At 40.1% G+C, this 72089-nt stretch overlaps 2 protein-coding genes across 5 annotated transcripts; one reads left to right on the top strand and one right to left on the bottom strand.

The window, feature by feature from the left end:
* The first annotated feature begins 32679 nt into the window (after positions 1-32679).
* LOC122052296 (pentatricopeptide repeat-containing protein At4g39952, mitochondrial-like) lies at positions 32680-35821 on the top strand. Of its 4 annotated transcripts, none has more exons than XM_042613755.1 (2): positions 32680-35497; positions 35587-35821. In XM_042613755.1, the coding sequence occupies exon 1, from the start codon at positions 32731-32733 to the stop codon at positions 35017-35019; it is 2289 nt and encodes a 762-aa protein (XP_042469689.1). In that variant the 5' UTR covers positions 32680-32730; the 3' UTR covers positions 35020-35497; positions 35587-35821. The 4 variants fall into 4 exon arrangements, with proteins under 4 accessions (XP_042469689.1, XP_042469692.1, XP_042469691.1 ...); XM_042613758.1 differs by having other exon boundaries at positions 32680-35370; XM_042613757.1 differs by having other exon boundaries at positions 32680-35365.
* Positions 35822-36596: 775 nt separating this feature from the next.
* On the bottom strand, positions 36597-50977 carry LOC122052297. The gene is made up of 15 exons (XM_042613760.1): positions 50727-50977; positions 49960-50048; positions 46843-46909; positions 46631-46746; positions 44582-44648; positions 44450-44498; positions 42731-42816; positions 42337-42596; positions 42196-42251; positions 41482-41567; positions 41027-41119; positions 40320-40761; positions 39692-40245; positions 37079-37310; positions 36597-36990 (listed from the first exon to the last, which is right to left on the bottom strand). The coding sequence occupies exons 1-15, from the start codon at positions 50904-50906 to the stop codon at positions 36716-36718; spliced, it is 2652 nt and encodes an 883-aa protein (XP_042469694.1). The 5' UTR covers positions 50907-50977; the 3' UTR covers positions 36597-36715.
* Positions 50978-72089: the final 21112 nt, after the last annotated feature.

The raw sequence follows: 72089 nt of genomic DNA on the forward strand, positions 1-72089 counted from the left end.
TACACCTATCCTCCTACCCCAAATCATAGATGGGGGAGCGCAATGCTCTCAACTCCCGGTACTCAAAGACGGGGAGGAATCCCTGCCGGATAACACGTTGTGTCACACTACCCATGAGCGGACCAACGGTGCCTAACAGAATGCGGGCTGCAACACACTCTGCCTGAATCGACCACTAACCCATGAGTGGTGGTGTGTGCAGATCCATGTAACTGGCGATGTGCTCAGCAATAATGGAGCGGACTATCGCACAGCATGCAATCATGCAAATGATGCATGGCAATAACCATATAAACATCCTGACCTAATCCATATATATAGAAAAGTGCACCCTAGGTTAACGAATCATATTGAATCAAAGGTACACAGAAGGTATAAAAACCTAGGTCCTGAACATGGTCAAGCATGACATATCACTACCCCCTATAAGCATGTATAGACAGGTAAAGTATACATGGAATGTAAAACAAATCAATCAATCAAACATGTACCAAGATTTGGGTAGTGATTAACCGGAATAGATAAGAAACATAATTAATGAAACATGTTAATTCCATTACTAAGCATAGCAAAGACAACAAAAGTCAAAAGTACCCGCCTCCGTAAATAGAAAGGTCCAATCTGACTCCGAGATACTCGTCTCGCGTCAAAATCCTGTATCCAATAGATATTCAGATTTAGCTAATTTTCATTATAAACAAAATTAGCTAAACTAAATCCTAATCCGATTAAGAAGCTAGAGTATCAATTCCATTTAACTCTAAGTCTATACTTAAATCTAGTGGCAATTCAGTCTTCAACTTACCACTAGACAACCCAACCATAAATAAACAACCAACCACAATATTCAATTTAATCCTTGATATACAACTACACACAGTTAATCTACTAAACTCTCAATTCATCTTAATTCAATAATTTCACCTAAATTAGCACCTCTTATTAACATTAACGAACTCCAGACTCACATAACCCATCAACACATGATCCATTATATAACTACCACACGTAGCTAAAATTCCTACAACATACCTTAAAGTCACAACCCTGTTGGTTGCTGGAACAAGAGTGCTACTAGTTGAAATTTCTGCCGTAACCAAGAAAACCTTAGCAAGTCCTCCCTATTCCCCTTACCGCCTCTGCTGAATCAATTATCCCATACCATACGGCATTAATTCACAGTAAACTAAATCAGAAATAAATTTCCAGCCCTTACCCTAGTGCAATATTGTCCCTGTGAACACACGGCCAGGAGATACAGATGTTGAACAATGCTAGCCGGAAGACTTTGCTGCCACAAACCTGTTGTCGACCATGAGGTAGAGCCCCTCGTTCCCTCTGCCAGCAACAGGTAGACCAGCAAACAAAAAAATCGGCCCGATGATGAGTCTAAGGCACAGAAAGTGAGACTAGGGCTCGGCGGCAGTAATCAAAGGCGCTCAGTGGCTGGCGGCTAGGGCACAGGGAAGAGGCTCGGCTCCACAAAGAAGAGGAAGAAGAAGATAGCCGGCGCTAGGTTTCCCGTGGCCGGCGCTACCTCGGAAAGGGGAGGGAAGGCCGACGCGAGGGCTGAAGAGCAACACCCGGCGATGTTAAGTCACAGGCGACGGCGGTCGGAAGAGAGAAACCGCCGGCCGGCGGTTAGGGCAGAGAGGAGGAGAATCGAGGCGGCGTCGGGAAGGGCTCGGGTGCGCGAGGAAAAGAAACGGAGGAATAAAAATAAAGAAAAAGAAAAGAAAGAAAAGAAAAATAAAACTTTTCCTCATTTAAATAGGGTAGTCTAAACAGGCTTCCGTGAACTTATCCGTACAAGCTCCCAAAAATTCTCGAAAATTTCCAAAATTCAAAAATTCCCTTAATCATATTCGCTATTTCGTATTTTACATTCTCCCCACTTATAAAAATTTGTCCCCAAATTTCGTTATCTACCATCAGCATACTAATAATAGGTAAAAGAGTATAAATGTTGAACGGTAAATAAATCACATACCTCAAGTGAAAAGATGGGGATATCGAGTTGGATAGTGTCCTCGAGCTCCCAAGTAGCCTCCTCGTCCGATGATGCGCCATCCGACTTTAACCAATGGATGGTCTTGTTCCGAATCGACGCTCCTTCCAACGAGAATCTGCATCGAACCTCCTCATAGGAAATGTCAGGCTGAACTGGAACTGAGACACCTATCGGTTACATATCTCCTCAGCATGGATACATGAAATACATCGTGCACGCCTGACAGGGACGGTGGTAGTGCCAGTCTCTAAGCTATCGAAGGGACCAATGTACCGCGGAGCTAGCTTACCTCGAGGTCAAATCTCTTCACCCTTTCGTGGGTGAAACTTGTAGAAATACATGGTCGCCAAGAGAACTCTAGTGGTCTCGTCTCCATCAAGATAACTCTTTGACGATCTGCGCCTCGACATCCTCCGTCCGATAGTACGGACCAACTCGATCCTGCTGAACTCTATGAGGTCCCAACAACTGGGCCTCTCCAACCTCATCCCAAAGGACGGTGTCACAAGGTCTACCATACAACGCCTCAAACGGTGCCATCCGGATAGCCGAATGGAAGCTGTTGTTGTATACCAACGGCAGATGGTCCTCCCAACGCCTCCAAAATCCATAACACATGACCTCGCAGTCCTCTAACTGAATGGTCCGCCTCGACCGCCCATCCGCTCGGATGGAAGGTCAGATCGAACGGAGTGCGGCCCACCGCAGACTCTCGCCAAACGAGACGTAAACCGTGGATCTCTATCCAAATGATACTCAACGGAACACCATGTAGTCTGATAATCTCTCGATAATACAAATCGCTAATCGATCCAGGGATCCTCCGAATCGCTAGTGCGCGGATTTGGTTAATCGATCAACGATTACCCAAATCGCGTCATGTCGTGTCCTCGGCAACCCTACCACAAAGTCCATAGTAATGTGATCCCACTTCCACTGTGAATAGGAATCAAGTAACCTGGGTCTCGTGCTCACCTTCACCGACAAACAAGACACCTAGCTACGAAATCAGCGATGTCTTTCTTCATGCCGCTCCACCAATAGGAACGCCTCAAGTCTCGATACATACGGTTCCGCTGGATGGATCGCAAATCGAGAACGGTGATAGCTCCTGTAAGACCGGATGAGACCGAGGTACGATAATCTACCGAAGAATATAATACCTCCTCGTCTCAGAGTAAACTCTACCGGCCTTAAGCTATCCGATCGCTAATAAACCGCAAATGCCGATCGGCTTTGGATCCTCGTCCCGATCGACGATCGAGCAACCATGGTAACCGAATACCCTACCGCCGGGTCCCTCCCTCAAGATCTAACTCCAGAAACTCTGAATCAAGTCCGTAACTGGCGAGCCAAAGTCCCTCTGGACTTCCTGTGAGTGCATCTGCAACCACATTAGCTTTCCCAAGGTGGTAGCTAATGGTACAATCGTAGTCCTTCAGAACTCCATCCATCTCCTCTGTCGGAGATTAAGCTCCTTCCGAGTAAAAATATATTTGAGACTCTTATGATCGGTGAGAATCTCAAATGTACACCATATAAATGATGACGCCAAAGCTTAGAGCAAAGATGATGGCAGCTAACTCCAGTCATGAATCGGGTAGTTCTTCTCATGCTCCTTCACCGACGAGAAGCATAAGAGACTACTGTCGCATCGTAGCCAAACTAGAGACGCTAAAGTACAACCATCATCTCCGTAAGGTAAAACCAAAACGGAGCCAACACTAATCGCTCAGCCTCGAAGCTGGTCTCGCAATCCTCGGACCATACAAACTTCACGCCTTTCCAGGACGTGTCGGTGGCATAGCAATACGCGAGAAGTCCTCGACAAACGGGAATATCCGCCAATCCTAGAAAATCGCGAATCTCTCGAATCGACTACGCTCCCAACCGTGATGCCTCGATCTTCGAGGATCAATCAAATACCGCTAGAAACCACGTGTCCCTAAAACCGATCGAGGATAGCCGAATGCACACTTGCCGAACTTCGCATCGGTGATGTCGTCGAAGAATCTCCAAGATCGTGCGAAGATGTTGTTCCTCCTCGGAACGAGAGTAGACCAATATGTCATCAATGAAAACGATAACAAACTGATCCGGATACTCCGTAAAGATGCGGTTCATCAAGTCCATAAATACGAGCATTGGTAAGCCAAATGGCATTACCAAAACTCATAATGACCGTATCCGTACGGAAAGTCGTCTTCTGAATATCTGCTCACCTGATGATATCCGGATCGCAGATCAATCTTAGAATACACCGATGTACCGAGCTGATCAAACAAATCCTCAACCGTGGTAATGGATATTTATTTCGATGGTCACTGCTGCCCGTAGTCAATACATAACCTCATGGTGCCGTCTTTCTTCTTGAAATAGAACTGGAGAACCCCATGGTGAAACACTAGGCGAATGAATCCTCTGTCTAAAAGCTCCTGGAGTTGAACCTTCATCGTTCAACTCTTTTGGTGCCATACGATACGGAGCTGATGTCGCGGTTCCGGAATCACTCAATAAACTCCACCGCCTTCGAGGCAAACCGGCAGCCTCCTCCGAAATACATCCGGGTATTCTCGGACAACAGAACGCTTGAGAGTCGCGAACTACCCCCGTAATCATCAACGATAACAAAACCATGACACCGTGAGAAAAGAATCAATCGCCGAAATAATCGAGATGTCGTCGTCTCTGATGCCAGTGAAACTCCACGAGGGTTGGTTCGGAGGCCGGAAGGTGACCACCCTCGTCTAGCAATCAACGGTAGCATGATAAACTGACAGCCAATCCATGCCAAGTATGACATCAAACTCGACCATCTCCAATACTAGAAGATCTACCGTAAGTATCATGCTGCCAAAGTCTAACGGGCAACCTCTGATCTCCTGGGTGACCTCTAAAGTATCACCGGACGGTAGGGAGACCGTCAATCGCCGCAACCTAACAGTAGGTAATCTACCAATCTCCCGCATAAAGGTACGGGATATAAAAGAATGCGAACTACCAGTATCAATCAAAATATCAGCAGTAAATGCATAAATAGAAATCATACCGCGGAAAACGGATCCGTCGGCCCGCTGAGCATCCTTTCTGGTAATCGCATGAACACGTACGGCCTCACGGAGGAGGAGGAGGTACGCCGCCGGGCCGCCCGGGCGTAAGCTCGCCATCGAGGCATTGGACTATGCGATAAGACCGAGAGGATGGTGACCGACATCGGTACCGGCCGACCGAGTCCGACATCGCCTCGAGTCGGATAATAAGGTCTGGAGCAAAACTGGGTGCTACAATCGAGTACTCTGCCCAAGCATGCCAAATGTCATGGAGGAGCTGCCCGACGCCTGTGAAGATTGGGTTTTTCGCCTCCTCGATATACCGACCGACTAGACTGCCCTCGACTGACCCTCCGAAGCCGTGCAGCCGAGCCTTCACCGACAATCTCGGCTCAGCTGCAGTTGCAATAAAAGCAAACCGAAGAGCAAGTCAGTGAGGTGATCTCTGGATCCACATCTGAAACAATGAGTATCACCGGAAGGTGGTTGCCGGTTCTATTGAGAAAATCGGGAACGTCCTGAAGAAAACCGACCTGATTTCTGAGGCCTACGAGACGCCCTAGAAGTACCCTGACCTGACCGTCTATGACTACTCTGAGGCTGTCCTGTCGCCTGCTAACCCGTATGCTTTCTTTTCCTGTCCGGATATGCTGTCTGCCGAGCTAACTCTATCATCAAAGCTCGATTCAATGCATCAGAGTAAGATGTAATCCCTAATCCGGCAAGTTGTACATGCAGATAACCATCCAATCCCAGTATAAACTGCATCATGCGAGTTCTGTCTTCCGCAACTAACTCTGGACAAAACTGTGCCAACCGGAGGAATTCAGTATTATACTCGGTCACTGCGCGATTATTCTGCCTCAGACTCATAAAATCCTGTCGGCGAGCCATCTGATAGGACAGTGGAAAGAAACGGCTCTCAAAAGCCTCTCTGAACCTGGTCCATGTGACGTTGTGCTCACCAATAATAGAACGCTGAGTAATCCACCAGGCATTTGCTTCATCCCGTAAATGGTAAGCAGCCAGCTCTGCTTTCTCCCACTCGGAGCAAGCCATATAGAAGAAAGTCTGCTCCATAGTCTCTATCCATGACAGAGCCATACTCGGATCGAGATCTCCGCGGAAAAGAGTGAAACGAGTCTTCATCGACTCGGCCGGAATCCTAGCTCGGCGCAAATGACAAAGAGTCGTGACGGACTCAGAGAGGGCGAAACACCGAGCTGATACTATGTGGTACCGCGAATAGATCGGAGGAGGAACTCCCGGTTGGATATACCGGAGCATAAGCCGTCGGTGGTACTGCCGAGAACAAATGTGGTGGCGGCTAGAGGTACAGTAGGAAAAGGTACGATGTGGAGCAACACATCAGAGGCACTGGGGTACAAAGCACCGTGCCTGCATGAGGTCCAAGTGGCGGTGGTAAATCTGAGGTACTGAGCAGGATGTCGCACACCAATGGTACTTGACGGTACTGTAAATGGGATAGGCGTGGATACCGCGGTGTGGCCAAAGTAGGTATCTCTACAGGAGCTATCGGGATTTGAGAGCCCGATGCTCCCGCTGCATCCTGAGTCTGTCCCTGACTGACAGGCTCACTAACAGTGGGCATCTCTGGCATATCCAGAGATCTCGTGGTCCTCCCACGTGGTCGTCCAGCACCACGTCTCGCAGCAATACGTGTAGATCGTCTCATATCTGTTAAATTAAATTACAGATATTACTACCAATATAACAACCATAAAATAACAACATACCTATTTGCTGTCTGGAGATGTTCCGTCGCTGTCCAGTCCCCAATTTGACCTCAAAATTCCGAACGAGAATATCGCCGGAAATCCAATAAATCCAAAACGGAAATCCGAAACATAACCATATCGAAATCCGAAAATGCCCAGTTTGACTCGCAAACCTGGCTAACCCAAATATCCTGAATACCAACAACCGGTATCCGATAAATCTCCAGAACACCGAAAGCAGGTATCATAACCCGCTCTGATACCAAATAAATTGGTATCAGATAAATTCCGAAAATCCAAAATACGAAACAAAAGATCGTAAAACTGTGCTCTGATACCACTAAATTGTCACGCCCCCAGAGGAGACCCTGTCCGAGAAAATTTCGGCAGCATCTCCCCTGTACGGCGGACAATCAAAAATTTTCTACAAGCACTAAATACTCAGCCACATGCGGCTGGAATCATAACAATAATAAAAATCAATCACCACGCAGTTTATATATATATTCACAACCACGCAGTAATAATACTCTGACTCAAAAACCACCCTACTCAACTACACTCGTAAAGCTCAAAACCGACGAACTCACCTCTTCTGCCATCCAGGCAGGCATGTAGTAGAATAAAAACCAAATCCAAATCCATCAATATAATAAAATCTATATCATGTCCATAAGCAAATAAATCCAGAACATAACGAGTTCAAACAGTCTAGAACAGAAAGAAACCAAAGAAAACCAAACATATCCTGAAGGTCTGCAGGACCAGCACTACGTGCAGTGAGGACTAGCGACTGGAACTCCCTCCTGACAGCATCAACCTGAAAATATCAACAATGGAGGCGGGGTGAGTCCAACACTCAGCAGGTACAATTGATATGCAAAGTAAAGAAACAACACCTAGCACTAATCATGCGTACAGTCTCCTGATAAGAAAGATAAAAATGCATCTGAAGTAAACAGGAGAATCTGTACTAACCAGGTCCCGGTATAAGGTCAAACAGTCCGAAAGGGATAGAAGACCTGTATGCATGTCAATCAAGGTATCCAAGCAATGTGCAGCATATAAGTGCAACAAACACAAACACAAACAGTAAATGCATCATGCATATGATGCCAATGATGCGTCCTGGTCACCCCTGACGCCAGTCGATCATCTCACACACATAGTGAGGCCGAGTGGGTTGACAACCGTGCACTCTGTCGTCACTACTCCCGATGAGTGACCGAGTGGACGGATGTCGAGTACACCTATCCTCCTACCCCAAATCATAGATGGGGAGCGCAATGCTCTCAACTCCGGTACTCGAAGACGGGGAGGAATCCCGGATAACACGTTGTGTCACACTACCCATGGCGGACCAGCGGTGCCTAACAGAGTCCCTGCAACACACTCTGCACGAATCGACCACTAACCCATGGTGGTGTGTGCAGATCCATGTAACTGGCGATGTGCTCAGCAATAATGGAGCAGACTATCGCACAGCATGCAATCATGCAAATGATGCATGGCAATAACCATATAAACATCCTGACCTAATCCATATATATAGAAAAGTGCACCCTAGGTCAACGAATCATATTGAATCAAAGGTACACAGAAGGTCTAAAAACCTAGGTCCTGAACATGGTCAAGCATGACATATCACTACCCCCTATAAGCATGTATAGACAGGTAAAGTATACATGGAATGTAAAACAAATCAATCAATCAAACATGTACCAAGATTTGGGTAGTGATTAACCGGAATAGATAAGAAACATAATTAATGAAACATGTTAATTCCATTACTAAGCATATCAAAGACAACAAAAGTCAAAAGTACCCGCCTCCGTAAATAGAAAGGTCCAATCTGACTCCGAGATACTCATCTCGCGTCAAAATCCTGTATCCAATAGATATTCAGATTTAGCTAATTTTCATTATAAACAAAATTAGCTAAACTAAATCCTAATCCGATTAGGAAGCTAGAGTATCAATTCCATTTAACTCTAAGTCTATACTTAAATCTAGTGGCAATTCAGTCTTCAACTTACCACTAGACAACCCAACCATAAATAAACAACCAACCACAATATTCAATTTAATCCTTGATCTACAACTACACACAGTTAATCCACTAAACTCTCAATTCATCTTAATTCAATAATTTCACCTAAATTAGCACCTCTTATTAACATTAACGAACTCCAGACTCACATAACCCATCAACACATGATCCATTATATAACTACCACACGTAGCTAAAATTCCTACAACATACCTTAAAGTCACAACCCTATTGGTTGCTGGAACAAGAGTGCTACTAGTTGAAATTTCTGCCGTAACCAAGAAAACCTCAGCAAGTCCTCCCTATTCCCTTTACCGCCTCTGCTGAATCAATTATCCCATACCATACAGCATTAATTCACAGTAAACTAAATCAGAAATAAATTTCCAGCCCTTACCCTAGTGCAATATTATCCCTGTGAACACACGGCCAGGAGATACAGATGCTGAACAATGCTAGCCGGAAGACTTTGCTGCCACAAACCTGTTGTCGACCCTGAGGTAGAGCCCCTCGTTCCCTCTGCCAGCAACAGGTAGACCAGCAAACAAAAAAATCGGCCCGATGATGAGTCTAAGGCACAGAAAGTGAGACTAGGGCTCGGCGGCAGTAATCAAAGGCGCTCAGTGGCTGGCGGCTAGGGCACAGGGAAGAGGCTCGGCTCCACAAAGAAGAGGAAGAAGAAGATAGCCGGCGCTAGGTTTCCCGTGGCCGGCGCTGCCTCGGAAAGGGGAGGGAAGGCCGACGCGAGGGCTGAAGAGCAACACCCGGCGATGTTAAGTCACAGGCGACGGCGGTCGGCGCTCGGAAGAGAGAAACCGCCGACCGGCGGTTAGGGCAGAGAGGAGGAGAATCGGGCGGCGTCGGGGAGAAGGGCTCGGGCTCGCGGAAGAGGAAAAGAAACGGAGGAATAAAAATAAGGAAAAAGAAAAAGAAAAGGAAAAAAAAAATAAAACTTTTCCTCATTTAAATAGGGTAGTCTAAACAGGCTTTTCCGGGCCCCGTTTTTATCCCCGTGAACTTATCCGTACGAGCTCCGAAAAATTCCCGAAAAATTTCCAAAAATTCCGGAAAATTCCCTTAATCATATTCGCCTATTTCCGGTATTTTACAATTATTGAGTTAGTAACAAATTATTTCAGTTAGCTAACATTTAATTTAATTAATTTAGTCCTAGATTAATCTTTAAGGGATAATTGATTAATAATTAATGGTTAATCAAACTTAATGGGTGAATAGAAAATATGAGTTTTCAAAATAATATATTTTTTAAAAAAATCAATATTCCTAACACTAATCCCCCTAAACACTTAAGTAGAACTTTTTGTAACTAACAAAATAATCAGAATGTATTAGGTTAAAAGGGAGGAAATGCCCTGAAAATATGTTGCACAAATTAATTAATATGCTCAAATCCTAGTACGAATTAAGGGGAAGTGTCAACTTAAAGGGGAAAAAGAGTTTAAAAAAAATTATTTTCACTTTGTTCTGAAAAATATTTTGAAAATATTTCCAAAACTAATTTGCTGATTTCTTTAAAAATGTTTTGCAAAAGTCTCAGAAAGTTATTTTGAAAAGTATATGTTTGAAAATTTGCCTTAAAATTATTTTTGAAAAATATTTTTAAAATGAGTTCAGAAATGACTTTCAAAAATTTAGGTTGTGTTTGGTACGCGTGTTTTCCATTTTCATTTTTTGGAAAACGCGCGTTTTCTTAAAAATGGTGTTTGGTTTAGGTTTTTCGTGCTTGTTTTCTAAAAAAAATAGCTAGCGTTTTCTAGAAAAACAGAAAATGACAAAAAGTCATTTTCTGTTTTCTAGAAAACGCTTGTTTTCCAGAAAATGAAAATGAAAAACGCGCGTACCAAACGCACCCTACTTTTCTACTTTTCAAACTATTTTGAAAACTGATTAAAATAACTTCTTTAAAAAAAATTGAAAATAACTTTGACAATATATCACAATAGTTTAAGAAAGTATTGCATAAATGAAAAAAATGTTGCATTATATCTAACATGACAGGACTTGATAAGATAGAATGAAAAGTATTACCATAGGTATAATGCAATATTTATATGACCAAAAATAACACTTTAGGAGTGATGACTTACTCTTAATTTGTAGTAGTGATATTTGAAAACCTTTTTCCTTTGAAAAATTATTATTTTAAAATTATTTATTTATAAAAATACTTTAAAAAATACTTACTTTTCCAAAGCATGTTGAAAAAATGTGTTTTTTACTTGGAAAAATTCGTTTTAAAAATTTATATGGTAGGAACTATCTTCCCTACAAAATATCTATCTGAACAATTTATTTTAAATTATAATTGAATAAATTATTATTTGAAAACTGAAAATTATTATTTGAAAACTTGTTTGAAAAACTTGGTTTGCATAATCTATTTATTTTGCTAAAACTTTATTTAAGTTGTTCAAAATTTTCTAAAATTTAGTGTCACGCCCCAGAGGAGTCTCTGCCAGAGAAAAATCAGCAGCATCTCCCCTATACCGGTGACAATCTGAAACATGAATATATCACAAACAAAATACATCAACCTATACAGCTAGAATATATATATATACAACCACGCAGTTATATACTTAGCTCACTCAGCTGGAACAAAATGATCACAACCACGCAGTTATATATATAACAGCTCACACAGTTGTACTAAGAACACAACGAAAAAATAAAAGGAAAGCTCATACAAATAAAAACAACACAATGCGTGTCGGCATAGCTTAAACACAAATACAACCCAAGACAATGAAATAGCCACATGGCTAAACACTAATACAATGCTAAATCAATAAAGAATATATAAAAAGAAATCAAGAGCGAGGTAAACCGTCTTTTGATGTGACGTAGTGTTGGTTGCTACTCGGAAAACCTAGAGGTTCCACTGTACAAAAATTTGTACAAAGGTCTGAACCTTTTCCTAGCTACCATGTGTTCTTTTAAATTAAATTTTGGATCGCCTGCGGAACTTAACACGTTTGATCCAAAACTTAATCTATTTGTTCTTTTAGGTTTTGACTTGGATCTCCTGCGGAACTTAACACGTTCGACCCAAGTCACCTTAAGTTATTAATTCCATTAAATATTAATTTCCATAATTGGTTCCCAGTACTGACGTGGCGAGGCACATGGCCTTCTTGGATATGGGAGCAACCACCACCGACTAGACAAAACCTTTTATGGAAAGCTAATATTTAATTTCCTAAAATAACTTTAGGTTAACCGAAAAGAACAATCAAATCACAAGGAAAAGAAAAAAAAACACTATATCGAAAACAAATTCGAAACTCTAGAATCGTATGCCTCTTGTATTTAGTATTATTTCCAAAAATAACTAGTATGATGCGGAAAGAAAAAATACTAGTTATACCTTTTAGAAAAACCTCTTGATCTTCTACCGTATTCCTCTTCTAACCTCGGACGTTGTGTGGGCAACGATCTTCCGAGATGAGAAACCACCAAAGCACCTTCTCCTTTCTTCAAATTTCGGCCAAGCACAAAGCTTCCAAAAGATGAAGATCTTTTCCACCAACCAAGCTCCAAGGGATGTAGGCTTTCTCTCCTTCTTCCTCAAGCTAGATCCGGCCACCAATTAAAACTCCATAAGCATGAAGAGGTTCGGCCACAAAGAGAAGAGGAAGAGAAGAAGGAACGGCCGGCCACACCACCAAGGAAAAGAGGAAGAAAAATAGAATAGAGTCGTTCTTACATAAAGCCTCCTCTACCCCCTCTTTTATAATCCTTAATCTTGGCAAATAAGGAAATTTTAATAAAAACTTCCTTAATTCTTTTGCCATTGAAAAGGAAAATTTATTTAATTAAAAATAATTTTATTTCTCAATTTTATTTGGCCGGCCATATAAAAGCTACAAACAAGGAGAGTTTTAATTAATTAAAACTTCCTAATTTGTCTCCAGAAATTTATAAAAATTTCTCCAATAATTTTAATCCCTTTATGATTGGTTTATAAAAAGGAAATTTAATAAATTAAAATCTTTCTTTTAAACATGTGGATAAAAAAAAAAGTTATCTCTAAAAATTAAAATCTCTTTTAATCTACAAATAAGGAAAGATATCAAATCTTTTCTTAATCTTTTGTAGAAACTTATAAAAGAGAATATTTAATTTTAAACTCTCTTTTAAATCATGAACATGGTTAAAAAGGAAAGTTTTCTTAAAATTTAAAATCCCCTTTAATCAACAAATAAGGAAAGATTTCAAATTTTAAAATCTCTTTTAAACATGTTAGATGATTTACAAATAAGGAAAGTTTTTACCAAAAATTAAAACCATCCTTTTAAACTACAAATAAGGAAAGAGATTAATCTCTTCTCTTAATCTTTTGTAGAAAGCTATAAAAGGAAATTTTTAATTTTTAAACTCTCTTTTAAAATCATGATATCCACATAAGAAATAATTTTAATAAAAATCCTTTTTAATATTCTAGTGGCCGGCCACCTAAGCTTGGGACCCAAGCTTTGGCCGGCCACCTACATGACTCATCCACTTGATCTTGGCTGGCCCTAGCTTGGGTTCCAAGCTAGCTTGGCCGGCCCCATTGGATGGGTAAGAAGGTGGGTATGCGGTGGGTATAAATCTCTATATACTAGAGGCTACAATAGGGACCGAGAGGAGGAATTGGTTTTGGTCTCCCGATGAAATTAAGCATCCCGTGTTCACCCCGAACACACAACTTAATTTCATCAATAATAATTCATTCCACTAAAGAACTATTATTGAACTACCGCACCAATCCCAAATTACATTTTGGGCTCCTTCTTATTATGAGTGTGTTAGTCTCCCTGTGTTTAAGATAACAAATGTCCACTAATTAAGTAAGTTACTGACAACTCACTTAATTAATATCTAGCTCCAAAAGTAGTACCACTCAACTTCATCATCATGTCGGACTAAGTCCACCTGCAGGGTTTAACATGACAATCCTTATGAGCTCCTCTTGGGGACATTCTCAACCTAGATTACTAGGACACGCTTCCTTCTATAATCAACAACACACACTATAAGTGATATCATTTCCCAACTTATCGGGCTTATTGATTCATCGAACTAAATCTCACCCATTGATAAATTAAAGAAATAAATATCAAATATATGTGCTTGTTATTATATTAGGATTAAGAGCACACACTTCCATAATAACTGAGGTCTTTGTTCCTTCATAAAGTCAGTATAAAAGGAACGACCTCAAATGGTCCTACTCAATACACTCTAAGTGTACTAGTGTAATTATATAGTTAAGATAAACTAATACCTAATTACACTACGACCTTCCAATGGTTTGTTCCTTTCCATCTTGGTCGTGAGCTACTGTTTATAATTTATAAGGAACCAATAACATGATCTTCTGTGTGTGACACCACACACCATGTTATCTACAATATAAATTAATTGAGCAACTACATTTATCATAAATGTAGACATTTGACCAATGTGATTCTTATTTCTACATAAATATTTATACCAAAAGCTAGGCTTTTAGTATACACTCTAACACGTAGGACCGGTAGACGGGATACTCCAAGCGACCGACATATCTGTGTACTAACCTGAAAATAACAGAAAAAATAAGGGGGTAGTGAGTTCAACAACTCAGCGGGTAACGTACTAACATGCATAGTAAGATATAGCTACCAGTAATAATCATAGAGTACAACCTCCTGAACAATAACAAGTAATGCAAAACTGAACAACAGAAGAAGAACTGTACTCACCAAGGCCTCCTATCCTGACATAAGGGTGGGAACCACATCAACAGATGCAGGGTCATCAAACCAAATATATAATGTCTCCTGTATGCATGTCAATCATATACAACCACCAAAATGCAACATCCAAAATGCAGTAAGCACAAACAATAAATGCAATCCGTGCATATGATGCAAATGACATGGTCACCCCTTGTAGCGCCCAAAAATTCTCAAAACTATTTTAGAAATATTCTATGATTTTTCTGGAATTTTAGGATATTTTTACAGAATTTTTAGAGTAGCGGAAGTAGCAAAAACAAATAGAAAACGAAAACGGCCTAAGCGGGAATTGGACCCGAGACCTATTGGGTCCTATGACTTATGGTGAACTATGGTAACCAGGTGAACCCAGCAGGGCCGTGCTGAAAGGAAAGGGAAGTAATTAAATTTATATTCAAGTTGGGCCGAGATTACCACTTAATATAAATAGGGAATTAATAAGTGAGGAGTTATTAGATTTATTCATGACTTTTCTCCTCCTCACCCTAACCTCACGCCGCCTCCTCCCTTTTCTTCCTCTCTCGGCGCACCAAGCACTAAGGGCTCTAGGATCACCTTTCCGGCGATGACTTCGACACGAGGATGCTCCCCTCCACGAGAGGAACGCATAGTCGCGAGAAGATCGTCGAAAGGATCGTCTCCTCCGGAAAACCTAGCGATTAGAATCGTAAGAAATTACGAACAGGAGGTAAGAAACCCCTCACCTGCAGTATAAGTAGCTTCTGTATGAATTCCATGATTTAGTTAGTAGTATATAGCTTTTCGGCACAAAGGATGCGAATTAGCGCATACCAAGTGTTTGATTAAATTACTAGCACAGCTAAAATGCAACTTAGGCATTGTGATAGCTTAGTTAAATGCAATAAGAGCATTTCACAGCTCATACAGTCTTGCTATAGCTTTTACATGACTAGACGTCCAATGGGTGGACTCCCACAGTCGCCTCTAGGTTTAGATAACCTAGTTCTGGGTTTAGACAACCTAGTAAAAGCAAGACAAGAATTTAATAGCTTATGTTCAGTATTTTACTTTCTCAGAGGCACTGTACTGGATTAGATATCCATTGGGTTGGACTCTCATAGTCGTCCCTAGGTTCAGCTAACCTAGTAACCCTACTAAATTCGGGACTTGCAAACCCGGGTCTAGTTGGGGATGCGCGCACAGTAAATTACAGTTGCCGGGCCCAAACAGTAGCTTGATTATGTATTTTAATCTATTATGAATATAGTTTTCAAACATCACAAATTAGTCATGTGAGTTCAGTCAGCTTTAGCATCAGATTAGTATTAGCTTAGCTCAGTTTTATATAAGATTAGTTTTCTGTTGATACAACATGATAGTTTATGATTAGTTCTATTGCTATGATTAGTTTTATTTCTATGTGTTGTATGCCATGCCATGTTTAGCATATTCAGTATGTTCTTTTCAAATAGCATGTTTTCAAAGCATGATTTGCATCGATTGCATGTTTTAGTGAGGTAGATGGTTTCTTACTAAGCGAAAGCTTACAGATACTTCTTTTCCTTATACTGCAGATAAAGGTAAAGGAAAGATGGACTAGCGGAGGCTGGAGGGCAATGCTACGAAGATGTGTGTGGATGGAACTTGGAATAGAGATCTTAGGAAATTTCAGCAAGCTTGTTTTAAGCATTAGAACCTTTTAGCATTTTATTGTTTTGCACCTTAGTATGTTAATTGCTATGAATTAGTTGGTCATGCACCCTATCATGCTTAAAAATACTATTTGTGCGATGTTAGAATGTTTTACATTTAGTTTAGGGTTGACATGGGAAGTTTTGGCACGAACAAGTGCTGAATTCAGACTTCTGGTACGAAATCAGAAACCCCAATCGATCGGCTGATCGATTGGAGGCTTCTCAATCCATCAGCCGATCGATTGAGAAGTTCGTACCGCGAACAGTAGGCCTCTGGATCGATCAGCCGATCGATCTAGCAAATTCTGTCGTGAACAGAAGGCTCTGGGATCGATCACTGGATCGGTTGGCCAGTCTGGATCGATCAGCCGATCGATCCAGAATATTGCCCGAGCACAGTAGCGTGCTGGATCGATCACTGGATCGATCCAACCTAAGCCCCACATACAGTAGCCACCTGGATCGATCCACGGATCGATCCGGCCATTCTAATCGATCCGTGGATCGATTGGGAGGCCTGACATCTTCAAGAAACTCTTAGTTAAGTTCCTTGACCATTGGGGGACGTAATATATGTCATGAATAGTTTAGATTACACCCCTTAGCACACGTAGAACCAAGAGATGATGATAGTTTAGTAGAATTTCGATTAGTACAGCTTCCGCACTTAGAGTTAATGATGGTCATGGAATAGTTAGCACAGATTAATATAACGATTGGCCTCACAGCCTAACCAGTAGAAGGCGGGTCGTTACAGAGTGGTATCAGAGCGAGTTTCCATACTTCCTACACACACATCAGCATTGAACCTGCAGCTTCCAAGTAAGAAACGTCTCTCACTTTATTATGTTCTTTCTTTCATGTTTATAGATACCGTAGCATGTTGATTGATGATAACACCTAACATGATAATGATAGTACATATATGAACATGATTGCCTTAGTTATGTATGTCCTCTATGTCTTTAGAAATGGCATGAGGACGCCCAGCTAGAAGGGCACCAGCTACTGAGCCACAGCATGAGGCAGGCAGTTCAGTGCCTCCCCCAGACCTGACAGCATTAGTGGCTCAGTTACAGCAGCAGCTAGCTGAACAGCAACAGGAGATAGCCACCTTAAAGGCTAATCAGCAGAATACTCCCACAGTCACCCCGGAACCAAACGTAGCAACGCCAGTAGTCTTAGAGGTTCCACCAGTCCAGCCTACAGCACCAGCAGCCCCAGCAGCAGGAACAAGAGAGAAGCCTATCTGATCCAGTGGCAGAGAGTCAAGCCCGAGAACTTCTCAGGCACCCTTGAACCATGGGATGCACAAGCCTGGTTCAAAACACTGGAGAGTACGATGGAGCTTCTGGACTGGCCAGAACATGAGAAGGTGAAGTACACCTCCTTCTGCCTGACAGGAGATGCACGCATGTGGTGGGAGAGAATCAGAGCGAAGCGCCCAGTAAACCAGATGACATGGGCAGACTTCGAGAAGGAGTTCTTTGAAGAATTCTTTCACATGCGGGTCACAAACCGCCACTACGACGAGTTCACTGAGTTTCGTCAGGGCAACCTATCAGTTGAGGAAGCCGTGAAGAAATTCAATAGATTGGCTCGTCTATGCCCTGAACTAGTCAGCACAGAGAAAGAAAGAGTCCGGTTGATGCTCAAGATGCTGAGGCCGGAAATAGCGATGAACGTGGCTGGCGGCGTTCATAGGCCGCAAACCACCGAAGAACTAGTCAGTAGTGCTCTGACCACCGAACACTACCAAAACAGTATCAAACATCAGAAGCAAGTCCTCTCAGAGTCAAAAGGGAAAGGAGGCTCAGGTGCTCAGAAACAACAGGGCCACAGCTCCAACTGGAAAGGGAACTCCAGCAATAAGCGCAAACCAGGGAGTTACCCAAAAGGAGGACCAGCTAGCAAACAGCCCAGTTATCCAAAGTGTGCTACTTGTGGGAAATTCCACCCTGGAGTTTGTCGTAAAGGCACACGAGGATGCTTTGAGTGTGGACAGGAAGGGCATATGGCTAAGCAGTGCCCGAACAAGACTAGTCTTCCTCCACTACAGCTGATTCAGTATGGAGGCCAGTCAGCTCAGTTACATCAGATGCAGGCCACTCTAGATGGTCCACACATCAGCCAGGGCAGACTAGAAGCCCCTCCAGCTATGACGAATGCAAGGATCTACTCCTTAACCAGAGAAGATGTAGCGAATGCCTCGACAGTTGTTACAGGTCAGATTAGTATTTTACAGCAAAGTACAACTGTCTTATTCGATACTGGGGTAACCCATTCTTATATATCCAGGGCATTTGCTGAGAAGTTAGCAAGACCTCCAGAGGTACTTAGTAGTCAGTTTCTGACGACCTTACCTTCATGAGAAATTATGGCATCCACGCACTGGCTCAGAGCAGTGCCAGTCATTATAGCAAACAGAGAGCTCTTTTGTGATCTGATAGTGCTAAATATGACTGACTACGATGTCATCCTTGGAATGGACTTCTTGATCAGATACGGTGCTTCCATTGAGTGCCGTAAACAGAAAGTCGTATTCCAACCTGAAGCAGAAGCACAGTTCGAGTTCGTCGGAGAACCAAAGCGAAGACCCAAGAAGTTTCTCTCAGCTATGAAGGCATAGAGATTAATGGATTCAGGATGTACGGGATTTTTAGCACATGTAGTCAGTACCGGTCAGGACAAGGACCGACAGCTAGCATAGGTCCGAGTCATACGTGACTACCCAGCAGTCTTCCCTGAAGAGTTACCAGGCCTAGCACCAGACAGGGAGATCGAATTTGAGATAGAACTCATTCCCGGTACAAATCCTATCTCCAAAGCACCTTACCGCATGGCTCCAGCAGAACTGAAGGAACTTCATGAGCAATTACAGGAGCTGCTTGACAAGGGCTTCATACGTCCTAGTCACTCACCATGGGAAGCGCCTGTATTGTTCGTGAAGAAGAAGGACGGGAGCATGCGCCTATGCATAGATTACAGAGCACTGAACCAAGTCACCATTAAGAACAGGTATCCTCTTCCCAGAATTGATGACCTGTTCGATCAGCTGAAGGGAGCAACAGTGTTCTCTAAAATAGACCTCAGGTCAGGTTATCATCAGGTGAAAGTTAAAGAAGGGGATATACCCAAGACAGCATTCAGGACTAGATACGAACATTACGAGTTCGTAGTCATGCCCTTTGGCGTGACAAATGCTCCAGCTACTTTCATGGACCTCATGAACAGAGTATTCAGAGAGTACTTAGATAAGTTCGTTATCGTATTCATCGATGACATCCTTATCTATTCAGGAACTCAGGAAGAACACGCAGAGCACCTGAGAATAGTACTGCAGACCCTGCAGCAGAACCAGTTGTACGCCAAGTTCACGAAATGTGAATTTTGGTTAGATCAGGTGTCCTTCCTGGGTCACATCATCTCAAAGGATGGTATCATGGTAGACCCCAGTAAAATAGAAGCTGTGAGTAACTGGAAAAGACCCAAGAATGCTAGTGAGATCAGGAGCTTTCTGGGATTAGCAGGTTATTACAGAAAGTTCATAGAGGACTTCTCCAGGATAGCCTCCCCACTGACAGCTCTTACTAGAAAGAACAGAAATTTTTAGTGGACAGAGGACTGTGAGAACAGCTTTAGCGAACTAAAGAGGAGATTGACCAGTGCACCTATTCTGACTCTACCAGAGAACGCAGATAGCTTTGATATATATAGTGATGCCTCTAAGTTGGGACTAGGAGCAGTGCTGATGCAAGATGGCAAGGTAATCGCCTACGCCTCCAGACAACTCAAGGATTATGAGAGGAGTTACCCCACTCATGACCTTGAGCTTGCAGCAGTGGTGTTCGCCCTCAAAATTTGGAGGAATTACTTGTATGGAGCTCAGTGCAGAGTGTATACAGATCATCAGAGTCTGAAGTACTTCTTCACTCAGAAGGATCTGAATATGCGACAGCGCAGATGGCTAGAACTGGTCAAGGACTACGATATAGACATCCTCTACCACCCAGGAAAGGCGAATAGGGTAGCAGATGCACTTAGCAGAAAGTCCAGTGCTGCTCTATTATCTCTAGCAGCCATGTCACCGCCCCTACAGAAGGAGATCACAGACTTCGGTCTTGAACTCATAGTTGGACAGCTCTCTACTATGACGTTAGAGTCTACTTTGCTTGGTGATCTTCAGACAGCTCAGGAACAGGATCCTGAAATTCAGAAAATCAAGCAAGGAGTAGCAGAATCAGACAGTGGGGAATTCAGAGTGTCTGGTAGTGGGGTATTGTACTTTGGTGACAGATTATGCGTTCCAGATCAGGAGGAACTCAGAAGGAAGATTTTAGATGAGGCTCACAAGACTCCCTATGCGATGCATCCAGGCTCCACTAAAATGTACCAGGACTTGAAGAAGCATTTTTGGTGGCCTGGGATGAAGAGAGATATCGCTCTATATGTCAGCATCTGCCTAACCTGTCAGAGGTTAAGGCAGAACATCAGAGACCAGGAGGAGTTTTGCAGCCTATTCAGATTCCAGAATGGAAGTGGGAATACATTTCTATGGATTTCATAGTGGGACTACCCAGAACCACGAATGGTTTTGATACCATCTGGGTAATAGTTGACAGGTTGACTAAATCAGCCCACTTCTTAGCTATCAGAATATCCGACTCCATGGAACAGCTAGCTCAGTTGTATCTCAAGGAGATCGTTAGACTACATGGAGTCCCCCGAACCATTATATCATACAGAGACAGCAGATTCACATCACACTTCTGGGAGTGTGTACAGTCAGCTTTGGGCACAAAGTTAAAATTCAGCACAGCCTTCCATCCTCAGACAGATGGTCAGACGGAGCGAGTAAATCAGGTACTCGAAGATATGCTCCGCGCATGTGCCCTAGATTTCAGAGGAAATTGGTGCAAATATCTGAGTCTAGCGGAATTTGCATACAACAACAGCTATCAGGCCACCATCGGCATGACACCTTACGAGGCTCTCTATGGGCGGAGGTGTAGATCTCCAATCTGCTGGTATGAGAGTGGTGAACAGAAAGAACTAGAACTTCAGACAGATCTAGTGGCAGATACCACAGCAGCTATACAGCAAATCCGCCAGAGGATAGAGACAGCTCAGAGCCGTCAAAAAAGCTATGTTGATACGCGGCGCAGACCTTTAGAGTTTTCAGTTGGGGATTCAGTGTTCCTCATAGTAGCTCCCATGAAGGGAGTAATGCGTTTTGGGAAGAAGGGCAAACTAAGTCCCAGATATATAGGACCATACCTTATCACTAGAAGAGTTGGCAAGGTAGCATATGAGCTAGAGCTACCACAGGATATGTCAGCCATCCATAATGTATTTCATGTCTCTATGCTGAAGAAGCATATCCCAGATGCCACCCAGGTGATTGAGCCCCAGTCGGTACCAGTCCGCGAAGATCTCAGCTATGATAGTCTGCCTATTCAGATAATAGACCGAGCAGTTAAGAAATTACGGAATAAGGAGGTACTATTAGTAAAAGTCATTTGGCAAAGTCACACAGCAGAAGAGGCAACATGGGAGACAGAAGCCAACATGAGACAGAAGTACCCAGAGTTATTCTAAGTTCGAGGATGAACTTTTTATAAGGTATGGAGGATTGTAGCGCCCGAAAATTCTCAAAACTATTTTAGAAATATTCTATGATTTTTCAGGAATTTTAGGATATTTTTACAGAATTTTTAGAGTAGCTGAAGTAGCAAAAACAAATAGAAAACGAAAACGGCCTAAGCGGGAATTGAACCCGAGACCTATTGGGTCCTATGACTTATGGTGAACTATGGTAACCAGGTGAACCCAGCAGGGCCGTGCTGAAAGGAAAGGGAAGTAATTAAATTTATATTCAAGTTGGGTCGAGATTACCACTTAATATAAATAGGGAATTAATAAGTGAGGAGTTATTAGATTTATTCGTGACTTTTCTCCTCCTCACCCTAACCTCACGCCGCCTCCTCCCTTTTCTTCCTCTCTCGGCGCACCAAGCACTAAGGGCTCTAGGAGCACCTTTCCGGCGACGACTTCGACACGAGGACGCTCCCCTCCGCGAGAGGAACGCATAGTCGCGAGAAGATCGTCGAAAGGATCGTCTCCTCCGGAAAACCTAGCGATTAGAATCGTAAGAAATTACGAACAGGAGGTAAGAAACCTCTCACCTGCAGTATAAGTAGCTTCCGTATGAATTCCATGATTTAGTTAGTAGTATATAGCTTTTCGGCACAAAGGATGCGAATTAGCGCATACCAAGTGTTTGATTAAATTACTAGCACAGCTAAAATGCAACTTAGGCATTGTGATAGCTTAGTTAAATGCAATAGGAGCATTTCACAGCTCATACAGTCTTGCTATAGCTTTTACAGGACTAGACGTCCAATGGGTGGACTCCCACAGTCGCCTCTAGGTTTAGATAACCTAGTTCTGGGTTTAGACAACCTAGTAAAAGCAAGACAAGAATTTAATAGCTTATGTTAAGTATTTTACTTTCTCAGAGGCACTGTACTGGATTAGATATCCATTGGGTTGGACTCCCATAGTCGTCCCTAGGTTCAGCTAACCTAGTAACCCTACTAAATTCGGGACTTACAAACTCGGGTCTAGTTGGGGATGCGCGCACAGCAAAGTACAGTTGCCAGGCCCAAACAGCAGCTTGATTATGTATTTTAATCTATTATGAATATAGTTTTCAAACATCACAAATTAGCCATGTGAGTTCAGTCAGCTTTAGCATCATATTAGTATTAGCTTAGCTCAGTTTTATATCAGATTAGTTTTCTGTTGATACAACATGATAGTTTATGATTAGTTCTATTGCTATGATCAGTTTTATTTCTATGTGTTGTATGCCATGCCATGTTTAGCATATTCAGTATGTTCTTTTCAAATAGCATGTTTTCAAAGCATGATTTGCATCGATTGCATGTTTCAGTGAGGTAGATGGTTTCTTACTAAGCGAAAGCTTACAGATACTTCTTTTCCTTATACTGCAGATAAAGGTAAAGGAAAGATGGGCTAGCGGAGGCTGGAGGGCAATGCTACGAAGATGTGTGTGGATGGAACTTGGAATAGAGATCTTAGGAAATTTCAGCAAGCTTGTTTCAAGCATTAGAACCTTTTAGCATTATATTGTTTTGCACCTTAGTATGTTAATTGCTATGAATTAGTTGGTCATGCACCCTATCATGCTTAAAAATACTATTTGTGCGATGTTAGAATGTTTTACATTTAGTTTAGGGTTGACATGGGAAGTTTTGGCACGAACATGTGCTGAAATCAGACTTCTAGTACGAAATCAGAAACCCCAATCGATCGGCTGATCTATTGGAGGCTTCTCAATCCATCAGCCAATCGATTGAGAAGTTCGTACCGCGAACAGTAGGCCTCTGGATCGATCAGCCGATCGATCCAGCAAATTCTGTCGCGAACAGAAGGCTCTGGGATCGATCACTGGATCGATTGGCCAGTCTGGATCGATCAGCCGATCGATCCAGAATATTGCCCGAGCACAGTAGCGTGCTGGATCGATCACTGGATCGATCCAACCTAACCCCCACATACAGTAGCCACCTGGATCGATCCACGGATCGATCCGGCCATTCCAATCGATCCGTGGATCGATTGGGAGGCCTGACATCAGCAAGAAACTCTTAGTTAAGTTCCTTGACCATTGGGGGACGTAATATATGTCATGAATAGTTTAAATTACACCCCTTAACACACGTAGAACCAAGAGATGATGATAGTTTAGTAGAATTTCGATTAGTACAGCTTCCGCACTTAGAGTTAATGATGGTCATGGAATAGTTAGCACAGATTAATGTAACGATTGGCCTCACAGCCTAGTCAGTAGAAGGTGGGTCGTTACACCCCTGACGTCAGTCAGCCATCTCACATACGATGGTGAGATCGAGTGGATAGGGCTATGACAACTGTGTACTCTGTCATCACTACTCTTGAGTGACCGAGTGGATAGGATGTTATCGGAGTACACTTATCCTCCTACCCCAAATAGAGTGGGGGAGCCAAAGCTCTCATCTCCCTGTGTCATAGTCAAGAGGAGAGATCCCTGCCCGCTACCATGTTGCAGTTAATACTACTCATGAGCAGACCAGCGAAGCCTGACAGAGCAAAACTGCCACACACCCTGCCTAATAAACCACTAACCATGAGTAGTTGTGTGTGCAGATTATGTAATTGGCGATGTGCTCAACAACAATAGAGTCGACAATTGCTCAACATGCAATCATGCAAAATAGTGCATGATACTAAAGCATGTAAATCCTAAAAATACAAACCTCCTCATAATGTGTACCAAAAAGGAAACCAAGTCCATAACAATAATCTAGGTACACATGCCAGAAAATAAACCTAGGTACACATGCCAAGTAATAAATCTATGTACACCTACCAGGTAATCAAACTAGGTACACATGTCAAGTGGTAAACTAATAGCTAGACCTATATCCGGTACTGCATTGTATGTCACTTCTTCTATGAACAAAAGTACACGTGGTAAAAATCAAGAAGGCAGACAGAAATACACAATAGATAACACTATAGGCATACTACAGTATCAAGTAGTGGCATACCAAAGCAGATAATAACATAACCATTACTACTGGTTATAACATACTAAGCATATCAGAATGACAATATCAAAAGAGATAAGTCAAAGGTACCCGCATTTATACGTAGATCGTGTCAAATCAATCTCATGTCAAGACGCTCACCTCGAATCAAAGTCCTACGATCACATAATGTACTTAGCTAATACATATGTAGCAATTAGCTAAATAAAATCCCCAACCTAATTAGGAAAAACCCTAATCGAATTAATTAACCTAATTCATTAATCCAATTAGGTTTAACTTAATCCACAATTCCTTCACTTCAATCCTACTCATGAGTTAATCAATTTAATCATGGTCATCTTCTAAGACCAATACACACTTAATTCATCCACAACAATTCAATGATCCTAACATCAACCATGCATCCATCTAAATCAATCAACTACCAAATAACCATCATGAATCAAACCAAACTCACCCAATTCTAGTGAACTATTGTTGCCTCGCGACCGGAGCATCCTCCTATCGGTAACAGTGGTCGAGACCAAGTGAAGTTGTTGTCCAACCAATCCAATGCCCCAAAATCAGCATTAACTATAGATCATTTAAATCATCTACTAGGTTTAGTTGTTTACCTCCAAGGTGACAGCAAGGGAGTTGCTGTCAAAACTTATGGATGGAGCTAGGGCAGGAGATGAAGGAGATTGGCGAAGGATTGAGAGAGAAAGAGGAAATCAGCAGCGGGAATGAAGAGAGGGCACAGGCGACAGGGCTCGGGTAGCTGATGGCCGGCTAGCGCCTATCTACGGCGTTGGCAAGGGCGGAGGTGCGAGCGACACGGCGAGATCGCGATGAAGAGGCAGAGGATTGGGTGGAGAAGAAGATCGACCGAGAGTTGGCCTCCTCCCTCATCACAGCCACATCTGGTGATGGTGGACGTAGAGATCGGCGGTGTCAGGGCGGCGACAACCCAGCATCGGCTTGTGATGGTCGGAGGCGACGCAAACGGTGGTCGGTATAGCACGAAGAGAAAAGGGAGCGAGAGGAATCGAGAGAGGAAGAGGTGAGGGATCAGGGGTGATGAAGAGGAATTCAGCGTAGAGAGGGAGAGAAAGAGAGGGATCGGGCTCGGGAGAGAAAAGAAAGGAAAAGAAGAGAAAATAAATATAAAATAAAATAAAATATTATAACCTTAGGTATTTTAATTAAACCCTAGGTTAAATTTCTCAATTAACTCTCAACTTGATTGGTTATTCCAAACAGACTTTCTTATAGCCCAATATTTGATCCCCTTAAAATACGTCTTACGAGTTCCGAAAAATTCTCAGAAAATTCTAATAAAATTATTTTTCAAATAATTTTATTATTTAATTATTATTTTGTTACCGTATTTTACATTTGGTCACACAATTGGTTGTAAGATTTGCAACTTTTGTTATAATTTTTTAAATATTTTGAAAGTTAAGTTGTCAATTTTTATGAACAATTAGAAATTTTTTAACAAATATTCAAAAAACTAGCTTTAGATTGGTTAATAGAACAACTACTTGATTGATGTGCTCTATTTTTTAAACATCTAAACTATTCTAATTGCTTGTGTTTAAGGTGTTGCATTATTTTTTTATGTATGCCAAAGAGGGAGGATAGTGAGTTAGGTTAGAAAAATCAACTCACTTTACTCAAATTTGCATTACATGTTTAATACTTGCTTATTTGTATTTTTTTTCTAACTTTAACCCAAGTTGTCATTAAATCAAAAAGGGAGAGATTATTTATGCAGGTTACATTAACAATCAGGTTTTGATGTATGACAAATAGGTTAAAGTTAGATGTATTGTTTGTCTAACCTTTTACCAAGTGTGGAGGACTTGATGGGTCTAAAGGACTGAAACATCAAGCTAAAGTCTAGCTAGGTTGACAGCTGACATGAAGTCCAGTTTGATTGAGATCTGACAAAAGGAAGTTTAGATTTGTTGAGATTTGGCAGAAGGAAGTTCAGATTGGTTGAGATATGGCAGAATGAAGTCCAATTGGGTTGACAACTAGTTAAAGTCCAGATTGGTTGAGATCTGGCAGGAAGTCCTGGTGGGTCAAGGGACCTGACATCAAGGAAGTCTACGATTGGTAAGTAAGGTAAGCACTAGAGGAGAGTGACCTAATGAGGACAAGTCTCATTTGAGAACATTAGGCGCAGGTCCAATTTAGGTTCATTTCAAAAACCTAAATTGAGACCGTAATTAGATCCTAGTCTCAGAGAGACAAAATCTAATTAATATTGATACCTTATTATTGTGTTAACTCTGCTTTGCAAGTTAAATATATTATTATCTGGACTAACTCTTTGTTGCAGAAACGAAGCTACAGAAAAGGGTGGTCCCAGCTCCCGAAAGGAATTTGAGCACCTGGAGTTACTCCAGGCGCCCAAGCAAGCTTCGCAACGTGACCACCCCTGAACGGGTGCCTGGCCAGGCACTCGGGCGGTCCGGGTACCCGGAGGCGCTCCAAGCGCCCAAACAAGGGAAATTTCATCTTCGTGATGCATTGGAGCGCAACGACTGGCCGGCCCGCGTCAGCAATCCAGGCGCCTGGAGGGGGTTCGGGTACCCGGAGGTGGATAAACTTTAAGGATGAAGTTTCAATGAGAATTCACCATGTCAGCACAGTCCAGGCGCCCAAGAGGGGATCCAGGCGACCGAGCGGGGCTATAAAAGGAGGCTTCGACTAGCAACTAAAAATCAACATTCTCTATGACTTTCGTACTCGCACGCTGTTCCGAATAGGCTTTCGGGATATCGAAAAGCTGCTCCGACAAACTATGCTTGCTTCTTCTACTTTGTATTGTCGGTATACTTTTATTTCCTATAATCTGTACTTAATCTTTGTATTAACGAGAGCATTAAGCGAGTGTGGGGCTTAGAGTATGAGTTGTCGAAAGCTCTGAACCAAATAGAAACTGTTGTGTTAGCATTTTGAGTTTATTTATTTTCTGCTACGTATTCTCATGATTTTTTTAAAAATAATGGACACTATTCACTCACTTCCTCTGATGTCCTTATGATCCTATAAATAGAACTACGATTCCCAAAAGCTGAACTTTATTGACCGAGTGACTCCATTAATATTACTACTACTAAAAGCATGGTTTCCAACAACATTAATACCCCCACTATTTTTGACACCAGAGCCATGAGCCATCTGCATAAAAAATCAAAACAAAATCAATACTATAAAACACATTCAAAGACCACATGATGCAGTGAAGTAATGTGGAAATAAACTCATGTCAGCTCTGAGATAATGCAACCAAAAGATTGTTTGATGAGAACCATCCACTAGGAATACTTCCTCCTGGTTGCTGAACACCACCTGATGCTACAACACCCATTTCCATCTCTCTAGATGCAAGCGAACCAAGCACATTTGGCAGGTTGAAGCTTCCATGAATATTATGCAATCCTTGAAGACCATCTATTTTTTTACAAACACTAATAAAATTTCACATTAATATGTAAACAAAATTTACGTAGGAATGTATAACCAGAAGGATGGAACTCAAGCGCCGCCGAAGACTGGCCAGAAAATAATAGAGCTTGAGCATGGCCTCCACATCCTGCGAGGAGCTGCGAACGCCAGCGTTGTTGAGGGCGTGATCGACGAAGGAAGGGCTGGAGGAGGTGAGGATCTCACAGAGAAAAGCAGAGGCTCGATGAGGAGGAGAAGAAGAGGATGAGAAGGAGGAGGAAGAGGACCAGAGGCTGGAGAAGCGGAGGAGCGAGGTGAATTGTCATACGATCAAGAGAGAATTTCAAGAGCAAACAGAGGATTTCAGTTCATGGAACTTTATAGAACATTTCGATTCGCTATTCTAATAAAAAATAAATAAATAAATAACAGATCGCCGGCCCTTTTTATTTTTTGTTCATATTTTTTCAGCCGAGGAATTAATTGGATTAATGTTGAGGGTCGAACGAGTGAGGAGAGCTTTGCACGATAAATTAAGGATATTTGATGAGAAATGTCCAGAAATTTGTATATATTGTTTTTAATAAATAAATATATGATTTCGACTCGCTAGATAATTATTGCTAAGCATTCTAATTAATATAATTATTGTCAATATATTTACGTGGTAATATTTATATTTATTTAGATGACTTTTTCTTTATATTTTATATAGATTCTATCCAATTGCCGGATATGTCCCAATTAGGAGGCTTCAGAGAACTGTTTCCATATCTATAAATAGTAAAAAAATCTAACTTATAACCGGGATCTCATTTATAACCCTTAGCACGATGCTACGAACAATTAGAGCCACCATCTCGACGCAACAGCTTGGTGATCCAAAATTGTTATGGTCGAGTAATAAGAAGATTACCCTCAGGATTTTCTTCACCAAGATATGCACCGATGTTGTTGAATCGATTGGTATGATCGATCCTGAGGCACGCGAGGAGATGTTCGGGTCGTCGGACTTGCACTCGGGCCTGGCTTGCTATGAGAGGGTGAGGGAGCTCCTGCACGGCCTGCTCCCACCCGACTCGCCGAGCAATACCTTCTTTGCTAATCTCCTCGCGGCCATAGCTTGTACGAAGGAGGCTCAATTAGGGTTCCACAATGGATCAGTGGAGGCCCGGTTCGATGTAGACACTTACACGCCAGCGAGGCCAAAAGCGTGCATGCTCTGTTTCAAGGAGTACACATTGGAAGACGTAGTGGTGCACCATCGACGGTGCGAGCATCACTTCCACAGGCAATGCTCGAAGTATTACGAGGAGAACGATTGCGTCGTGTGTTCCAACCACATCAAGGTCATCGAGAGGATTCATGTGTCGATCGACGGTGAAAAGTTTGAAGCAGAGGTCACTAAATTCTTTTAAGATCGATCCAGGTTTGAGATGCGTACATCATTTCCCAAATTATTTTCAAATTTGGATATGTTCATGCAAGTTTAAATGTGACATCATCTCTATTCATCAAGAAATATGGCTTTTTTTGTTTTAACATTGGGGGTTGTATCATATTTTAGTTGTCGTTCCCTAGGGGTATAACTAGGGGCGAGTAAAAATTCAGTTAAATCGAATTAACCGACCGAACTCACCGCCGGCTCCTCTAACTTCGACAGCCCAGGCCTGAAGCGGCGCCATATTTTGAAATATGGCTTATTTTGTTTTAACATTGGGGGTTTTAATATTTTTAGTTGTCGTTGCTACGGGTGTAACTAGGGTGAGTAAAAATTTGGTTAAATCAAATTAACCGACCGAACTCGTCGCATTGTGAACAGATTGAGCTCTGATCCAGTTTTCTGATGGTTTTCGTTTGTTACGATGAAGTTTTGCTCCTTACAGTCTCGAACGATTCAATGCAATTGTTGTTCATTAAGTCTTGGTTGTTGGTAATACATTTTTTCCCCTAACTCTTATAAAATGATGGACTGTTTTAGAAAGTAGGAATTTGATTCAAAATGGTTTCTGCCTCGCCGAGATGCAGTGGATTGTGTGGTTTTCATTTCGATTGTAATCTATTTTTTGATTAGTAGTGGAATTTTTGGGAATTGATTCGATTCGAAGGTAGAGAGTTGAACTGATTTAAAATTTATTTTGGTTGTTTAGCAAGAATCGAAGGTAGAGAGTTGAACTGATTTAAAATTTTCTTTGGTTGTTTAGCAAGAATTTGGTATTATGCTTGTTTTCCTTGCTGGATGAGGTTGCTGTGAGTGATTCTGATCATTTGTGGCATTCCGATTTGCTATTGCTAAGTTTTTTTACTTTTTCCCCTTTCCTCTCAATTGATGAGCAAGAGGAAGTGGATTAATTGTACCATCAATATTATTGATTTTAGAGAGTTTATTCGATTCGGTTAATTCAGTTTTTGCCCTAAAATGTGTTTGGTTGGGTTATCTAAAAATAAATTCGGTTTGTTTGATTTTGATTAATTTGATTCGGTCAGTTTGATTTAACCAAATACTCAGTCCTAAATATAACGAATCAAATGAGTTTGGACTAATTTGAAAAATATTTTTTAAGTCAAATTCAAATCTCGGCTCATAATATTTTATTCAATTATTTACAGCAGTTCAAATTCTGAACTCTAGCTATTTTATACAATTTAAATTTAAATTATGATTTAAATAATTTAAATCAAATTTGAATTTTAATTATTTCAAATTTTAATTTCATTCTAATAAAGTTTAATAAAATTATTTGTATTTTCAAATTTCAAATTAAATTTAAATATCACATATATTTTTTAAGTTCGAATTTAAATATTAATATTTTTATATTATTAGATTGGTTTCTATTGTTTACGCCCCTAGTCATGCCTTAGAAGAGGCTAGTGAAGGGGAGTAGTAAATAAGGAGAAGAGGAATTTTACCCTTATTTAAAAGGGATTGAGCTATGGAGGGGAAAGGGTAGGGTTGCAAATGAAACGAGTCGGCTCGTGAATTTTTCGAGTCGGTTCGAAAAATATTTGATTTGTATTTAAATTTATCGAATTCGAGCCAACTCGAACATGTTTGAACTTTTTTCGAGCCGAACTCGAGCTCAAATTATATTGTTCGAGCCGCTCGCGAACCTTAATATTTATTAATATAAGTTAAATATATATTAAATAAATAAATTTCGAGCCTTTCGAAATTATTTTCGAGCAATAATTCGAATAGTTCGCGAACATGTTTAAATATTTCGAGTCGAACTCAAACCTGAGCCCTAATTCGAGCCAAACTCGAATCAAATATTTTGAATTTTTCGAGCTTTGAATTGAGCTTGAGCTCGAATATACCTATTTCAAGCCGAATTCGAGGCTTAAATTTTTCTACATATTTGACCCGATTCGATTCGTTTGCACGTCTAGGAAGGGGAAAGAAAGGTACAACTTACCCTTGCATGTTTAGAAATCAGTCAAATCTTTTACATCCCAAATTATCCCAATTTGAGATGTAAAGAAAGAGAATGAGAGGAAATTAGAAATTATTTTTTTTCACATGTAAATTTAGTTTTTTTTAAATAGATATTTTTATAATTTTATATATTTAATTTCTATTTTCATCCCTTTCCTTACAAATGAGCTTCTCTCCCTCCCAAATAAGAATAAGATTAATTTTTTACTTTCTCTTCCTTTCCTTCTCTCTTACTATTCTATGAATTGAATCTTCTCTCATCCTATTCAAATTTAAACTTAGAGGTGTGTAAATGCTTGAAATATTTGATAGATGTATAGGAGTGTTCATGGGATGCTTAAATCTCAGCCTCTGTGGTTTCTTTTCTCGTGGATTGTCCGTGTAAATCACAATCCACAGTTGAATTGTAAATTTATCCATCCACTTAAATTATGGGTCCGTCTGTTGCACCCACTAAATGATCGATCATGATCCATTCCATCATTGATTGGTCCATTTGACAGCTAAAATTATATTATAGATTTATAGCATAAGCTAAAAATCGAATCAAAATGAAATTGTGAAAAATACCATCCATATTTAATCGTACATTCAGTAATATTGAATCGCGTAGAGTGACATCTTTTACTGATTAAACAGACTTAATCTTCGAGATGACAAATAAACCTATATGTTTTTTTTGGGATACTTTTTTAATATTTCTATTTTTAAAAAAAAAACAATATAAAATGACGGTAACGGGCACGACCGACCCGGAAGTAATAATTATTCCTGAGCTCAATTTATCACGTCACATGAATAGAACGATCTGGCTCAACCTGACTCTGTCCCGGTCGGCCCGCTATGACAGTCCTATAAATAAGGCACCGTCGCATACTTGTGCTAAGCGGCCCGGCAGCACAAATCATGCGGGAGTTGGAGTCTCCATCCTGCGGCGCCCGATGCCCTTCGTTTCCAGGCTCCGCCGCTTCTGCGGCGACCTCGATCTCCACCTCCTCCTCTCCGGCCACACCCCCGACTTCCTCTCCCTCCGCCGCCACCACGCCCTCCTCATCGCCTCCGGCCAGTCCTCCAACCCCTTCTTCGCCGCCAAGATTATCGCCCTCTACGCTTCCTTCCGCCGCCCCGACCTCGCCCACCGCGTCTTCGCCGCCGCAGCCCCTTCCAACCCCCGCGACACCTTCCTTTGGAACTCCGCCATCAAGTCCCATTTCGGGGCCGGTGACTTCCGCCTCGCGTTCTCCCTGTTCTGCGGCATGCGCTCTTCCGGCGCTCCCCCCAACGAGTTCACCATCCCCATGGTAGTTTCCACCGCAGCTGAGCTCGAATTGCTCCGTCTCGGCTCTTGCATCCATGGGACCGCCACAAAGTTCGGACTTTTGCCGGAGAATTCAGTAGGCGTGGCATCCTCTTTGGTCTACATGTACACCAAGTGCGGAGATGTTGCTCCTGCCCTTCGGGTCTTTGACGAAATGACCGTGACAGATGTAGTTGCATGGACGTCACTAATTGTTGGTTGCTTAAGGAACGGGGATGCTGAGATGTCTTTGTTGTGTTTAAAGGAAATGCACCGAGTCAGTGGACTGCCCAATTCTCGAACTATGGAAGCAGGTTTGCAAGCTTGCGGAAGCTTGGTGGCCCTGAAGGAAGGGAAGTGCCTCCATGGATTGCTTCTGAAATTTGGAATGGAGCATTTTCATTCTGTGAAATCATCACTTCTCTCAATGTACTCAAAATGTGAATGCTTGGATGAGACTGCTCGAGTTTTTCAAGCAATGCCAGAGAGGGATGTAATCTCATGGACTGCAATGATAGTCGTTCATATGAGAAAAAGGCAAATTCTTGAGTGTATGCACATGTTTAGCGAGATGCGAGATTCAGGAGTAGATGCTGATGGGGTTTTACTAAGCTGTATATTATTGGGATTCAGCGACGCAGGTAAAGTTTGTCAAGGAAAGGGATTTCATGGCATGGTGTTGAGGAGAAATTATGAACTGAGCATGTTAGTTATTAATGCTTTAATATCAATGTACTGCAAGTTTGGACTGTTGTATCTTGCAAGAAAGGTTTTTGATGCAGTGGACAATAGAGATGCAGAATCATGGAATTTAATGGTTATCAGTTATGGTAAGGCAGGGCTGGACATTGAGTGCTTAGATCTTTTCAGACAGATGCAGTTTCAAGGATTGATTTCTGATCTCAACAGCTTTGCTTCAGCAATCTCCTCCTGTTCTCATTTAATGGCATTGCGATTAGGTCAGTCCATCCATTGCTACACCATGAAAGTATCACTTGACGAATGCAAATCTATTTGTAACACATTGGTGGGAATGTATGGACAATGTCGAGCATTTCATCTTGCTCAGAGGATCTTTGAGAAGACCAGTAAAGATGCTGTCACCTGGAATGCTTTAATAGCTTCTTATGCACATCATGGTTATTCACATAATGCTTTGTCACTCTTCTATCAGATGCTTCTAAGCGATGTGAAACCTAGTTTGACTACCTTGATAATTGTGCTATCTGCTTGCTCGTGTGTGGGGGCTCTAAACCTCGGAAAGTGGATACACAACTATGCAAAAGAAATGGAATTAGAGCACGATGTTTCTCTGAATACAGCACTGGTTGATATGTATGCTAAATGTGGGCAGCTTGAAATATCAAGAGGTATCTTTGATTCTATGCCTGAAAGAGACATCGTTGCTTGGAATGCCATGCTTTCAGGATACGGGATCCATGGACACGCAAAGGAAGCAATAATGTTGTTCGGAGAAATGGAGAAAATTGGTATCAGGCCGAACGAAACCACATTTCTTGCAATTCTGTCTGCTTGCAGTCATGCAGGATTTGTTGATGAGGGAAAAGAATTCTTCGATAAAATGAACATGTATTCTATTTCACCTATGCTGAAGCACTATGCTTGTATGGTGGATCTGCTAGGTAGATCAGGTTATCTGTATGATGCTGAAGATATGGTACTTAAGATGCCAATTAAGCCAGACGGTGCGATTTGGGGAACTCTGCTAGGTGCTTGCAAAATTCATAACAATGTAGCATTGGGAGAGCGGGTTGCGAAGGAAGCTTTTGACTCAGAACCCGAAAATGATGGTTATTATATTCTCATGTCCAATATGTATAGTGGCGATGGTAAATGGAAGGAGGTTGAAAGCTTGCGGGGTATGATGAAGGATAACAGGCTGAAGAAAACTGTGGGCTGGAGTGCTGTATAGCATGGGAATAGGAGTCAACATGAGAAAAGGATTCCAATTTACTGGATGATGAGCATAGCATTTCACTATTGACATAGGAATCAAAAGGCTCTTTGTCAAGTTGTAGGTTCGGCTATACCGAAAAATCATAGTCGAGCTCTAATATTATTCTTTCGCTATTGTGGAAGCATGCTGATGTAATTTTACAAAGTCGTAAATCTGACAAGTTTGTCATACTAAAGACATTTGATTAACTAACTAATGCGTTGAATGAAGGGGGGAGCTTTGATGCAATGGTAAAATTGCTGCTATATGACTTTGCAATTGTGCGTTCTAGCCGCCGCGGAAACAGCCTCTTGCAATGTAGGTAAAGTTACGTACAATTGACCCAAATGTAGTCCAATCCTTTCCCGTGACTTTGCATTGGTAGAAGTTTTATGCACTGGGAGTGAAACCTACTCATTAGCTGATAGTTTCTCTATTTATGCAGAGTTTATGGGTTAGAAACTCAGATTCTTACAAATAGATTTTCATTTCTTACTCAGTTTCTCCATTTCTGCTCATTCTGATGTTCTCTCTGTTTAGCAGCAGTATGAAATCTACACCAGCAGTGTTTCTGAACAAGCTGTTAATGCTAGATCTGATCTAAACAAGCAGTGTCTCTGAACAAGAAGTGATTATTGGCATGCCGCGAAAGGATTTGCTGGCCGCTCAGGAACACGATTAAAAGCACCTGAAAGTTTCAGATTCCTCATACACCAACAGTTGATCAGTTACCTGAGTTTTGGAAGAATGATTCTCGACACAGAATGATGTGTTGAGAGGGCAACTAAAAAAAGGCAGCTCGGTCAGTATGAAGTTGAAGAAGGATTGGATCACATTAGAATACTTCACGCGACAAAGAGTTAGACATCTCACACTAAAGAAAATGGATAGTCTGCTATCTATGCAGATTCTCTTTTGCGTGTCCAAAACTTCTTTTCGATCAAGAAGTGTGTTATTTCTAAAAAAAAAATAAAGAAAAAAACTAGAACTAGTAGTGCCTATTGAGAATTCAATTGTAATAAAAAGGAAGTCGTCACCTTAACTATCTCTCTAAGATTGTTCTACACACTCAAGAAGGGTACATTTTAGGAGCATTTGCCCTACTATAAATCCCATTGAAAATTCAATTACAGTAAACGGACCTATTGAGAATCCAAGAAGCATAAACATATAAATGATCGAGCTGATCCTATTCGCAAGTTTTTTGAGCTAATTTAAAAAATATTTAATTCGTAATCGAAATTATTTGAATTGAATTTTGATAATTTTTTCTAATAAAATTTAAACTTATAATATTTTGTTTGATTGCTCACGAACTACCCGAATTCAAATTGAATTTTGATTATTTTTATAATACATTCAAATTAAAATTCAAATAACTCAAATCGAACTCAAATTTAATGGTTTTTTGAATTATAGTTTAACACTGCTTGAATCAATTCAAATTAAATTCGAGCTCAAATTTTATTTTGAACCTACATCGAACTAAAATTAGTTATATTTTTGAATTTTGAATGAAATTTGAATATCATATATATTTTTTAAATTTCAAATTTGAATAAATATCAATATTTTTATACTTATGCTCAATTTGATTCATTTGCACCCAGCCAAATTTCAAATTCTGTCAAAGAACATCCACTGATATTGGTACATATGTTTTTGTAAGCCCCTACATCTCCATCAAAGCTACTTCCTCGTCGGCCACATCAGAACCGTTCATACTACCTGGGCTCGAGTTCTCTAACTCGTCAATTTCATCTTTACCATCCTCCTTTGTTTGAGAAGAAATGCCGCTCTGAATGCCAAAACGCAGAGCAACCCTTTCAAGCAGCTCCTGACCATCTGACGGAGATAGCAAGATGCTAAGATTTGTCTTGCCTTTCCAGCAAATTATAGCAATCGTTGAGGAATCTACCACGACTTCGTCACCTCTAGGTTCGTCACCTGGTTGCAATGATTGAATTAAAATCATATGATGCATAGATGAACAGGTCAGAAAAAATGCAAAACCCCATGTAGATGATTGGTTTACCTTCGTTGAGACACAAGACGCAGCAACCTGGCATCAAACTTGAAGCCCTCTCAGAAAAACTAGCATCGACGAAATCTGTAAATTTTACTGTCCTATGCTTTAGAAGAAGCTGGAAGTCGGCTAAAGGCGCATATAAGATCTGTCTTTTTATATATGGAAGAAGCAGAGGTAGTCCTTCTGATGATAACCGGAAAGAACAAGGATACGATTTGTCACTTGACTTTTGTCGTTCCTGTATTCGTGACAAGGCAGAAGCTGATAAATTAGGTGTGACTACTACACAACAAAATGATACTTGCCTTTCTGATTAGCCAAATAGATATAGCAAGTCCACTCCAAAAAATAGATATAGAATATAATACCGATGTCCATAATTAACATGAAACAGCTATTTTAACTTTATTGTTGGGCTCCTTTTCAGGCCTTACCATTTAGTAACCAAAATTATATTAGTAACCAAAATAAATAACATAAAAAGATATACAAAACGCACACTTCTGAGGCATAATAAAAAAAATCCAAAATTTGACTTAGAAATTTGCACGTCCAAGCAAACACTCTCCAAATGTTCAATTGGAGACGAAGCATAGGAAGAAGCAGCCCCTAGGTATCAGTAAAATAAAATCTTTATTATAAACCAAGATGTGGAAATGATCTCCAGAAACAATTGTGTTAGAAAAGAATTCAATGTCATCACTCCAATGGTTCGAAAGTATTAACCATTGGAATAATTTGAGTCATTCAGGATATTTCATTAGGACCATATAAATGCATAAAGGATGCAATAGAAATAGAAATCCAAGGTGAAATTGGTATGTTATAGGAAAAGGAGAAATAAACATAATTATAAAATTCTTGAACATGGTAAACTTAAGCATATAAACTTCTGTATCATGTTTGTATATTTATTTGTGAATGTATAATTTAGTATTTATGTGTCTTATTAATTTTATACTTTCATCTGAGAAGTATTTTTTCTGGTTTAGGACATATTGCATATATAATACCTTTTGTGCTATATTTACTATTATACAGTTTTTTTTTTCATTTTATGAATATACCCTTTTTGTGCTATACTTACTATTATTTAGGTTCCTTCCTCACTTTATGAATATAGGATATTAACCATGGAAGCAAAAGATCAACAAGCAAGAATTTGTATCATAATCTGGTAAATATGATTTAAGAAAGTGAGTCAAAAAAAAATCCTTTAGCCTACAAAAATAGAGCACAAAAAATTCCTTTTTGTGCTATAATTTCGAAGTCTACAAAAATAGAAGAAAATAAAATACAGCCTCTGTGTTTTTTCAGTAGCAAAGTATACATCTTCTTGCCTATTTAACTGACACAACCCAGCCTATAGTTAAGGTACTAATCATCTATTCCACTGATAATAAACATGAGAAATTATAAAGGTCCCTTACTAATGAATTTTTATTTCACCACATAGTTTCCCTTTTTCGCTACAAGAAACCTTTTCTTTAATGCTTGCAAAGATATGAAGAGTTACAGCAGTTGCCCCTCTTAGAATCAGAATCTTCAGAGAATAACACAAGGCTTCTACCAGGAAACAGCAACATGCAATGATCACACAAAGTGAGGACGAGAATTGCTAGGAGAATGTAGTCTTGACCCAAGTAATTATCTCAAACCCAAAAAAGAAAGAAGTGTCACAGAAATGGCAAACTACTGAATGACATCCACGTGTATTATAAAGACTAAGGCTCTCCTTTTCTTTAATTTTCAGTAATTAAATAAAAAATAAAAGTTTCTGAAAACCTATATTTGGTAAGTTGCTTTCAAATGAAATTCTAAACTATGAGAGATAAAAAACAAACCTTAGAAAACAAGAAACAGATATAAGTAGTTTCCTAAAATCCTAAAATCCCGTATATATTTTTAAAAGAGTCAAATTAAGAATACTACAAACTTATGCAAATAGAACTACTACTATTACTATTATTATAAAGGGCAACCCGATGCACCAAGCTCCTCCCAATGAGATACGCAGCCTTATCCTGCTTTGTTTCCGAGACTCAAACCCGTGACCTCTAGGTCACACCAAAGCAACTTTACTGATGTGCCAACTTTACTGTTACTATTATTATACAGTATAATAACATCCCCATATCACATAATATAATATATTTTGTTATACATTAATATGTTAAATATAATATCATTAATAATCAACCAAATAATTCTCTTTATTTCTATGTCAATGAATAATTTAGTTTTACTAAACCAAACAAATTTTCACATTTTCAAATTCTTGAAAAGTGAAAGTTATTTTCGTTTTTCACATTCTTCATTCCACAGAAATGGAAAATTGATTGACTTTGAAGAATGCCCTGAGCAAGAAGCAATATTCAAATGGCATTTGGTATAAGTTTGGAATTCACGGGTATAAGCTCATAGATCCACAAGTAAATTCATAATGCAAGCATGTCAATAAATCATTTGCAATATTCTAACATTTACCATCGTAAATCTAAACAGAATAGGCAAAAAAACAAAAAAAACAAAAAAACAATTTAAACCATAGTTTCAGTGTAAACTTTAACATGACATGAATCTTACTGTATAAAAGCAAATGAAAAGATGAGCACTTACAAAAATCTTAAGGCCGAGAGATGTTATCTTGAGCCTTTCTCCAGATTGGATATTTAGCTGTAGAATATTATTAACTGACTTTGATATATAGTAAATTCTCTTGATATGATTAGGATCAGTATTCCGAGTAACAAGGTGGTCGTCTAGTGGAAATGAATCTGAGATACCATAGTATGATCGTATACTATTTATAATTGCATGATTTTTGAAGAATACAACAGGATCAACTCCTCTCCATTTGCCTTCAGTTTGCAACTTGCCCTTTACTGCCTTAGTTTCAGATGGAAGCCTCTCCTCTTCATTAGTTACTCTTGCCTCATTCAAGTTGGTACCCCTGGTATGAATTGATACTGCATCATTGTCTGATACTGCTGGTGATTTCTCGACTTTTGTATCCACATCAATAGTTGCTAAAGAAGCACTATAAATTAGCCCATCTTGAGAACTACTAGATAAGTCTATTTTGTCATTACATTCAACCACGAGATTTTCACCATCATCTGGTGAGGCATCTCCACTTACAGCTGATTGTCTTGCAGGCTTAATTGGAGCGACTGAAATAAGAAACATCACTTTAGTAGGCATTCTTGATCAGTCTAAGGAAAAAAAAAGACAGATATGTAGTTACCCATTAATGGAGAAAGCTTCTCAAAAACAGCAATGAAAAAAGCTCCAGTATTTTGGTCATGAGGAAGTATTCTCATACAGTTTTCAAGGGGAAATTCAGAAACTTCTCTAAAATAGCTATGATGTTTTTCTATGGATACACTTTCACTGGAAACTTCCTCTATTTTACTTTCGATAGTGCAAGATTCAGTCAGTGGTGCATTGTCTACCAAATTCTCACACAATGCTTGGTGCTGTACACACACACTTTCTGAATGATTCACTCCCTTGTTAACATTTTCTGCAAATGAGTTACTTCCAAGAATCTCGGCATTCTCTTGGCCATCATATTTAAGGATCTCATCGTGACTTTTTCCAGAAGGAAACATACTTGGTACAATCACACCCCTCCTGTACTGGGGTACATCTTTATGAGAGGCCAACCAAAGGCCTCTATCTTTTAACTGTAAATATAGATGGTCATGGAAAAAGGTTAGAAAACCAGTGCCAAGTAGAAAACATCAAGGCATTGATGGATCACTTTAGCTTAGTGAAAAGAAACATTGTAGTTCAATGAAGAGTAAAAGAGATGTTTGAATCATGAATTTTGAATAAAATAAAAGAAAATTAGTAAAAAATTTCCGGATCTTTTAAATTATCCTTTGTCTAAATCCCCTTATTGCTGAGAACTGTCAAAACCTGTGTTGGACAATAAAGTTCAAGGCTAACCTTCCATGTTTTAAGGCCAGGACGACGGACCAACTCAGATAGTTCACCAGAAACATCAAGAAGCTTAATTGAATTAGCACTTCTTCGAAGAACCTACAAGAATATGAGAATCACAATTCCACAGTGACCAATTTTACTGCACAAAAGTAAAGCAAAACCAACATCAATAAATCATTCTGAAAGGTTTACCGAAAGCAAACATATGAAGTATGCAAGAGTGAGAAACTGAATTGTAAATACCCTAGATTGGATGTAATTCTAAAAATTGAAACTGGATATTTAATGTTTGGCAATGAGTGACTTCCATAGCAACTACACTGAAGAAATAATCATCTCACTATTGTAGATAAATATACATCAACAAGCATGCACATCAAAGGCTACATGTACAAGTGGGGAAGGGTTGGAAAAAATAAAAGACAAGCATATAACTTAAATGACTTATATCAGATAACCTCTGCTACAACAGCCTCATTTTCAACTGGATTCATTGAGCAGGTAGAATAAACCATCCTTCCACCCACTTTAAGCAATGCTACACCTGTGACTCAAAAGATTAAAATGATTAGTCAATGGGAATCTGTAAAATAACAGCCAGAAAAGAAACCCTTTAATACAAACAGCATAGTGAGCAGATAACAAATCTCTTCATAAAAAAATGCTGTTGAGCGTACAAAGTACATTTTCAATGGAAACAAAGTGGTTTAGCTTAAGGTATTGACAATTGAAAGCAATATTTGAGATATGCTAACAAGGAAATTAAAGAATGCAAAAGCATATACACATGTTTTCCATTTAGAATACACCTTACTCAAGAAAAGCCCTAAATTAATCTAAATACAGACAACTGATAATAGAATTAATCTAAATATTTTCTTCTTCAGTCAAAAAATCATCTATCCTGATAGAAGGTTAATTACCAGTTTGTGCAAAATGTATATACTGAAATTCACATTTCAATGCTAAATACATGTAAATGGACATCAAAACAGAATCAGGAAGTTCTAGGCAACATACCAACAGCATGCTAAGAATTAAACAAATATCATCTCGATATGAAAGCTAAGAAACCTATGACAAGTTAACTAATAACATTGCATTACTTAGTAGCTACAACAAAGATAACGTATTTGAGAATCCAGTATGAAACAAGGTCATAATATTGTTACCGCGCATCGCGATCTCAACTTGAAGACGATGAAGACCATTACCCATGCCTGCATTCCTGTATGTAATCATGTCTATGTAATCATGTCTGATAGGTTAACTGGAGAAAATTGAACACACTGAAGAACGAAATAATATCTGACCATTTCCTCCAGATGTCAGGAGCTTTCCTGAGAGTGCCATCACCACTACAAGGAACATCACACAAAATCCGATCAAACTGCAAACTACCTTTCATAAGTTCTTTTTCACCTTTTAAAGTTTCCTTGTAATCCTTCACACAAGGATAAGTAGGGAAGTATTGTGCTTCATGGTTAGTTACTACTAAGTTGGCAGTACTCATCCGTTTTGTCTGATGGATAAGAAGATTGCATCTTTGAACATCAACATCATTTGCTATTACCTATATCATCATGCAAGAAGAATCATTAGAGAAGACTGTATCCTTAGATGTTACTGCATGCTTCCTGAGAATGATAGAAAAGAATGACAAATAATTTAAAAATATGAACAAAGGGCAAACAGATTGGAAACAACCAGCCCATTTGGTAGTAGTCCAGGTTCAATTGAGTGGTGTATCATTTCAAGCAACTGAAAAGTTTTAGACCCTGGAGCTGCACACACTGCAAAAGAAAGAAAGTTAACAAGAAAGCAACATAAAGTCAAATGAAAACTGTCATGTATTTTCAACATAAAATATGGTGCCACCATCAGCCTAATGACCTTATTTGATTGTCACAAAGAAATGATGAACCCTAATGTCTCCAAGATGACTATCGCTTCAGATACTAACAACTGAAGTAAAAAAGATTCAACATAGTATGATGAAAATGTGGATTTAGTATGAGATAAAATAAAATGATCATCACTAATACTATAACTGGAAACGACCAGAAAGTGAGCTTCACATTGGTATGAAAGATAATAGAACAGACTACAGCCAAGGTTAGTGATACCATGCCGTGCCGGCACAAGCATAATTTACCATTCAGTTCAGGTTGTTTTGGTTTATTTTATTTTTCTTTTCTTCTTTCCTTTTTATTTTAATCTTTTTAGGTTTAGTGTTTCCTCTTTTATATATATTTTTATTTTTTTAACTTTCCCTCCCATAATTTTGTTCCCTCTTTCATCTATTTCTTTTCCTCCCATTTACAAAATAACCGACAGCAACTAAGGATTGTTACAGGAACTGGGGGGGGGGGGGGGGGACTAGATGAAGATGAATTATTCAAAAAAGTATCTATAACAATCAAATTTGGAAAACGACTCAAAATTCTAAACATTGCTAAGAGTTATAGGCACTTTGTGCTAAGGAAAACCAAATATTTAGAAAAGAGGAAAACACTATGGTGTTACCATCATCCTAATGTGCAATTTTGGATTTCACATAAAGTGAGAAAACCTTAGACCTGCTGAAGGAAAAAAATTGACTCCTTCATAGTAATGATGTCTAGATACTTACTATGAGAATAAAAGTAATCATCAATATTGCTATAAATTGAAAACAACTAGAATGTTGGGCCTCGCATGGTACGAAAGATGATAAAACATACTAATGGAATTAAACACTATGCCGAAGCAAATCAAGTATTTGGAGTTCAAAGTAAGCCTTAAAGAGAGGGAGCACTATGGTTCTATCATTAACCTAATAAACATATTTGATTTTCACAAAAAATAAGAAAACCTTACAACACCATGACTAATTGACTAATAAATGATTTCATAGTATGATATAAATGTGGACATAGATAAAAAAAAAAAAGGCAGCCCGGTGCACGAAGCTCCCACCATGCGGGGTCCCAGGGAAGAATCCATTGTACGTAGTTTTACCCTGCTTTTTGCAAGAGGGCAACAACTTTACCGTTGCGCCAAGGCTCCCCTTCAAATGTGGACATAGATTCGCCATATAATTGTCCCAACTATTTGGAGTCATATACTTGGGCTTAATTTGAGAGAATAAAATTAATCATCAATAATGTTGTAAACAGAAAACAATTGAGAACATTGTGCTTCAAAATTGGTATGACATGAAATAAAATGGAGCAATGCAGTTAGACAATTTGTGCTGTGACAAATCAAGTAATCAACTATTTGGAGGTCTTGGTGAACGTTAAACAAAGTAAAATACAATAAAGGTAATATTATGAAATCCTGGAAAGTATACTTCCTACTACTGTTCATCTAAGAATTCTGCTGAATTTACTGAATAAACTTCATATGTTCACAAGTATATAAATAAAAGAGAAAGTCACATACTGTCAAGTACATAGTGATCTGGATGCACATCTAAGAATAACGGAGGCACCTGTATAGATATTGTACTTTAAATTGTAGAGAGTCAAGCATAGAAAATTTACTATAAGTAAATTACGAAAAACAATTAACCACCATGCTAACAGCTTCCTGCCTTGTTATATTTCCAACTTCATTCTCCTGCTTTAAAAACTCATGGAATCTGGAAGAAATGAAGAGGGTATATAATAATCAAGCATAAAGACATTGTAAAGGTACGCTGATTATCATGTTTACTTATATATCTTCTCTTAACTATTAAGCAATAAATATTTATTAGAAAAATATACTAATTGATATTGCTGAATTAAAAATATCAGAGTAGCGTCATGCAAGGAGCATCTAACAATCACTCAAGGTATGCCAGGAATAATGTATAAACAACCTTATAAATGTCACCCGATAATTGCTCGCAAAAGAATCCACTAGCTAAAATAGAGGTAGCATTGATATAATGTTTTCCTTCAATCTTCAATGAGAAAGGGAATCAGTCAATACCATATTTCTTGTCTAATAGAGAACCTACAACTTTATCAAAGTAAAAAAGTAATATATATAAGAAATTTGCATTTACCATTTCTGGTTTAATGATTACCTATATGACCTTCAGTGCTAACTGTGTTACTTCTTGGACCTTCTATTGTTACCAACTAATAAGTGATGCAAACAAGGAATAGACTTTGACTAGAATTCTTTTTTAATTTTAATTAACATTATTAATTATTCTATTTAAGTATTGGTTATTTTTTTAATTGGTGGTAGGATGTTTTACTTTGGGATTAGTTTTTATATGTATCCATTGATCTGGTAAAAGTTATTAGGATTATTATAGTTCCCCATTAATGTGCTGTGTATCTTCTGCAGATTCTTCCTCCACATTACCACTTTCATGACATTATTATGCACGGGTAGCCCTATGACGCATGTTTTTTCATTAGTTGTAAAGATAAACCAAAAAGGAAGGACACAAAATCAAAGTGCAAAATGAGTGCATGAATTTCTTACTCATTGTTAGGTGTATCCAAAGAAGAAAGATAAAAATAAAAAACATTGCTAAGCAGAGTTGAAATAATTGTTTGTTATGCTTAGAAATGACAACCTGATGATAACTTTCCAAGAGTTGAGTTTTCCTAGAAAAAGTGATGCAAACTACCAACAGACATAGAATAGAATTTTAAATTTTTTAATTAATTTCAGTAAATGTTTTATTTTATGATTGGTATCTTTAGATTTATTAGCATAGTATTTTAATTTGGTAATAGTTTAATAGGTGTCTGTTAAATCGGTAAGATTTTTTGGGGGGTTATTATGTTTTCTATTTCTTCTCTAGTTTATTATTTAAGTTTATAATACTGTCATATCTTTTTTTGGTTTTCAATCAATAAAATTCTCCTTTGATTAATATGTGTGGGTTCGTTTTTCTCTAAGAGAGATAACTATCCCTTTAGTTAATCAATCATCTCAATTATTTTATCAATTTTATCTCAATCTTCTTTATAACTTGGAGGTTTGTTTCAACGTTGCCTCTATAAGCATATATAAATTGTTTGGCAATCAAGAGTCAAGACATTGTTATAAACAGACTCATACAGTAGCCTTAGTTCATCTGGAATTTGTATTAATCCTTTAACGTTAGGATAACCATTCAAATGGCTAGATTCATGACCAAAGAAAGTTATCCAATTGAAGAATCCAGAACTCAGTTTCAAGGCCACACCATAGAAAAATAACTATGGGTTTGTGAGTTAAATATTTAAAAACAATTCGCCGTCACATATAACTGAACAAGAATAATAATGGGAGATTCAGGACACATACTCATACAATTGGCTTTCGTCTGCTGGCCTATAAAAGCATGTCATTAGCATGTGTGGTTGCATTTGCAATAAGAAACTTTTCTCTAATTTATTTTGTGCATTATATCCAACAAATAGCGTTGAGGAAAAATAATTGAAACTTTGAAAGTTAGTGTGCATGTCCAAGCAATAAACAAAATTATACACAAAACTATTTATCATTAACATAAAGATAAAACGTGCAAATAAATTTATAATATTTTTTATTCTTTTTTTCCAAAAAAAAAGAGGAAAAAACTTTTTGTCAATGTAATGAATATCAATTCACAAAATAACTTTAGGTTAGTACCTCTCAAGAGTTTGGCTTTTCCTAAGTTGCATTCTTGAAAAATTCAGGTGCCAAGCAAGGTTGTCTGGATACCAAGGCAAAGATCTAATAGCTTCGACTTCACATTCGTCATTGACCTATCAATCAAAGTTCTTTATTAGTCAAAATGAAATAACAAAAGTGAAAATGATATACAACTCAAGCATTGAACTTTTAGAAAATATGGTGGGTACCTCATGTTTCAGGGATGTTATGAAGTCATTTTCCAGTTGCAACAGAATGTCCTTACAAAACTGGCCACTGCATCAAAGTAGCATCAAATTTCTAGTTTGCATCATCTCAGGTCATAACCTTAAAGCCATGAAGCTTAAAAAGGAACAAGAAAGACCGAGAACAAAACAGGCACAGTTGGTGATCAAATATGAGGACATGCAAATCTATTTTTAAAATTACAGCATTTCTTTGAAATTAAACAGAATTTTTCTATTATTCCAGTCAGAAATAAAGAAAGCATGTGAAAGAAGATTGAATCAGCATCCTCAGAACATAACATTAGCAATGTGGGCAAAATACTTCAGGATGATAAAGATGTGTGAATAAATGAATAAAGAAATCTGAATAAAACAAATCTGAAACTGAAGGAACCTTGAGTAGTTCTCTGCTAGAACAGCAATAGTGGAACTAAAGTAAGCTAAATGTGCAATGCAAGGTGGATGACCAGAAAGGAAGCGATGAGGTGAGCAGCGTTAACATGCCCAATAGTACACTGAGAGCATTTGGGTCAATCTCATCTACCAAAGCAGCCCCCTCAATCCCATCAACTGTCCACAAAAATAAGCTTCCATGGACCACCAGATTAGGTCAGCTACATAAGCTGAGGAAAGGGATGAGAGGTTTTAGGCTGGGCTGAGTTAAAGTTGCTGCTATATCGCAGATTTTGGGAATACAGAGGCGAGGAGGAAGCTGTTGATCCAAAAGAAGACGTTGGTGATATCATCCATGAATAAATTCAAAGGTGACACTGAGTAGCTGGGATTTGTTCACTCAAAGCTTCTGTGAGGAAGCGGCACAGTGACTCAGTGAAGTACTGCTGGAATTCAAGGAGTCGGTTCACTAATGTTGTTGGCTAAACAACAGCTCTTGATGGAGCCAATGTTCAAAATCTCAAGTGCCAGAATTTCAATGTTTAACTGAAACAATACTATTTCAGTATTGTACCGACATTTATATGCATGGTGTCAGTGATAAATTTGAGGTTGAAAGAGGAAGGAGATGAAGCAAAAGAAAGAAACATTTTCTATGACAAGTGACATCAAGTTTCAATAATTTACTAGAATAATACATTTTGACCGTTTCACTCGGGGTGCGAGATTTCAAACCATGAATGAAACCAAGGAGTTGATGGCTTTTTATCAAGATAATATTTTAAATATTTTTAATCCAAAAATGCCCTCATATATTGCATATATTGCATGGAAATACCTTTTAATACCTTCGAGACTAGCTAAGCCAAAAAAAAAAAAAATTGTTGAAAACTGATTCACAAATCCACCTAGTACCCCATATACATGGAATCCTGAACACATAAGAAATAGATGTATATTGGTTTCAAGTTATGAGTTTCATTGCATAGAAATAACTATTAGCATGGTTGCCAAGATCAAATTAAGTATGGATCCATTGGTTTGGATCAGAATCTGACTAATTCAATATGATTTTTGCTGAAAAATTAGACGCCCATATGTTATTCAGAAGTTTGTCAAAATGATAGTGACTACATGAAAACATTGATCCATAATTGACTACACAAGAAATTCGGATAAATCCATTGATTGATCACAAAAACAATGCTTGAGCCTTAGCATGTGATGTTGGCACTTGGAAACACAAAAGAGCTTGAAGTTAGACTTGGAGGCTGAACAGCAGCAACCAAAGGAGATCGAGATGATCAACTTCGATTTTGATAGAGTTCATGTGCTGTAGAGATTATGTAGCGACGAAAACAAACATAGTTGGAAAGACATTATAAAGAAATACTTTTATCAGATTTAGTATTATGTATTATAGATAATATTGGCAACAGTCTAATGCTAGTTATTACTATATGTTAATTGTCTAATATTATTTTAATAATAAAATAATATTATTATAATTACTCATTAGATATTGTTTATTGGTAATTGTTAACAATATAATATCATTTGTATAATATAAATATTATTAAATAATTTTCTATTAGATATATGTTAAGGGTATATTCATTAGATAGTAAAATAATTAATTATCATTATGATAAAAATATAATATTAATAATTGTGTAGCAAATATTAACAATATAATATTAATAAACATTATTAATAATTTGGTATTAGATAATATTTATGGTATACTAATTAGATAGCATAAATACTTAATTAGTGTTATGATATATATCATAGTTACGTATTATTATGCAATCACTACATGCAAAAAATTATCAGATTTATTAAGTACTATTAACATTCATTAACTATATACCTACACTATGGCATGTAGTAATAGTGACTTTAATGTTTAAAACAGCTTATTTTGTTGTTTTCAATTTTCTTCATTTTTTCTGATTTCAAACTCTTAGGGTAATCTCATTGATTGGGATTCATGGGAAATGGTGGATCTAATATGGCAGATACCAAAGTTTATGGAAAGTAATACTGATTCAACAATGCCTATATTGACAACCATGGTTATTGGGAAATAAAAAATGGAAGATCCAAATAAAATAAATCTACGATCGATAGTGCTATTCTTCAATTTTTCTACATGACTAATGAGAATATGGCTAGTGAGACGCAAAAAATCAACATTTTCGAGCTAGAGGTGACTACTTAGAATGATTAAGATGGTAATAGTTAATTTGAAATCGGCCATATCTAACATCACAAAAAAAATAAAAACTAGGATGACATGTGAATAAAATAAAAGTTGAAAGTTGATGAAGTTTACCAGTCCTCACAAGAAAATCAAGAAGGCAATGGAAACCTTGCTTGGTTGGCACACAGATACAAAACCGACAAGCCAAACACAATAAGAACAAATATAACATGAGATGTTAAAGTAACAAATAATAATGATCATCATTGACAGGCGTATTAAAAGCCGTTCAAAATGCAAGGAGTTTTTTTTAAATTTGAGGAAGTGATTGTAGTTTGATATAGAAAACAATTAAAAAAAAACATGATGAAGAACAAGAGACTGGTAGAAAGGATTGAGGACTCATTGGCTTATGGAGTTTAAGATACCAATTCTCATAATACAAGTTTTTTGGAAATGCATGTGTAAACAAATTGAAAATAATAACAACAAGAAATCACCTCGAATTTATTCTAAATGCAGCTGGAAGTGGCTTTCTGAGCATAGAAATGAAGTCTTCCCACTCATCTTCAGGCACAATATGTTGCTCCTATAGAAGGTTGAAACCATGACATTTTAGGAAACATGGGATATAGGTAACAACAACAAGTTCTACTCAAACTTTACCATCTTTGTTCTAAAGAAAAAACACACAACATAAAAAAAATATAAAGTCTCATTGTTTCATGTTCATGATAACACCCATGGAGATAGGATTATCTTATACCACTAGCACAGAGCAAATATCAATGATGTACCAGGAATTTGTGACATGCAATGCCACAGGTGCACGGCAAATATAAGTGATGTACCATCTACTAAGTATATCCACTTAAATTCTTACAAGATCACGACAGGCAAAACCCTTTTAATCCTTTTTGAATGTTAATTACTACACAATTGTCTTGTCATCAACATGATGAAACTAAGTCAAATATACACGAGATTTGATGAACATGAGCCTGAGAGAAATAGTGCATTTACAGAATGAATTTGTCCAATACTATAAAATAGTTGGAGCAAGCGAGAGCCAAGGAAAAAGGTTCAAACATAATATTGGAAGTGAAATAGAGCAGAGATACACATCTATAAAATGCCTTTCTTTTCCAACAGTGCACTGATCCATTAGAAATCGACCGTGGGAACACCCAGTAAAACTTCATCGAGCAAGATCACGATACACGAGATCGGAAGGATCTCGGCGTACGAGAATGTGTTGAGAGTAGACCTTGTAATACTCGTCGAAGTTGGCGTTCTGGGTAGCGAAAGGCTGCCACGTGGGGTTGGGCTTGTCGGCTGTCGAGGGGTCATCGGGGCGGGCCTCCTTGTTTCCGTACTTCCAGACGTTCTCCCGGCCCTGCTTGAAGTGCCGCCGCTGCGTGCGGCCGCGCTTCCGCCCGCCGCCCATCTCCGCCGCGCCGCGACTCGCGAGGGTGGATGCCGAGGCGAAGGCCACTCGGAGTCGGTTCGTGCTTCGCATTTGTCAGTTCGCCTTTTAAACCGCTTCGCATTTTATCGGGGGCTCGCTTCGAAATCGCGGTCTAATTTGACTTGAACCGGGCAGTCGGGGGACTAGGGTTTACTACCGGTTCATGAATTGGGGGCGTGCGCTGGACCCACTAAGTCCGCACTAATCACTTTTCTAATATACCCCACATGATTTCATTAATATCAAATCCCCCCCCTTCAACAATATTTTTTATTTTATCTTTTGATAAAAATATTTGTAAGATCAAAATTCTTATTTAGATCCAACCTTTCTAGCCTTGATGTCCTCGGCACTTTCATATCCTTTCCTTACAATAGTCCAACTTTTCTGAATCATAGACAAATTAGGCAAATCTTTTTGGAATGGAGATTGATTAGTAAATTTGAAAATTATATAAATCATTGAAGTAAAAGATAATTTCATTCATCTTAAGTAATTAGTAGTCACTAATATTTTATAGGTCGACTTTTAAATATATATATAAATTGTGATCTGAATCTATCCGATAGAAAAACTAAAGGAAAGATCACCTCTTTTAAAATTAATGATGTGAAATTCAAATTCATAGATTATTCCAAAAAAAATAAGTTTATCCTTCATTATTCTTTTACGTCCCTCGCATGTTCATATTCTTCTCAAAAACAATCCAACCTTTCTAAATCAAAGACATTACTCTCTTGAAAACACATGACTTTAAGGGCATCCAATGCCAGATTTTTTTTTTAAGGTGAATGAAATTTAAAAAAGCGGGATAAAAAAGTTCAAACTATTATAGGCGTAAGATTTGAGATTTTTATTTTAAAAGTAGTAGTAAAATTTTAAAGTTACTTTTTTCTCTTAAAATTAGTAACATGGGTCAAACACTTTACTAATAAATAAAATTGTATGATTTGATAATAAGAGTCCATGAAAAAATCATAGAGAGATTTTTTTAATAGGATGAGTGAATAGTATGTTTTTATATTTTTGATGTGACATTGATGTAGGAGTTTATCTATAAAGATGCCCTAACAAAGTGGATGAATATTAGGAACATAAAAAAAAATTTATTTAGAACTTTATCCATTAGAAATATCCTAACAAAGTGGGTAAATCTTTTGGAGGGAATATTAGTTATTGAAATAGAAATGATCGAAAAGTTTTTTAAAAAAAATTATTTTCAAAGATTGTGGTCACGATCTATGCTCTCACACCTACAAATACTCGTATATAAGCATGGGTGACAAATTCAATCTGATCATGACTATGTATCAAAGGAATTTGGCCGACCACTCTAGCCCTCTTTCACATTTGTTATGTGCATGCAGGTATCACATCACCATCTAGATCGTTATGGGGGGCAGAGCATACAACATTCCTACTTTGGCATTGTTCTCACAAATTTATTCCACTTTATTATTAATATTTTTTTTATAATCTAGGTGTCTAAGTTTTATCTGACTAATTATGAAGATAGACATTCTTCCTCCTAGTTTGCCTAACAAATAAATCTGAAAAACAATTTATACACACTTAGAGATCAACCTCTAGAATATTCATTCCTGTTAAAATTACACTACAACATATTTAATTTTACGCAATGCACAATTATTCTATCCACAACATGCATCGCATATTATACAACTACAAGTTGTTGAAAGTCATAAGACATCGACAGTATGGGTTGCGTGCTACAGTTAAGAGCATTCGTAGCTCACACCATGCACTACAGTTAAGAACATTCACAACGCGTTATGTGTGCTGTGGTTACAAACATTCATAATGCCCTGTGTGTATTGCAGTTACGATTATTCAAATGTCACACAAATTATAATATTACATACAAATATCACATACAATTATAATACTACATGCACATAATTATAAAATCAAAACTCAAAAAAATATAATACCACAGACAATCATAAACACCACAATTACGTAAAAAAAAAATTCACTTAGTAAGAGAAAATAATCCAAACTAGTAATAAAAAAATTCACTTAGTAACATAAATTTTTTACAAAAAAAATATATATAACTTTTAAATCAGTATAATCTATATTAGTCATACAAAATTATAAATGTATATAACCAAGTGACTATGCTTCTTATTGCATTCTCAAGAAAAAGTATTCATCATTTGGTCAAATTATGTCCATCTTCTCCAAAAAAAAAAAAAAAAAAAAAAAAACTCTATCAATCTAAACTTTACAATAAGATCCACCAAGAAGAACGTAATGCACATTTGCTTTTGGATTTGTGGATGCTATTCAATTTTCTGTAACAACTCCATCAACACACCAATGAAGCAACTTAAATTTAGTATTATCATCGATATATCCGTGATTCGCATCATTCACTTTTGACTGTATAATAATATAAAGTTATTAATTCTACCATGTCTATTTTTATAATACATTTGTAGTTTAAAAAACACACAATTCCAAAATAGTTACCTAAACTTTGGTTAGATGTCAATTAATATTATCAACATTATCACATTTTTTTGCACCATTGATATCACTACCGTCACCAATATAATTCTCAACACCACTATGAATGACACCACTAACAATCTAATTTTACAATAAATTGTGTCAAATAATATCATTGCCATAAGATAATTTTACTAACAACAGGCACTTTAGGAAGGCTACGTGAGATTACGTGGCCTGACGATCCCCCAAATAGTCAACATGTAAAATACTGAAAAAGGGTGAATCACCATAAGGGAATTTTTTGGAAATTTTAAAAATTTTCTGGAAATTTTTCGGAGCCCGTATGACGTAGGTTACGGGGATAAATATTGGCCACAGGAAAGCTTGTTTAGGCTACCCCATTTAAGCGAGGAAATGTTTGATTTTTTCCTTTTTATTTTCATTTCCTTTTTCTTTTATTTTTTTCCTTCGTTTCCTTCCCCCCGTCGAACCCGTGCCCGAGTCGTCCCTGACGCCCTTCCCCCCACGCCTTCTCCTCTCCCGATCTTCTGCCCTAACCACCCCTTTTCCTAACCGACGTCGCACACGGCGGTTTCTCCTCCCCTCGCGTACAAAACCGTCGACCGAGGGTGTTTGCATCTTCTTCTTCTTCTTTATCTCCTCCAACCTCGCGACGTTTCTCCCTCTTTGTGAGTTGTTGCCGCACCACCGATGGACCTCACTGTGCCCTAATTTTCTTCGCGACTTCTTCCTTGGGCGATCGACGACTCTTCCCTAAGTCGGTCCCTTCCCTTCGGCCGGTGATGCCCTTGTGCGCTCGAGGCAGTAGTGTCGCCTCCCTTCTTCACAGTGTCGATCATCTTCCTCTCCCTCTCCCTCGCGACGCCAAATCAGTCGGCCGTCGGTCACCAGCCACCGGACGCTGAGCCACTGCGTCACTGATTTGGTCGCTTCGGTCGATGGCCATGCCGCCTTCCTCTGCTCCGGCTCGGTACTGCAGTAGCCGACTGCCTATCTGTGCCCTAGTTTTGGTCATCGCCGGCTTGGATCTACTATCTTGTGCTCAAGCTTCCATTTCACACACGGTAAGCATCCCTGGTTGTTTCCATCAGTAAGCTACTAGGGTATGATTGCTACATGTTGTTTTGGATTAGTGATCTCAATTTCTTGGTTCCACCTTGAACCGAACAGAAGGGAAGAATTCCAGGAGGTGAGGTTCTATGTACTAGGGTATCCGATTGGTGGACAACAAGTTGATCAGGGCAGAGAGGTAGATTCTAGTAGTGTTTCCTTGCCGAAAGCACTCCAACCAGCAACCATATCGGTTGTGAATCGAGGTAAGGAGTAGGGATTTAGTTACATATTGTGGATAATGGATCCTTATGGTAGATCATGGTGTAATTGATCATTTAGTAGTTGATTGTGCTTAGATTTATTTGTTTAGATTAATCTAATGGGATGATTAGGGTTAAGGAAAATAACCCTAGTCAACTGTTGGATTTATTTTAGGTTTGGATTATTAATCTAATGGGTTGATTGGGGATTAGGTAACTAACCCTAATTAACCGTTAGATTTAATTTAGGTAGGTTGAGGTTTAGGGTTTAGGGTTTTTCCCTAAATTATTTTTAAGAATTTTATTTAGCTATTCATTTGAGTTGTAGCTAAATAAAAATGTATATATATTGGTGACACAGGACTTTGACGCGAGACGAGCATCTCGACGTCGGATTTGGATCGGATTGGACCTTTTTATTAGAGGCGGATACCTTGACTTATCTATTTTGATATATCATTTGATATGCATAGTAGTTTTTAACAAGTAGTAATAATTATGTTTCTTATCTGCATAGATTTGTCACTACCGGATACCTGTTATATGCTTGTTTTACTTACTTGTTATGCATTCCATGTTAGTACCCACCTGATTTTATATACTTATAGAGGTAGTGACATAACTATGCCTTATTATGTTCAGGACCTAGGTTTTTATACCTTATCTAACCTGTGTACCTAGACCATTGATTTGGTACATTTGTCCTATGGTACACATTATGTAGAGATGGATAGGTTCAAGATATTTCCATGTTTAGTGACATGCACCGTCTCGTATGATTGCATGATGTGCGATAGTCTAGTAGCCGCTCGTGATTTACATCCTCCGTGTTAGCCCTGCGATGGGTTAGCGAGGGCTCTGGGGTCGAGCGTATTGGCCTTTTGCCACCATGATATGCGATAGTCGGCTCCATTATTATTGAGCACATCGCCAGTTACATGAATCTGCACACACAACCACTCATGGGTTAGTGATTTTATCAGGCAGGGTATGTTGCAGCAGGTTGCTCTATCAAGGGCTCCGTTAGTCCACTCATGGGTAGTGTGACGCGGCTTGTAGTAGGACATGGATCCCTCCTCTGGACTGGCTCAGGAAGATGAGAGCATTGAGCTCCCTCACTTATGATTTGGGGTAAGGAGGATAGGTGTACGCCAACAACATCCCGTCCACTCGGTCTCACCATCGTGTGTGAGACGGTTGATTGGCAGTAGGGGTGACCAGGACATGTCATTGACATCATACGCATTGATGTATTTATTGCTTGTGTTTGCTGCACTTGTTTGCTGCATATTTGGTGGATGTATATATTTGACATGCATACAGGATTTCTATACCTCTCAATCTATTATCCATACACTAGGTCACGGTTAGTACAGTTTTTCTCCTATATATTTCAGTTTGCATTTATCATTCCTATATTAGGAGACTGCACGCATAATTATTGCTATTGGTTATTTTCTTACTATGCATGTCAGTAGTTACCCGCTAAGGAGTTGACTCACCCCGTTGTTATTACTATTTTTAGGTTGAGGCTGTCCGGAGAGTTCCAATCGCTAGTCCCCCTGCAGATCACGAGGATATTTATTTGGTCATTTGGTTTTTCTTATGATGTTATATAGACTACATTTTAGATTTGTACTAGTTTTGTTCTATGGATTACTATATGGTCTTTTGTTTGTCGATGGATTTTCTTTTTATATTTAGTAGATATGTTCTGCTATATGCATGTCTGAACGATAGAAGAGGTGAGTTTATTTTATTTACATCGTTGTGATTTGTGTTTTATGGGTATAGTTGAGTAGGATATAAGTTTTGAGCTTTATGGGTGTAGTTGAGTAGAATTTTTGAGATGGTTTTCCTTATCATTATATTAGTTTAGTTTTACTATTAAACTACGTGGGTGTTTGCTTAATTTTATTGTTATCGTTCCGGCCGTGTTGGCCGAGATATCTGGATGGTTGTAGGAAGTTTCAAATTGTCACCTGTACAGGGGAGATGCTGTCGAAATTTCTTCTGGCTGGGACTACCTAGGGCGTGACACAACATCAGGGACACCTCATCGACGAGTTGACCATCGACATTCTTAGGAAGGATCAAATTGACATCATCTATGGGAAATCTTAGTTAAGAACTTAACTGAGATGTTGTAATATGGATGACACTAGAAGATCCAACGCTGAGGATAGTGAAAAATCAAACGTCATCACTATGATGACAGAAGACTTCAATAAACTAATAGTGGCTATAGTACAAGCTGTGTTGTGAGGGCAACCCTAACAGTCGACATCACCTGGGCTCAGCCCCTTAAATGAGCCATCATCCTAACCAGTGGAGATCTCACCAACGTTACAACAAAAGTCGACTCAACCGGTGGGAACGCCCAAAGAGGAGTTCCTTACCCATGTCGATATTTCCACTATGAGATAAGAATCATTGGGGCTTTCAGGGGAAACTACCCATCGAAGTCCCCCAAAGGAAAAGGTTTTCATATTAGGCAAAGTACAGGACTCCAGGGGTCATATCTTCTCACAGAATAATATCTTTCTAGATGAACTACGAAGATATTTTCGAGCATTGCATATCGGAGACTATAATGGCACGACTGATCTAGAGGACCACATCTATAAATTTGAAAATGTCTCTTTATTGCATCAATACATAGATGGAGTCAAATATCAAGTTTTCTTGACGACTCTTTCAAGCTTAGTGCAAAGATGGTTTAATCGTCTTCCGACATCTTTCATCCAGTCTTTCAAAGACTTCAAAGTGGCGTTTATGTGACGTTTTGCCACAATCCTCTATGAGTTATTCAAATAATTTGGACACTTTGACTTTTACCCAATCATCTCGGGACCACACCTCCAAGGAGATGCTTGCTTAAAAGTCAAAATATAAGTTTTCATGATCAAGATGACTTGAATACCTCAAGTCAAAGGAAACCTGCATTCGAGCTGCAATGAGATCTTCATTGGCATGTATAGGATCACATGAAGTCTCATAGCATGTCACATCCAATAAACTAGTTACCCTTAACTAGCATTCATATGTTAACTCTCAATATCCCAATATTTTCAGCCAATGAGGACCTACTGATTTGTTAAATCAAGGAGCATAACAGAGAGCGTATACGGACAAGAAAAGGAAGCAGACGGGTCAGGCATCAGGGCAGATCCAGCAGGCACAGGCGACCGGACAGCAGCAGAGTGGTCTCAGTCGGCCAGGTCAAGGTACTTCTGGGGCTTCTGGTCAGCCTCAGAAGTCGAGGCGGTCTTCATCAGAACATTTCCGGCCTCCTCAGCAGACCCGGAAACAAACCGCCAGTGACATCCACTGCGCCTGGTGTGGGTCCAGAGAGCACACTACATCAGCCTGCACCTTGGGACAGTCAGTTTGCTATTATTGCAAACTGCCTGGGCACATGAGCCGAGATTGTTTGTTGAAGGCTCAGCATATTGCTTCCAGAGTTTCTGGTCATGGAGTTCAACTTAGTCAGTCCGGGACTCATCGAGGAGGGCAGAGAGCCCAATCTTCGCATCGCCAGCAGAGGATAACTCCCCCTGCAGCTGCTACTTATGGCATATATGGACAGGAGCACCCCAGTGCCCTCATGGTACCACAGAGTTCTGTCGTGGGACCCCAGTATCAGCTGTAGCCTCAGTCCCTAGTCCAGTATCTGTAGCCCCAGTCACTGGTTCAGTACCAGACGCAGCCCCAGCTACCAGTACAGTATCAGTCGTAGCCCTTACATCCACCTCTGGCACAGTCTCTAGCACCACCTCAGTGGTAGGCTCCTGCCCAGATGCAGCAGCCGCTAGCAGCGCTACCACCTCCACCTCCGCCGGAGACTAGATGTATTCATGAGTCACCAGAGAGGATGCGTAGTGGGCTGACGGATCCGTTTTCCGCGGTACGATCTCTATTTATGCCTTATCTGCTGATATGCTGATAGATAATGGTAGCTCGCATTCTTTTATATCCCGTACATTTATGAGGGAGATTGGAGGATTACCCACTATTAGATTGCAGTGACTGACTGTCTCTCTACCATCGGGTGATACTTCGGACGTCACCCAGGAGGTCAAAGGTTGCTCGTTAGACTTTGGCAACCAGATACTTACGGTAGATCTTTTGGTACTGGAAATGGTCGAGTTCGATATTATTCTTGGCATGGATTGTTTGTAAGCATATCATGCCACTATTGGTTGCCAGACGAGGGTGGTCACATTTCGGCCTCCGAACCAACCCTCGTGAGATTTCACTACATCAGAGACGATGACATATCGACTATTTCGGTGATTCAAGCTCAGAAGCTGTTGTCACATAGTTGTCAAGGTTTTCTGTTATCTTTTATTCATACTGAAGATGGTAGTAGTTCTCAACTCTCTGACGTTCTAGTAGTCCGAGAGTATCCGGATGTATTTCTAGAGGAGCTACTAGGTTTGCCTCCCAGAAGGCAAGTGGAGTTTACTATTGAGTTGATTCTAGGAACTGCGCTGACATCGAAAGCTCCTTATCATATGACACCAAAAGAGTTGAACGAACTGAAGGTTCAACTCTAGAAGCTTTTAGACAGGGGATTTTTATTCCCTAGTGCTTCTTGTTGGAACCCCAAGGTGTTTTGATGTGATCAAACAAGCTAAGTTAGGTCCTGCATTTGTTTAACCCTTGTGTCTAAGTGTGCAGGAGCTTAGGAACACAGGAAGTCGAGCGAAAGACGCGGCTAGCGAGAAGGACGGCACGGAGAGAGAGCTGACGGGCTCGGTGCGTCCGAGGGACGAGGTGACCGCGGAAGAGTACACCGGTGGACGAGAAGAACGTGCGCGGCGTTCGAGGGATGAGAAACCGGGAAGGAAGGCTGCTCGAGGAGAAGGCCGGAACTTGGGTTCGGGTGAGCCCTATTCCGGATGGCCGAGATCACCCAAGCTAGCGGAGCCGGAGGCGAAAAAGTCAACGTTGTTGACTTTGGGCTCCGGGGCGCCCGGAGCAGTCCGGGGCGCCCGGAGCAGTCCGGGGCGCCCGGAACCCTTCCGGGCGCCCGGACCTGGATTTTGACCAGGATCACGTCAAACACGATCTGATCGTTGGGGGATAAAATTTTATCCCCCCTAGGCGCCCGGAACCCATTCGGGGCGCCCCGACCAGTGCTATAAATATAACACTGATCTACAGAGTCAAAACAACTCACTTGTAATCAGTTTTCTCTGTGCTTTCAATTCTATTTCTTTTATTTGTGCTGTCAACGTTGTAAAGAGGCTACTCCGCCCGAAGGAGATAAACAGATAGTGCGCTTACTTTCCTTGGATTAGCAATCCCCTGATTGCAAACCAAGTAAATATCTTGTGTCTGCTCTTTTCTTTTAGTCTCTTAGTTTAATTATTACAAGTGTCTTTTTAGTTGAATATCCGAGAAAGGTTTTGTGTTTATTCTTGTAGGTCAATTCACCCCTCCCCTCTTGCCGACCTCTAAAGGGACCTACAAGTGGTATCAGAGCAAGGCACTTCAGGAGGACTAATCGCCGATCGAAGCAACAAGATGGTCGGACCAAGCATTGTTCCACCAAAATTCAAGGGGGACTTCGCAGACTGGAAGCGACGTATGGAGGTATTCCTAAGAACTGATTTCAAAATTCGGTTTATTATGAAATATGGTTTTGTAACTCCAATAAATCAAGATGGAGAAGAAAAAGAAGAGAGCCACTGGACAAAGAAGGAGTAGAATGAGTCTGTAGCAAACAGCCGTGCGGAATATCACCTGCTAAGCGTGTTGCCACCTCAAGAGGTCAACTGCATCGGAAGTTATTCATCTGCCAAAGAACTCTGGGAGAAGTTCCTGGAACTCCACGAAGGCACGTCCGAAGCGAAGCTCGCTAAAAGTGACATCCTCCGGAACAAGCTAATGAACATCCGACTGGAAAAAGGTGAGAAGGTAGCCAGTCTACACGCAAAGGTAAAAGAACTAATTACTGGTCTCGAGAACCTCGGAGAAACGATAACAAATCGGGAAACAATACGCTACGCACTCAACGCGTTTCCCAGAACATCAGATTGGACATCAATCGTCGATGCCTACTACATTTCGAAAGATCTGGAGGTAAGTACTTTAGATAAACTGTTCTCCACTCTTGAATTGCATGAAACCAGGTGTGCAGGTACAAAGGAATCAAGCCAGATGATTGCGCTAAACGCAACCAAAAGGGATGAACCCGAGTCAGACTCAGAGGATGATCAGGAAGCGTACATGGTAAGAAACTTTAAAAAGTTTTTTAAAGCTAATAAATTTAAAGAAATGCAGAATAAAAAGAATCCAAGAAATAGAAGAAAAGTACGCTGCTACCAGTGTCAAAAGGAAGGACACTTAAGAGAGGATTGCCCAGAACTAAAGAAGGACAAAATGAAGACACCCAAGAAACACAAGAACCTAAAAGCCACTTGGGACGACACTTCCTCATCTGAGTTCGAGATTCAAGAATATGTGGAGATTGCACTGATGGCAAGCTACGAAGGACAAAGTGCATTAGAACCCAGCATCGATGAAGGGGGAGCGACCTCAGATGGAAGTAGCGAAGCAGGGGGAGATTCAGGCTTTAAGTCTGATATGGTAAGTGAGGTATGCCTCTTACCCCCTGATGAACTTTATTTTGGTATTAAGGCAATGGCTAAATCCATGTATACATTAGAAAATAAAAATACCAAATTAGAAAATGAAATTCTAGAAACAAAAAGAATTTTGGCAAAATCATGTCCTATAGAGGATTTTAAAAAATTGAAAATTGAAAATGAAAAACTAAAAGAAGAAATAAAAATATTGAAAAAATCTAATGGTTCAAATATTTCTACTTTTAGAAATTATAGAGGTTTAAATTGGTATTATAGATTTCATCAAAGTCAAATTAGAAATATATCAAAAATCTATGTACCTAGGAAATACTTGGTTAATCCTATAGGAAGGAACCTCTACTGGGTTCCAAAAACCTGTTTAATTTAAAATTAAAATCAGACTTAGCATTTTCAGCAAGGATATTAAACAACTAATTTCATTATGAGGCTTTATCTAAGGAAGTGGTTGTTGCTCTAATAACCAAGAAGGCTTAGTGCCTCGCCACGACCTGGAAGCCAAGTATCGAAATAAAAAGTTTAATTGACTAACTGAAAAAGCATTAATTTAAATTACTTAATGCTTTAAAAGAGTTATTCAATTTGTGTTAGAAAATATTTAATTTTTTTAACTTAACTTTGAATTTTTTTTAGAAATTGTTTATGAAAGTTAACTTGGAATATTTTTTTTACCTTAAGATTTTTTTTTTTAAATATATATATATATATATATTTTTTTGACGAAGAATTTTTTTAAATGATAATATTGCCTTATAATTTTTCTCAATATTAATTTAGAATTTTTTTTAATTAGAAATTTTGGAAATATTGAAATAAGTTTCAAACTTAAATTTTTTTTTTACACTTATGACTGTTTTTATCTGAAAAATGTTTTACTTAAACTTTTCTCGAAAGAAAAATTCTGAAGAGTGTCTTTACTTAGACATTTTTAAATATTTTACACTTAAAGTTTTTTTTTACCTTAGACTTGTTTATAACCTCAATTTATATGTGATCAAAGGGGGAGTAGTATGTTAAGTCTAGGGGAGGTAATATAATTTTTTCAATTGAAAAATATTTGGACTTATTTGAATATAAATTGTTTTTATTGCATATGTTTACCCTAACTTAACTTGGGTTGCTCACATCAAAAAGGGGGAGATTGTTGGAACCCCAAGGTGTTTTGATGTGATCAAACAAGCTAAGTTAGGTCTTGCGTTTGTTTAACCCTTGTGTCTAAGTATGCAGGAGCTTAGGAACACAGGAAGTCGAGCGGAAGACGCGGATAGCGAGAAGGACAGCACGGAGAGAGAGCCGACGGGCTCGGTGCGTCCGAGGGACGAGGTGACCGCGGAAGAATACATCGGTGGACGAGAAGAAAGTGTGCGACGTTTGAGGGACGAGAAACCGGGAAGGAAGGCTGCTCGAGGAGAAGGCCGGAACTTGGGTTCGGGTGAGCCCTATTCTGGATGGCCGAGATCACCCAAGCTAGCGGAGCCGGAGGCGAAAAAGTCAACATTGTTGACTTTGGGCTCCGGGGCGCCCGGAGCCCTCCGAGGCACCCGGAGCCCTCCTTCCGGGCGCCCGGACCTGGATTTTGACCAGGATCGCGTCAAACGCGATCTGATCGTTGGGGGATAAAATTTTATCCCCCTCTGGGCGCCCGGAACTCATTCGGGGCGCCCCGACCAGTGCTATAAATATAGCACTAATCTACACAGTCAGAACAACTCACTTGTAATCAGCTTTCTCTGTGCTTTCAATTCTGTTTCTTTTATTTGTGCTGTCAACGCTGTAAAGAGGCTACTCCGCCCGAAGGAGATAAACAGATAGTGCGCTTACTTTCCTTGGATTAGCAATCCCCTGATTGCAAACCAAGTAAATCTCTTGTGTCTGCTTTTTTTCTTTTAGTCTCTTAGTTTAATTATTACAAGTGTCTTTTTAGTTGAATATCCGAGAAAGGTTTTGTGTTTATTCTTGTAGGGCAATTCACCCCTCCCCTTTTGCCGGCCTCTAAAGGGACCTACACTTCTCCGTGGGGTTCTCCGGTATTACTTGTCAAGAAGAAGGATGGTACTCTGAGGTTGTGCATCGATTACAAACAACTAAATGTAGTGACCGTCAGAAATAAGTACCCCTTACCTCGGATCGAGAATTTATTTGATCAGCTCAGAGGTACATCAGTGTATTCTAAGATTGATCTACGCCCCGGATATCATCAACTGAGAGTCAAAGAATCTGATATTCAGAAGATAATATTCTGTACCAGATACGACCATTACGAGTTTTTGGTAATGTCATTTGGGCTTACCAATGCTCAAGCGGTATTTATGGATTTGATGAATCGTGCCTTCCTGGAGTGTCTTGATCAGTTTGTTATCGTTTTCATCGATGACATATTGGTCTACTCACGTTCCGAGAAGGAGCATGCACAACATCTTCGCACAGTCTTGGAGACTCTTCGACAACATCAGCTATATGCGAAGTTCAGCAAGTGTGCTTTCTGGCTATCTTCCGTCAGTTTTCTAGGGCACATGGTCTCTAGCCAAGGTATTTCAGTAGACCCTCAGAAGATCGAGGCTGTCACCAGTTGGAAGCAGTCGAAATCAGTACAAGAGATCTGCAGTTTTCTAGGACTAGCTGGATATTACAGACGGTTCGTCGAGGGTTTCTCCCGGATTGCTATGCCGCTGACACGCTTGACTAGGAAAGGCGTGAAGTTCACTTGGATAGAAGATTACGAGACCAGCTTCCAGGAGCTAAAGCGGAGATTAGTGTCGGCTCCGGTTTTGGTTTTACCCCTCCAGAGAGGATGGATTCGTGCTCTACACCGACGCATCTCTTCAGGGTTTGGGCGTTGTCCTGATGCAGCATGGCAGGGTAGTCTCCTATGCTTCTCGTTAGTTGAAGGAGCATGAGAAGAACTACCTAGTACATGATCTGGAGCTAGCCGCCATCATCTTTGCTTTGAAGATTTGCCGGCATCATCTGTACGACATTACCTTTGAGATTCTCACTGATCATAAAAGTCTCAAATATATTTTCACCCAGAAGGAACTCAATCTCCGACAGAGGAGATGGATGGAGTTCCTGAAGGATTACGATTATACCATTAGCTACTACCCGGGGAAAGCTAATGTGGTTGTCGATGCACTCAGTAGGAAGTCCAGAGAGACTTTAGCTTGCCACCGAGCTTCAGTCATGGACTTGATTCAGGGCTTCTCCGAATTGGGCCTTCAGGAGCAGGGATAGACAGAGTAGGGTATTTTGATTATCATGGCTGCTCAGTCGTCGATCAGGACTAGGATCCGAGAGGCCCAGGCTGGTGATCATCATTTTCAGTTCATTGGCAGCCATATAGCTTCCGGGCATCAGATAGAGTTCACCCGAGATGATGCGGGTATTATATATTTCCGAGGTCGATTATGCGTACCTCCATCTCACCCGGTCAGAGAGGAGTTACTTCAGGAGGCTCATCGCTCCTGATTTACTATCCACCCAGGCGGGACCCGCATGTATCGAGATTTGAGGCATTCCTACTGGTGGAACAGTTTGAAGAAAGACATCGCGAAATTTGTAGCTAGATGTCTTGTCTGTTAGCAGGTGAAGGCTAAGCACCAGAGACCTACCAGATTACTTCAACGGATTCCTATTCCTAAGTGGAAATGGGAACACATTACCATGGATTTTGTGGTGGGTTTGCCGAGGACACGATGAGGCCATGACGTGATTTGGGAAATCGTTGATCGATTAACCAAATCCGCGCACTTATTAGCGATCCGGAAAACTGATTCCCTGGATCGATTGGAAGATCTATATTGCTGAGAGATCATCAGATTACATGGAGTTCCTTTGAATATTATTTCGGATAGAGACCCATGATTCATGTCCCGATTCTGGCAGAGTCTACAATAGGCCTTGGGCACTCAGCTCCGTTTCAGTACAGCTTTTCATCCATAGACTGATGGATAATCAGAGCGGACCATTCAGACTCTAGAGGACTTGTTGAGGTCTTGTGTATTGGATTTCGGAGACAGTTGGGAGGACCATTTGCCATTGGTAGAGTTTGCCTACAACAACAGCTTTCATTCGGCTATCCAGATGGCACCGTTTGAGGCGTTGTATGGTAGGCCTTGTCGGGCACCCACCCTCTGGGAGGAGGTTGGGGAGACCCAGTTGCTAGGGTCTCATAGAGCTCAGTTGGAGGCAGAGTTGGTCCGTATTATCAGACGGAGGATGTCAGAGGCGCAGGACTGCCAGAAAAGTTATGTTGATCGGAGACGGAGACCATGGAGTTCTCTACTGGTGACCATGTTTTTCTGTGAGTTTCACCCACAAAAGGGTGAAGAGATTTGGCCTCAGAGGTAAGCTAGCTCCGCGATACATTGGACCTTTCCAGATCTTGGAGAGGATTGGAGCGGTAGCTTATCGGCTGGCACTACCACCATCCCTGGTAGGCGTTCACGACGTATTCCATGTGTCTATGCTGAGGAGATATATATCTGACCCAGAACATGTGCTGACAGATATCTCAGTTTCCATTCAACTTGACGTTACTTATGAGGAGGTTCCGGTACGGATCTTGGACCGGAAAGAGCATCAATTGCGGAACAAGACTATCCGGCTGGTTAAAGTCGGATGGTGGCATCATTCGGACGAGGAGGCTACCTAAGAGCTCGAGGATACGATCCGAGCTTGATACCCCCACCTTTTCACTTGAGGTATGTGGATTATTTACCGTTCAACATTTATATTCTTTTTTTTTGTTGTTAGTACTTGCTGATGGTAGATAACGAAAATTTAGGGACCAAATTTTTATTAGTGTGGGAGAATGTAAAATACTGAAAAAGGGTGAATCACTATAAGGGAATTTTCTGGAATTTTTAGAAATTTTCTGGGAATTTTTCGAAGCCCATATGACGTAGGTTACGAGAATAAATATTGGACCACAGGAAAACCTGTTTAGGCTATCCCATTTAAGCGAGAAAATGTTTGATTTTTTCCTTTTTTATTTCCTTTCCTTTTTCTTTTATTCTTTTCCTTCGTTTCCTTCCCCCCGCCGAACCCGTGCCTGAGCCGTCCCCGACGCCCTTCCCCCCGCGCCTTCTCCTCTCCCGATCTTCTGCCCAAACCACCCCTTTTCCCAACCGGCGTCGCACGCGGCAGTTTCTCCTCCCCTCGCGTACAAAACCGTCGACCGAGGGTGTTTGCATATTATTCTTCTTCGTCTCCTCCAACCTCGCGACGTTTCTCCCTCTTCGTGAGTTGCTGCCGCGCCACCGACGGACCTCACCATGCCCTAGTTTTCTTTGCGACTTCTTCCCCGGGCGATCGGCGACTCTTCCCTCAGCCGATCCCTTCCCTTCGGCCAATGATGCCCTCGTGCGCACGAGGCAATAGTGTCGCCTCCCTTCTTCACAGCGCCGATCATCTTCCTCTCCCTCTCCCTCCCAACGCCAAATCAGTCGACCGCCGATCACCAGCCACCGGATGCCGAGCCACTGCGTCACTGATTCGGTCGCTTCGGTCGATCACCGTGTCGCCTTCCTCTGCTCCGGCTCGGTACTGCAGTCACTGACTGCCTATCCATGCCCTAGTTTTGGTCATCGCTGGCTTGGATCTACTATCTTGTGCTCAAGCTTCCATTTCACACACGGTAAGCATCCCTGGATGTTTCCATCAGTAAGCTACTAGGGTATGATTGTTACGTGTTGTTTTGGATTAGTGATCTCTATTTCTTGGTTCCACCTTGAACCGAACCGAAGGGAAGAATTCCTGGAGGTGAGGTTCTGTGTAGTAGGGTATCCGGTTAGTGGACAGCAAGTTGATCAAGGCAAAGAGGTAGATTCCAGTAGTGTTTCCTTGCTAGCAGCACTCCAACCAACAACCGTATCGACTGTGAATCGAGGTATGGAGTAGGGATTTAGTTACATGTTGTGGATAATGGATCCTTGTGGTAGATAATGGTGTAATTGATCATTTAGTAGTTGATTGTACTTAGATTTATTTGTTTATATTAATCTAATGGGATGATTAGGGTTAAGGCAAATAACCCTAGTCAACTGTTGGATTTATTTTAGGTTTGGATTATTAATCTAATGGGTTGATTGGGGATTAGGTAACTAACCCTAATTAACCGTTGGATTTAATTTAGGTAGGTTGAGGTTTAGGGTTTAGGGGTTTTCCCTAAATAGTTTTTAAGGTTTTTATTTAGCTATTCGTTTGAGTTGTAGCTAAATAAAAATGTATATATATTGGTGACACAGGACTTTGACGCGAGACGAGCATCTCGACGTCAGATTTGGATCGGATTTGTAAAGCCCGAAAAATTCCCGAATTATTTTAGAATTATTCTATGATTTTTGTGGAATTTTTAGATATTTTTCCGGAATTTTACGAGTATCGGAAGTAGCAAAAAGAATTGGAAACGGAAACGGCCTAAGCGGGAATCGAACCCGAGACCTATAGTTTAAGGGATAATGTTAGTAACCAGTGAACCCAGCAGGGTCGTGCTGAGAGAAAGGAGAAACATTTATATTTATATTAGGGTTGGACCGGAATTACCACATGATATAAATAGGAGGTTTAAGTGGGTTGGTTTATTTCTAATTGGTTCGTGACCTTCTCCAAACCCTCACCGAGACCCTCTCCCTCTCCCGTTTCTTTCTCTCGGCGCAGCAAAACAAAGCAAGGGAAACCTAGGGTTCCTTCCCTAGGATCGTGTGTTCACTTTCCGGCGACAACACCCGTACGAAGTCGGTTCTTCTTCGCGAGAGGAACGCGAGGACGTAAGCGGTTCGTCGAACGGAGCAGTTTTCCGGAAAAACCTAGCGGATAAATCGTAAGAAAACCTTGCGATTGAGGTAAGAAACCCCTCACCTGCAGTATAATTGCTCTCGCTTGTTAGTTTTGGCATTAGTTCAGTAATTTTACAGTTTTCGGTTTTAGGGTGTGCTTTTAGTGCACACCAAGCGTTCGGTAGAATGCTCAGTTCCGAAGGATGCACCAATAGGCGTCCTAACAACATGTAAAATGAATTAGAAACATTTTACTCAGTTTATTATCAGATATTACAGCTAATGGATCAGATATCCATTGGGTGGGCTCCCACAGTAGCCTCTAGGTTCAGATAACCTAGCTCTAGGTTCAGATAACCTAGAACAGCAAAGTAAAATAAAACAGTATTCAGTATTTTACTTTTATTCAGTTGACACTGTACTTGGATCAGATATCCATGGGCTGGACTCCCACAGTCGTCCCTAGGTTCAGATAACCTAGTAACCCTGCTGGATTCGGAACTTGCAATCCCGGGTCTCGTAGGGATGCGTGCACAGTAAGTACAGTTGCCAGGGCCCAACAGCATGTTTAGTATTTTCATCTATTATATGTATAGTTTTCAAATTTGAAACCAGTGATGAGAACACTAATTTAGCATTCAGTTCAGTTCAGGTTCAGTTTACATGATTTGAGTTCGTGTACAAATTTAGATATATGCATGACTAGTTTAATTTCAGGTTCAGTTTATATGTTATGCCATGCTTTGTGTGATACCATGCCATGCCATGCTTGCATGCTCAGTTTAGGTTTCAAACAGCATGTTTTAAAAACATAATTGCATCGTTGCATGTTTTTGTGAGGTAGATGGTTTCTTACTAAGCTTATTGGCTTATAGATACTATTTTTCTTATACTGCAGATACCGGTAAAAGAAAAGTGGACTAGCGGAGGCTGGAGGACGATGCTACGATGATGTGTGTGTGCAAGGGGTCTGGAATAAAGATCCTTGGGATCTATACGCTTTTATTTCAGTTTTAGCACTTAACATGTCTAGTTTCATACTTAGTCTTGTTACTAATTGTTCTAGCTTAGTAACTATGTCTTGTTTAGTTTATCATGTTTAGAACATTAGTACTTACATGCTAGAATGTATCTCCATTGTTTTAGAACTGTTGTGTGATGTTTTGGCACGCCAAAGTGCTGAAATCAGAACTCTCGAGTGAAATCAGACACTGATCGGTCCCCAGACCGATCAGGGTCTCAGCTGTACCACTGGATCGGTCAGCCGACCGATCCAGCAAGATACAGAATGCTACTGTATCCTCCTGGATCGGTCAGCCGATCGATCCAGCTCGATACAGTAGCCTCGGAGGAGATTTCCAGGTGCCTGGATCGGTCAGCCGACCGATCCAGCATCGAAAAGTAGGCATCTCAGCGCCTCCAGGTGCCTGGATCGGTCTGCAGACCGATCCAGACACACCTGGATCGGTCTTGCCGACCGATCCAGCCTCTGCTGGATCGGTCCGTAGACCGATCCAGCAGGGCACAGAATCACGGCAAGTTTGATCGGTCCGTGGATCGAACAGCAGCTAGCTGGGAAGTTAGCTTTGAGTTCTAGCTCAGATGGGAGGTCAAGTATCCTCCTTAGCACATATACCCCTACCGGAAAGGTCTTGAACCCTTCCTTATAACAGCATGGGTGTACCAGTTGTCAGTTTAATAGAGTCAGTTAGAGAAATTTTATTTTACCCAGTTTTCCGCACAGTACGGCACAGTAGCTTCAGTAGTTAATGTAGCGATCCGGCTCACAGCTTAGTACCCAGGAGTTGGGTCGTTACAGAGTGGTATCAGAGCAGTGTTCCTTACTTCCTACACACACATCAGCATTGTGCCTACAGCTTCCAAGTAAGAGTATCTCTCACTCAGTTTTGTTTTCAGCTTTCATATCAGTTATATGTGCTTTCATGTTTGCTCTCATGTTGGTAGTTAATTAATTCATGTTTACAGTAATAGTATTTGACATTTTACCAGTAGTTAACTATGACATGATAGCCTAGTTATATTTATGTGTTCTCTGCTATTTAGAAAATGGTACGGGGACGTCCAGCTAAGAAAGCATCAGCGGCTAAGCCCCAGCATGAGGACCTTACAGCACTAGTGGCTCAGCTACAGCAGCAGTTAGCTGATCAGCAACAGGAGATAACCTCCTTAAAGGCTAACCACAGACTACTCCCCAGTCACTCAGTACCACACCTCACGACTCCGGTAATCACAGGTAGTACCACCAACAGAAAGCGTACCACAAGAGTCCAGTAGTGGGACTAAGAAAGAAGCTTACCTTATCCGGGGCAAAGAATTAAGCGAGAATTTCTCGTGCACCATAACCATGGGATGCTGCATGGTTTAAAACACTGGAAAGCACGATGGAGCTTCTAGACTGGCCAGCACGAAAAGGTGAAGTGTGCCTCCTTTGCTTAACAGGAGATGCACGCATGTGGTGGGAGATTAAATCGAAGTGGCCAGAAACGGATGACATGGGCCAACTTCGAGAAAGAGTTCTTGAGGAATTCTTTCACATGCAAGTCACGAACCGACACTATGACGAGTTTACGAGTTTCGTCAGGTGCAACCTATCGCGAGGCCGTGAAGAAATTCACGGTTGGCCGTCGTGTCCGAACTAGTCACCGTAGAAGGAACGGCAGTGCGGTTGATCGAAGATGCCTCGCACTGAGATCGCAATGAATGTGGCCGTATGCGTCATAGGCCACAAACCACGAGGAGCTAGTGGTAGTGCTCGATCACCGAGCACTATCAAGACAAAGATCATCCGGTGACGAGTTTTCACAGAGCCCAAGGGGCAAGCGGGCTCAGGTACTCAGCAGAAACAACAAGGACATAGCTCCAACTGGAAGGGGAAATGTAAGGCAAGCAGTGACCCAAAAGGAGGACCAGCTGGAAAACATTCCAGACATCCCAAGTGTACTACTTGTGGGAAACATCATCCAGGAGTTTGCCGCAAGGGTACGCGGGGTTGTTTTGAATGTGGACAGGAAGGGCACATGGCTAAGCAGTGCCCGAACAAGAACAGTCTTCCTCAGCCTCAGCCAATACAGTATGGAGCTCAGCCAGCGCAGCTACACCAGATGTATGCTGCCTTAGATGGTCCACAGATCAGTCAGGGCAGATTAGAAGCCCCCACAGCTACCACGAATGCCAGGATTTTCTCACTGACCAGAGAGGACGTAGCAAATGCCTCGACAGTTGTCACAGGTCATATCAGTATTTTACAGCATAATGCATCTGTCTTATTCGATACTGGGGCAACCCACTCTTATGTATCCAGGGCGTTTGCCGAAAAATTAGCAACACCTCCAGAAGTACTCAATAGTCAGTTTCTGACAACACTACCCTCAGGAGACATTATGGCATCTACACACTGGCTCAGAGCAGTGCCAGTCATTATAGCAGACAGAGAACTTTTTGGTGATCTGATAGTGCTAGAAATGACTGACTACGATGTCATCTTTGGGATGGATTTTCTAATCAGATACGGCGCTTCTATAGAGTGTCGTAAACAAAAGGTTATATTCCAACCTGAAGAAGGAGTACAGTTTGAGTACATAGGAAAACCAAAGAGAAAAGCCAGAAAGTTTCTCTCAGCACTGAAAGCACAGCAGCTAATGGATTCAGGATGCATGGGATTTTTAGCAAATGTAGTCATCACCAGCCAGGATAAGAACCAACAGCTATCAGAGGTTCGAGTCGTTTGTGACTACCCAGCAGTCTTCCCTGAAGAGTTACCATGCTTAGCACCAGACAAGGAGATTGAATTTGAGATAGAGCTCATTCCCGGCACCAATCCAATTTCCAAGGCACCGTACCGCATGGCTCCAGCTGAATTGAAGGAACTTCAGGAGCAATTGCAGGAGCTTCTTGACAAGGGTTTCATACGCCCTAGTCACTCACCATGGGGAGCACCTG

The sequence above is a fragment of the Zingiber officinale genome, chromosome 3A, assembly GCF_018446385.1.
Source record: "Zingiber officinale cultivar Zhangliang chromosome 3A, Zo_v1.1, whole genome shotgun sequence".
Lineage (NCBI taxonomy): Eukaryota > Viridiplantae > Streptophyta > Magnoliopsida > Zingiberales > Zingiberaceae > Zingiber > Zingiber officinale.

Excerpts from the sequence above, each read along its gene's own strand:
- LOC122052296 (XM_042613755.1), top strand. The coding sequence starts at position 32,731 with ATGCCCTTCGTTTCCAGGCTCCGCCGCTTCTGCGGCGACCTCGATCTC.
- LOC122052297 (XM_042613760.1), bottom strand. The coding sequence starts at position 50,906 with ATGGGCGGCGGGCGGAAGCGCGGCCGCACGCAGCGGCGGCACTTCAAG. Across the intron at positions 50,049-50,726 it reads ACTTCGACGAGTATTACAAG|GAGCAACATATTGTGCCTGA; the intron begins GTCTACTCTCAA and ends AACCTTCTATAG. Across the intron at positions 42,817-44,449 it reads AGATCACTATGTACTTGACA|TGTGTGCAGCTCCAGGGTCT; the intron begins GTATGTGACTTT and ends TTTCTTTTGCAG.